At 44.7% G+C, this 72089-nt stretch overlaps 1 protein-coding gene across 2 annotated transcripts; it reads right to left on the bottom strand.

The window, feature by feature from the left end:
- Positions 1-21230: 21230 nt before the first annotated feature.
- fam83b (family with sequence similarity 83 member B) lies at positions 21231-61144 on the bottom strand. 2 transcript variants are annotated; one of them, XM_033021702.1, is made up of 5 exons: positions 60989-61144; positions 54994-55482; positions 46261-46425; positions 30087-30211; positions 21231-23873 (listed from the first exon to the last, which is right to left on the bottom strand). In XM_033021702.1, exons 2-5 carry the CDS (start codon positions 55432-55434, stop codon positions 21722-21724), a joined length of 2883 nt encoding a protein of 960 aa, XP_032877593.1. In that variant the 5' UTR covers positions 55435-55482; positions 60989-61144; the 3' UTR covers positions 21231-21721. The 2 variants fall into 2 exon arrangements, with proteins under 2 accessions (XP_032877593.1, XP_032877594.1); XM_033021703.1 differs by having other exon boundaries at positions 54994-55479.
- Positions 61145-72089: the final 10945 nt, after the last annotated feature.

Here is a 72089-nt window from a genome sequence, read left to right as displayed (position 1 = left end):
GTCTATCTTTGTTATAAAGCAGCATCTGCAGTTCCTTTTTATTACATTTAAGGTAGTTTCTTAATTGTTATGCAGGAGGTGCAGCAGCTAATTTGCACACAAACAGTAATTTATTTGGTTTGGATAGGTAACTCCCAGTATTAGTGCTGGAGCACTTTGAGCAGGATGATGGCAGTGGATCAAGAAGTTTATTATTTACTACCGAGGGACAGTGTAAGCTTTTGTTTGCCTGTTAACCCTGTCGAACAAAAAAGACCATAGAATAAAGCCATCCACAGTACACAGATAAAAGGTGCAACATTTATTACAATATTATAACATAATATTGAGGTTCTGCATAATCCAAGTTATAAACCATCTATCCTCGCCTTGAAATTAGAAACTAACTGGTGAGTGGAATTTAATAGAAAAATAAATCATCTTTCTGATTTGACAATCTTCAATATAATTGCCTCAACTGTCAAAAAATGCACGTTGAAACTTTGCAAGTGGAAAAAATCCTTGACCTTAAAACTAGAATCAAAACTACAAACTGTATCTCTAAAACTATAATCCGTGATTGTAGGTAGCAGGATAATAAACCATATTTGACTTGCACAAAGACAAAGTGGAGTGTGCTTTTTATTCCAGTCTGAAACCATTAATTTTTGTGAAGGTAAGAATTTATTTCTCATAAGTGTGAATCATGTGCTTATAAGTTTGGATGGAAGCTGAATTGAAACAATTTAATCTAATGTTAATTATATGAGATGTTGGTTCTGGGCATTTGGTCAAGGCTCAATGAGCCAAAACTAGTGTGCATCATATTGATCCTCCTAATCATTGTGATGTGTTTGGTGTACTAGGAGAGTTGGAGTTTTGTTTAATTTAGAGTTACAGCATGGAAACAGGCTCTTCGGCCTACTGAGTCCAGGCTGACCATTGATCACCCGTTCTCACTAGTTCTATGGTATCCCACTTTCTCATCCACTCTCTACATACCAGGTGCGATTTTTTTTTTTTTTTTTTTTTTTTTTTTTTTTTTACAGAGTTCAATTAACCTGCAAACCCACACGTCTTTGGAACATGAGAGGAAACCGGAGCACCTGAAGGAAACATGCATGTTCCCAGGGATAACGTGCAGACTCCATACAGAGAGCACCCGAGGCCAGGATTGAATCCAGGTCTGTGGCGCTGTGAGGCAACAGCTCTACCTGTGCCTCCTGAGTAGATTGGGAATTGGTCCCATTGACCAACGCTCTTCTTTACGATGCTTTTGGGATGTGGGAGGAAATGGGAGCATCCAAGGTAACCCATGTTGTCGCAGGGAGAGCATGCAAACATCACACTGACAGCACTGTGTGCATGATTGAAGGCAGTTCACTGGAGCCATGAGGCAGTGGTTCTTTCAGATGTGCTACCATTATGTTCGAGGAGCCAAGCAGGACTAGATTCAACTAGCTTCTTTCCTATTTTGATACAGTATCTCCTCCTATATGCCTTTGACACAGGAAAATAAATGTCAACAGAGGAATCTTGGGGTCTGAGTTCGCAGCTCCCTGAAAGTGGCAACACAACAGATTGGTAAAAAGATGAATGGTACGCTTGCCTTCATCGTTTGAGGCATTAGACTTTAGAGATACAGCATGGAAAAAGGACCTTCAACCCACCGAGTCACGCCAACCAGTGATCACCCCGTACACTAATATATGTATGCCAATGGGGAATTAAATATGATTCAGGAAATAATGATTATAGGATTTTGTTTAGGCAACATTTGAACTATAAATCATGTACAGGCAGAGGAGATTAATGTGGGATCATGTTCGCAAAACCATGAATAGATTGAGAGCTTGATTGCCTGGAGCTAGTTGGGATTGGCACTGGGAGCCAGTGGGAGGGATAATGAAGGCTAAAGAGAGCATTGGCATTAGAGGTTAGTTTCAGTGAGGAAGAATCGGATCAAGGAATGAAAGGTGATTTACGGGGAGAAGGGTGGCATGATTTACATGCGTCACAGTGGCACTGCGGTAGAGTTTCTGCTTTACAGCACTAGAGAACCAGGTTTGATCCTGGCTGCGGGTGCTGTCTGTACGGAGTTTGTACGTTCTTCCCGTGACCGCGAGGGTGTTCTAGAGGTGCTCTGGGTTCCTCCCACACTTCAAGGACGTGCAGGTTTGTAGGTTAATTGGTTTCAGTTTAAAAAAAATTGTAAATTGTCCCTAGTGTGAAGGATAGTGTTAAGTGAGTGCGGGGATTGCTGGTCGGCACGGACTAGGAGGGCCGAAGGGCCTGTTTCGGCGCTGAATCTAAACTAAGCTAAACTAAAACCGCACTGGTAATGACTGGTAAAAATGGTCAGTTCTAAGACTTGATATTGAGTTAAGAAAGGCTGCAACTGACCCATATGAAAGATGTGGGAATCTCCTTTGTGCTTGTATTATGCCTTGTGGTAAAATGGTAATGATGATAAACATTCTGAGCATCAAACAGTGAGCTTGGCAGACGATGTGTTCAAGGCATCAGCACTGGAAGGGGAACCCTTCCCTGGGGTCCCATTAGCCGGTCTCAGTGTCCCTCGTCTTTCTTGAGAGAAATGAAGTGACGGTGTGGGCTGAATATGTCAGTAAAGGAGGAAGTGTGTGCTGAGGAATTTGTGAGGCTATTATCTGGGCAATTGACTCCAATGATGAATACCACTCAGAAGTTTGTGAAGCCAATTTCTCGAAGGGCAATTACTTGGAAAAGATCAGGAGTATAAGGTAGATAGACACAAAAAGCTGGAGTAATTCAGCGGGACAGGCAGCATCTCTGGAGAGAAGGAATGGGTGACGTTTCGGGTCGCGACCCTTCTTCGACCTGAAATGTCACCCATTCCTTCTCTCCAGAGATACTGACTGACCCGCCGAGTCACTCCAGCGTTTTGTGTCTATCTTTGGTTTAAACCAGCATCTGCAGTTTCTTCTTACACCGATATATAAGATAACTGGGATTAAAATTGGTTTAGTGCACGATTTGTTTAGCCAACATTTAGTCGTCATTTAACAGTAGGAGAGTATCATGCCTATCGTTTTCCAGCTGGCAGCCAGCAAGCTTGCTATCCGAGTTCCCTGTGTTTATTTCTCATGCAGGAGATTCTTTGCAATTGAGAGGGTGTTCTCCAGTCTGGACTGGTAGGCGTGCGCTTGTACTGACTATGCCTGGTGCGCTACGTATTCATCCTATAGGGAATCGTAAGTTTGGTTTGCATATGCCATGCTTGCCCATGCTCTGTTAAAGTTGCAGAGTCATTGATTGAATCAAATAATTTATTTCAAGTATTCAGATAGTAAAATTGCTCAATTTTTGCAAGCCCAGGTCTTCATAATTTTCCTTGAATTTTAATTAATTTTAATGAAATGTCAGCGTTAATGAGTTGATGGAATTGTCTGTGAAGGATGACTGATGACTGTACAAACATTATCATTTAAAGATGCCAGGAAATTTATCCTCGTACATTTCAATTCTGGTTTCTACACCAATATCACCATACAAACAAGCAAACATGAACCATTTATGAACATTTACAATGTTCAATTTATTCATGACAGGAACATCCAGCTGTTCAGACAGCAGCTGTGGAGAAAGTAATAGATCAGATTTTAGTTGAAAGAAAAGCTTGAATAATTCAGAGCGTGACTGATGGTTTATAGACTCATAAAGGTCTAGGGTATTTGCTGGTCTGCGCAGACTCATGGCCGAAGGCCATGTTCATGTGCTGTATCTCTGAAGTCTAAAGGTTAAAAGTCAGGATTAAGCCCAGATGTCTGCACTGTGAGGCAGCAGCTCAACCTGTTGCACCACTGTGCTGCCTAATATGCAACTCTCCTGAATCAACATGCATTACATCATTACAAGTCTTGGATCACAAGCTTATTTGAATTACTGTTGGCATTGGTTTATTATTGTCTTGTTTACAGAGGTATTGTGAAAAGCTTTTATTATATCTTATCCAGTCAAATTAACTCGCACTATACATTAATATAATCAAGGCATATACAAGTCCAACAGGTAGTAAAAAGAGAAAAATAACAGAATGCAGAATATAGTTTATAGCAGTGTAGCATTACAGTTCCAGCACAAAGTCCAATGTGCATGAAGATTGGGACTATACACTAATTTATGGGAGCACGGTTCAGCAGATTGATAACAGCGGGGAAGAAACTATTCCTGAATCTGGTGGTACTTGCTCTCAAACTTTGGTATCTCCTGCCTCAAGAAGAGGGAATGACTGGGGTGAGATCATGTTGGCTGATTTCCCAAGGTGGCATGAAATGTATTATGGAGTTGATGGTGGGAAATCTGGGCTGTGTGATGGACTGGGTTACATCCACAACTGCAATTTCTTGCAGTCTTGGGCAGAGAGTTGTTCCAAATCCACCTAAACCCGCATAATTACCTCTGATACAAGGTCAGAACTGGGCCCAGCAGCCTCCAAATTTCGAAGTGCCGAGGTTTCAAAAAGCAGTATCTAACAGTCATATAGATTTACAATACAAAGTGATGCAATATTATATCGCCAATGTCCAAACCTACCAACATCTGCGTACATTAAGCAGCATGACAGAGTTTGCTCTACACATCAGTATTATCATCAGGGATTCTAGGTTAGATGATGGATTATTAGAGTTTTGCTGAGCATCATAGAGATCTGACATTTTATAACGGGATTATCCATAATTTATAGGTTAGCTGGTGGTTAACCCATATTCAAGTTCACATTTATTGTCACATGCACCAATTAAGGTACAATGATATTTGATTTACCATGCAGCCATACAAGTAAAAAAAATAATACAACACAATAATTTTAACATAAACATCCACCACAGTGGAATCAACATTCCTCACTGTGATGGAAGGCAATAAAGTTCAGTCATCTTCCTCCTTTGTTCACCCATGGTGGTCGGGGCCTTGAACCCTCAGCAATGCCTCTGCCGAGGGCCCGATGTTAAAGCCCTCTCATTGGGATGATGGAGACTCTGGCGTTGGGACGGAACGGAAAGTTCCTGAATTGGAGTTCCCGAATTGGCCTTTTCTCACCGGAGACCGCAGCTTCACGTTGTTAATGTCTGCAAGCCCGTGGTCGGAGCACTTCCACAGCGATCCTCGGCAAAGGATCACAGGCTCCGCGATTGTAAGTCCACGCTGCGCTTGCGGCTTGAAGCTCCAGGCCAGTCTCCAGGAAAGGCCGCACCAATCCAGTTGTTAGGCCGCGGGGAGGGGATGGAGAAGTGACATGGAGAAAGATCACATCTCCGTCGAGGTAAGTGACTGAAAACGGTTTTCCCCTATTCCTCACCACCCACATAAAAACATACCAAGAAACATTAAAACATACATTTTAGATACACTAAAAATAACGAAGAAGTTGTAATAACACACATGCTGCTGGCGAGGCTACACCTGGATATAAATTTATCATTTAACTTCCTATTTTATTGCAGTCATAGCCATGTTCGCAAGTCATAGAAGCAGGCACTTGAGTGCACTGACTACATCCCATTTTATTGTCCTCATCAACCCACTCTCAGATTTTACCACTTGGGCCAATTAACCTTGGGGCAACTGCAGCGGTAGAGTTGTTGCCTTAAAGCGCCAGAGGCCAGGGTTTGATCCTGATTACGGGTGATGTCTGTACGGAGTTTGTACATCCTCCCGGTGATCGCATGGGTTTTCATATAACCATATAACAATTACAGCACGGAAACAGGCCATCTCGACCCTTCTAGTCCGTGCCGAACACGTATTCTCCCCTAGTCCCATATACCTGCGCTCAGACCATAACCCTCCATTCCTTTCCCGTCCATATAACTATCCAATTTATTTTTAAATGATAAAAACAAACCTGCCTCCACCACCTTCCCTGGAAGCTCATTCCACACAGCCACCACTCTCTGAGTAAAGAAGTTCCCCCTCATGTTACCCAGGGCCGGTGCTAGGAATTGCGGGGCCCAATTAGAAAACTGATGGCGGGGCCCCTACTCTAGAAAAGTAAAAATTTATGTATGTTTATATTTCGTGTAGTTTCGGGAATTTTAAGGCAAGCTGGTTGGTGATTGGATGCAACCCCCTTAGAGACAGCGTTTGATTGGCCGCCAAATAAATTTGTCAAATCTGTAACAAAAATCGCTGGTCGGTGCGAACTCAGTGGACTATCTGGTTGTATCTCCAAACTAATCTGGTTGTATCTCCAAACTAATCTGGTTGTATCTCCAAACTGATCTGGTTGTATCAACCAGACTATCTGGTGGTATCTCCAAACTAAACAGTATAACATGCAGGTACATTCATTTAAAATTAAATTCAGTGATTATTTCACATGATTTCTCACTGTGTAAAGCTCAATATCTGACCAATTTCTGTTTAACACGTTTGGTCTGCCGTGAGCATTTTTCGTTGCATCTCCCCTTTTCCTAATCGGCCACAATTCAGATAATAGTCTACTTTCCTGTTTTTGCCACCAAAGTGGATAACCTCACATTTATCCACATTATACTGCATCTCCCATGCATTTGCCCACTCACCCAGCCTATCCAAGTCACCTTGCAGCCTCCTAGTTTAGAGGGGTTTAAACGGTTTAGAGATGTTTAGAGGGCTTCAGGTGGGTTCAGGTGTGTTTACAATTGTTTAGAGGGGAATAGAGGGAAATAGGGGGGCTAGAGGGGGTTTAGACGTGTTCAGAGGGTCCCAGAGGGGTTTAGAGACGTTATAAGCCCCCCGTGAGAAATTGTAATTCTCTGAAATTGAAGATAGACATAAAGCTGGAGTAACTCAGCAGGACAGGCAGCGCAGCGACTCTGGAGAGAAGACCCTTCTTCAGACCGAACTGAACTCGCGTCGATGAGAGTACTTGTGATTGTCTGAAGAAGGGTCTCGACCAGAAACACAACCCTCTCCCCAGAGCCGCTGCCCGTCCCGCTGAGCCACCTTCAACTTCAGAGCCAAACAAAAAACAGAGTGCTGGAGGAACTCAGCGGGCCAGGCGGCTGCCTCACCCGCAGGGTTTCTCCAGCATTTTTGTCTACTGCAAAACGTCAATGATTCCGGGAATGCTGAGGGGACAGGGTGATAGAGAGGGAGTGGGAGAGCTAGAGAGAGACAATATGGGGAGCGGGAGAGAGAGCGCGAGAGAAAGAGGGAGGGAGGGAGGGAGTGAGCAAAAGACAGAGAGACACAACCAAAGATCCGCTATAAGATCTTTGGACACAACGTGGGTCGATAGGTGAATGACTAACCTGCACATCAGGAAGAAGCCCCTTCTCGCGGTCCGGGACCCTCACTCATGATGGTAAGTTAAATAAAATTCTCAACGTGTCATCGATCTACATTCCTCAGTAAATGTAATTGTGTTTTAAACAAGTATTATTGACGCCGCGTGAATTTTATTCAAAGGAACACGGCGTCATTAATACTTGTTCAAAACACTATAACATTTACTGAGGAATGCGGATAGATGCAGATTCATGACATTGCATAACAAGGTGTTAAGTACTTACCGTTAAGAAGTGCTAACAGCACTAGTTAACAAATCGTTTGTGTATGATGGCCGTGCAGCGGTTGTTATACATGTTCGTTTAAAAAAAATCCGGATGGCGAATTTAAAAAAATCTTTATTTAACAAAGATAATTCGTATTTCCGTACGAAATACTGAACATTAGTGCGGGGCCCCCATTAGGCGCGGGGCCCAATTGGGAGCAATCGGTCAAATCGGCTTAACGCCGGCCCTGATGTTACCCCTAAACTTCTGTTCCTTAATTCTCAAGTCATGTCCCCTTGTTTGAATCTTCCCTACTCTCAGTGGGAAAAGCTTATCCACGTCAACTCTGTCTATCCCTCTCATCATTTTAAAGACCTCTATCAAGTCCCCCCTTAACCTTCTGCGCTCCAAAGAATAAAGCCCTAACTTGTTCAATCTTTCTCTGTAACTTAGTTGCTGAAACCCAGGCAACATTCTAGTAAATCTCCTCTGTACTCTCTCTATTTTGTTGACATCCTTCCTATAATTAGGCGACCAAAATTGTACCCAGAATTGGCCTCACCAATGCCTTGTACAATTTTAACATTACATCCCAACTTCTATACTCAATGCTCTGATTTATAAAGGCCAGCACACCAAAAGCTTTCTTTACCACCCTATCTACATGAGATTCCACTTTCAGGGAACTGTGCACAGTTATTCCCAGATCCCTCTGTTCACCTGCATTCTTCAATTCCCTACCATTTACCATGTACGTCCTATTTTGATTTGTCCTGCCAAGATGTAGCACCTCACACTTATCAGCATTAAACTCCATCTGCCATCTTTCAGTCCACTCTTCCAACTGGCATAAATCTCTCTGTAGACTTTGAAAATCTACTTCATTATCCACAACCCCACCTATCTTAGTATCATCTGCATACTTACTAATCCAATTTACCACACCATCATCCAGATCATTGATGTACATGACAAACAACAGTGGACCCAACACAGATCCCTGTGGCATCCCACTAGTCACCGGCCTCCAACCTGACAAACAACCATCCACCAATACTCTCTGGCATCTCCCATTCAGCCACTGTTGAATCCATCTTGCTACTCCACCATTAATACCCAACCATTGAACCTTCTTAACCAACCTTCCATGAGGAACCTTGTCAAAGGCCTTACTGAAGTCCATATATACAACATCCACTGCTTTACCCTCATCAATTTCCCGAGTAACCTCTTCAAAAAATTCAAGATTTGTCAAACATGACCTTCCAGGCACAAATCCATGTTGACTGTTCCTAATCAGACCCTGTTTATCCAGATGCTTATATATATTATCTCTAAGTATCCTGTCCATTAATTTGCCCACCACTGACGTCAAACTAACAGGTCTATAATTGCTAGGTTTACTCTTAGACCCCTTTTTAAACAATGGAACAACATGCGCAGTACGCCAATCCTCCGGCACTATTCCCGTTTCTAATGACATTTGAAATATTTCTGTCATAGCCCCTGCTATTTCTACACTAACTTCCCTCAATGTCCTAGGGAATATCCTGTCCGGACCTGGAGACTTATCCACTTTTATATTTCTCAAAAGTGTCAGTACTTCCTCTTCTTTGAATCTCATAGTTTCCATAGCTACTCTACTTGTTTCCCTTACCTCACATAATTCAATATCCTTCTCCTTGGTGAATACCGAAAAAAAGAAAATAAATTGTTCTCTGGGTGTTCCGGTTTCCTCCCACATTTCGAGGACGTGCAGGTTTGTACAGTAGGTTAATTGGCTTCTGTAAATTGTCCCTTGTGAGTAGGATAGAACTCGTGTATGGGTGATTGCTGGTCGGCATAGTCTCGGTGGGTCGCAGGGACTGTTTCCACCCTGTAACTCCCAAACTAAAACTTTAATCGGACCAAGCCGCACATTTTAAGGATGTGGGTGAAAACTGGAGAACCCAAAGGACACCCACAGGGTCGCAGAGAGAACACACAAACTCCACACAGACACCAACCCAGGGCAGGATTGAACCCAGATCTCTGGAGCTGTGAGGCTATGCCTCTACTATCTGCACCAATGTTCCATCCCGAGAACATTCAGAGATCACTTCAAAGATGATTTTTGCACATTTTATTTATTTAGTAATTTGATGGAGAACCGATTTTGTCTTCTGCATCATTTGACATTTGCTACCTTACTGCAGAGATGTCTAAAAATGAATGAACCACTTTTGTCCATTCTACAGTAATGCTTGGGAAGATAGGAATGTTTCAGGAGTTCATTACTTCTTTTCGAGATTCTGTATGACTGCCTTGTCCATGAGATTACCTGCCCTTGGCCAGTCTATCTCCAGTATTAAAATAAGAATCTGCAGCCAGTTTGTAATGTTTGGAAATAATTTCAATTGTCATTTGTCAGATTCACATTTAATCATTTGAGCTGTGTATTGTCAATGACAATTGGATGTATTATGAAAAGGTGATGGAAGCACACTCGAGCTTTGTAATTACAGGTGATATTGCAGCTTATTCAGTTCAAGTTAAAGGAAGATGTGTTTCTCCTTTCCATCTGTGTTTGAGATGTTGCAGAAATGACCTTGACCTATGAGTGTAACTAAATTAGGATGGAAACTTTTGGGAATTACTGATGCCCAGCTTTGCAGAAACGTTCTCTGATTATTGGAGAACACCATCACTGTAAGCGCACTTATGGCCCTGTCTCACGGTGCGAGTCCACCCACGAGTGATCCCGAGTTTAAAACAAATCAAACTCGTGGTAATCACATAGAATTAACGTAGCGGGAACGTCGGAACTCGTAACGCTAACGGCAGGTACTCGGGAAACTTGTTAACTCGTGAAAATCTTTCAACACGATGAAAGAATTCCACGAGTCAAATTTACACTTGAAGTAAAAATTTTAAACTTTTAAACTCGTTGTAAGAACGTAGTAGCTCGTGACTTTACCGTAGTGACTCATGGGCACTCTTTAACAGCGGGACAGGCAGCATCTCTGGAGAGAAGGAATGGGTGACGGGATGACGTTTCCAAAATTCTGCTGCAACTTTGTGTTACTCCAGCACTGTGTGTTCACTTTTTGTCAACCAGCATCTGCCCTTTCTTGTGTATGATATTATATGTATCCGTGGCAGTCGCTCCCTTCAGTTTCCCAGGGGGACAGGACGAGACTGGAGTTGGGGGGAGGGGAGGGGAGTGGGGGGGAGGGGAGGGGAGTGTGGGGGGGGGGGGGGGTTGGGCTGACTTAGTACAGGAGACAAGTGTAGGAGAGGTGTACTGACTGTGTGGGCAGACACTTTGGTAGTGATTGCCCATGGGGTTCACTGTCGAGGACTTCATAATGCAGAGAGCATTATAAAGAGTTGCCGCAAAAAAAGATTTTGTGTGGATCTGGTATATCTGGGTATTGAAGGCGCTTCTGGTCTACAGTGTGCAATAGTCATCAAAATACACTGCATCTTTAGAAATGAAAAATACAAAACATGTCAATCCCACGCAGTCCAGGTTGACGTCTTGGGGTAGTCCTATTTGCCTGCATGTGACCCATAGCCCTCTAAACCCTTCCCATCCATTTATCTGGCGTTAATAACCTCAAGAAAATATTAAGTCTACGTGAGCCTGCTTCAGTTTCCTGGGTCCAACTCAGAGAGAAGTCTCCCCCCTTTCCAGGGTTAATCGCTCCACTGTTTCTAATGCTCTCTGCAATATGAAGTCCTCGACAGTGAACCCCATGGGTAGGTGAGGTTTTGGGTAGGGGCCTTTCTTCAGAATTTCTTTGGTATTAGAAGACAGCGAGTGGTGAGTTAAAATTCAGACTGAAGAAGAGTACCGACCCAAAACGTCGCCTATCCATTTTCTCTCGAGATGCTGCCTGACCCCCTGAATTACTCCAGCATTTTGTGTCTATCTTTGTTATAAAGCAGCATTTGCAGTTCCTTTTTATTACATTTAAGGTAGTTTCTTAATTGTTATGCAGGAGGTGCAGCAGCTAATTTGTACACAAACAGTAAATGCCAAAGACTAGAGGGCATAGCTTTAGGGTGAAAGGAGCGAAGATTAAAAGAGATGTGCAGGGCAAGTTTTTTGCACAGAGAGTGGTGGATGCATAGAATGTGCTGCCATGGGTGGTGGTGGAGGCAGATAGGATAGGAGCATTTAAAAGGGGTTTAAATAAGAATGTGGATTTCAGGGAATGGAGGTATACAGATCATGTGCAGGCAGAGGAGATTAGTTAAACTTGGCACATGCCTGGCACGGGCATTGAGAGCCGGAAGGGCTGATACAGTGCTGTACTGCTCTATGTTCTATGCATTCCATGCTAAGAAGGGGTGGCACAGTGGCACCACGGCAGAGCCGCTCCCTTACAGTGCCAGAGAACCGGATTTGATCCTGACTACAGGTGCTGTCTGTACGGAGTTTGTACGTTCTCTCCGAGAGCTCCGGTTTCCTTCCACGCTCCAATGACGTACAGGTTTGGAGGTTAATTGGCTTAGTAAAATTGTAAATTATCCCTAGTGTGTGTAGGATAATGTTTGTGACCAGGGTTCATTGGTCGGCGCAGACTCGGTGGGCAGAAAGGCCTCTTTCAGTGCTGTATCTCTAAACTAATCTAAAACATTCAGCCGGTTATTGAGTTCCTCCAGGATTCTAGTCATCGTTCAAGGTTCCAGCATCTATGGTATCTTGGATCTCTGCTTGGTGATGTCTTTGGGATGTTCTTTAGCCAAATAGAAGATTGTGCGGCACAGTGGCGTTGCGGTAGAGTTGCTGCCTCACATTGCCAGTGATCCGGGTTTGATCCTGACTATGGGTGCTGTCTGTGTGGAGTATGTACGTTCTCCCTGTGACCTGCATGGATTTTCTCTTGGTGCTCCGGTTTCCTTCCACATTCCAAAAACGTACAGATATATAGGCTAATTGGCTTGGTAAAATTGTAATTTGTCCCCAGTATATGTAGGATAGCATTAGTGTGCAGGGATCATTGGTCAGCACGGACATGGTGGGCCGAAGAGCCTGTTCCTGCACTGTATCTCTAAACTAAACAAAAAATTGAGGACGAGCACAGAAAATGCAGAGCAGAACGAGCTGCTGGAAGAGGAAGATCGACATTCTTCCATTTGGGATGTTTCATGTTTTGGATGACTGCTTTTTACAGAACGCTTTTCATTTTCTGGTGCCACATTGTATTGTATTGTATTGTATTCAAATTTATTGTCATTGTCTCAATTAGAGACAATGAAATGAATTTCCCGTTACAGTCAGTATCATAAAAATAAATAAATAATACATAAATAATAAAACATATTAAAAATAAAATAGAATTTTAAAAAAAAGCACAAACTCAAAGTCCACGACACAACATAACACAATGGCACCAAGGTGAGGAAGGCACCATAGTCCAGCCAGCCTCCCCTCCGATCTTCCCAGATGTTCACCCGTGGTCGGGGCCTTCCGAGCACCCGCAGTTGCCACCCCGGGCGGCCCGATGCTCAGGCCCTCTCGCCGGGCTGATAGAACTCCGACGCCGAACCCCGACGGCATATTATAACACGCTGTGCCATAATGTACCCAAAATCAATGCAGCAAGAAAGACTGCCGACTCCATAATCGAGAGAGCTGTCGAAACTAATAACGGAAATATCAAGATTTTACTTATTTTGTCCTACACCAAAGCCTGGGTTAAAAAACAAGAAACTCTGGATATCTGTTCATCTGCTAATCTCTTTTTCAGGATTCTCCCCCTCGACTACAATCTGAGAAAGTGTCCCAACCTGAAACACTGCTTATCCTTTCCCTCCATGGATGCTGCCTGACCTGTTGAGTTCCTGCAACATTTTGTATTTTTCTCAAGACTCCAGCATCTGCAGTTCAATGTAGAAACAAGGAACTGTGGATGCTGGTTAACATAAAAAGATACAAAGTGCTGGTGTAACTCAGCGGGTCAGGCAGCATCTCTGCAGAGCATGGAAAGGTGGCGTTTCGGGTCGGGACCCTTCTTCAGCATCTGCAGGTCAATGCTCCTCCTTTTATTCAATGCTGAAATGTTCTTCAAGCAAGGAGATTTGTGGCATTTCTACAGTGTGGACGATGTTTGATTTTTTTTGTCATATTTTACACGACATAGCATGTGGCCATTCAAGCCATTGCCTACAACCCCATTAGCCCCATAGTCCCCTCTTATTTCACAGTAACCCATTCTCGCCCATTGGCACATCAGCAGCTCCCTGATGTAACTTCACACAAACCAAAAATAAGGTTAAGGAAGGAGCTGCAAATACTGGTTTACACCAAAGATAGACCACAAAATGCTGGAGTAACTCAGCGAGTTAGGCAGCTTCTCTCTCTGGAGAAGGGTCTCAACCCAATACGTCACTTATTCCTTTTCTTCAGAGATGCTGTCTGACCCGCTGAGTTACTCCAGTATTTTGTGTCTATCTTCAATGCATTTGTTTAACTGCCCTCTCAGTGTGGGCAAATGGGGATGGACAATAATTACTGATATCGCCAGCAGTGTCCATTTAACACAAGTGAACTATAAATTTAATTTAATAAGATGTCCCATTATGTCCCAGCTCCCCCCCTCCCCCCACGCTAATCTGAAGAATGGGCCCCATCACAAAACATTGTCTGACCATTTACCTTTAAAAATGCTGCTTGACCCACTGGATTCCTCCAGTAATTAGTTTTTCAGAGTGTTGACTGCTGGATCTGATTCAAGCAGAACAAACTACACTCAGTTTTTACATATATGGTGGACGAACTAAATTAATTCTATTGCATTCTGACAAGTGGTTTCCTAGCAACAAATCACAGTCTTTGTAACCTGAAATGTCAACTTAGCGACAGGAAGGTAGTTATTTGGAATCTGATGGCTCCCGACCTTAAGGCTTGCCATTAATTCATCTTTTTAATTTGCCTCCACGAATAACTGCGATTTCAAGTCCATTCCAAAATAAAACTCTTGGCATGTTTTTAAGAGAGTTTGAACAGGACAAACTCTATTTCTGCTAACTATAGAGAGTGCATTGGAATAAAATGATAGAGATGATAAAATCAGTTTGAATATTAAGTACCCATGCTTACCATGCAGCGGTGGATGCAATCTCGCTGGCCCTCCACTCCGCACTGGACCACTTGGACAACAAAAACTCATATGTCAGGCTGTTATTCATCGATTACAGCTCGGCATTTAACACAATCATCCCCTCCAAACTGGTTACCAAACTCGCAGAACTGGATCTCTGTGCATCCCTCTGCAATTGGATCCTCGACTTCCTCATTCACAGACCACAGTCTGTTCGTATTGGTGGAAATGTGTCAGCCTCGATAACAATCAGCACGGGAGCAACCCAAGGCTGCGTGCTCAGCCCCCTGCTGTACTCACTCTATACCCTTGACTGCGTAGCCAACCACAGTGCGAACTCCATCATCAAATTCGCTGATGACACCGCTGTTGTGGGGCGCATCACTGATGGGGATGAGTCAGAGTATAGAAGAGAGATCGAGCAACTGTCCATATGTCCAGCGCAATAACCTGGTCCTCAACACCAGCAAAACCAAGGAACTGATTGTGGACTTTGGAAGGAGTAGGAGGGGGACCCACAGCCCCATTTATATCAACGGGTCGATGGTTGAAAGGGTCAAGAGCTTCAAATTCCTGGGCGTGCACATCTCTGAAGATCTTTCCTGGTTCGAGAACACTAATGCAATTATCAAGAAAGTTCATCAGCGCCTCTACTTCCTGAGAAGATTACGGAGAGTCGGTTTGTCAGAGAAGACTCTCTCTAACTTCTACAGATGCACAGTAGAGAGCATGCTGACCGGTTGCATCGTGGCTTGGTTCTGCAATTTGAGCACCTTGGAGAGGAAAAGATTACAAAAAGTAGTAAACACTGCCCAGTCCATCATCGGCTCTGACCTTCCTTCCATCGAGGGGATTTAGCGCAGTCTCTGCCTCAAAAAGGCTGGCAGTATCATCAAAGACCCACACCATCCTGGCCACACACTCATCTCCCTGCTACCTTCAGGTAGAAGGTACAGGAGCCTGAAGACTGCAACAACCAGGTTCAGGAAAAGCTACTTCCCCACAGCCATCAGGCTATTAAACCTGGCTCGGACAAAACTCTGATTATTAATTAATAACCACTTTCTGTTATTTGCACTTTATCAGTTTATTATTCATGTGTGTATATATTTATATTATGGTATATGGACACACTGATCTGTTTTGTAGTAAATGCCGACTATGTTCTGTGTGCTGAAGCAAAGCAAGAATTTCATTATCCTATACAGGGACACATGACAATAAACTCACTTGAACTTGAACTACCAAGCATAAGTTAATAGGAGGAGTGAATGGTTCTCCTTGTATTTTTGAACATCTTGGAGCCTGTGACCAGTAAGGAGGTATTGTCAGAACTTGTGTGATAGTCATTGAGTCATATAGAATGGAAACAGGCCATTCAGCCCACCATGTTCATGCTCCCTAGTGGGTACCCGTCAGTATTAATCCCACCTTCCAATTCTTGAGCCGTAGCTTAGTTTTACTTTTGTTTAGAGGTTCAGTGCAGAAACAGGCTCTTCGGCTTACCGAGTCCTTGCCGACCAGCGATCCCCATACATTAGCACTATCCTACACACTGTTCTAGGGACAATTTACAATTTTTACTGAAGCTAATTAACCTACAAACCTGTACGTCTTTGGAGTGTGGGAAGAAACAGGAGCACCTGGGGAGAATCCATGTGGTCATGGGGAGAACGTACAAACTCCATATAGACAACACCAGTAGTCAGGATCGAACCCGGTTCTCTAGCGCTGTAGGGCAGTGACTCTACCGTGCCGTTGCTCTCCATGCCTGGTTGATTCAAGTGCTTATCCAGACAGCTTTGACCTGCTGTCAGTCACTCTGCTTCCACCACTCTCTGGCAGTGTATTCCAGGTACTCACCACTTGAGTGCTGAGCACACTGAATACAACAAAAGCTATGGGATCAGGCAACGTCCCGGCTGAAAACATGCATTCCTGAACTAACAGTGCCTCCAGCCAAGGCATCGTCAAATCGAGCTTATTGTCACCTGCACAACTAGGGTGAGATGCAGGTACAATGAAAATGTTGCTTGCAACAGCACCACATAGACACATGTAACACACCAACACACAGATTATTGATAAATTATCCATAAATCAGGAGTCTGGCCTCGGCTGCTCCAAGGGAAACAAACTCAGCCTCTCCAATTCCTCCTCGTAACTGAAGCGTTCCAATTATACCTTAGTGTTGGGAAGCAACGTTCAACAGCTCATGAACTAAACCCTGAATTTGAGAGTGATTTTAGCCATCTAGATGTAATGGAACTGCTCCCTATCATCCTACAACAATCGAGATCTATCACTCGTACATGGGGTGATACAGTGTGGAAACAGGCTTTTTGACACAACTTGCCCACGCAGGCCAACATGTCCTAGCTACATTAGTCCCACCTTTGTCCATATCCCTCCAAACCTGTCCTACCCATGAACCTGTCTAATGATCTGTAACAACTAAGTTTGATTCTATTCAGGTTTTGTACAGTATATGATGAGTTATTTCCACTTTGAATACCGACTCTGGTACCTCGCCAACAATAGATGGACAATCAAGGCTATGTGGTGTTCTCATTGCAACTGTCGGGCAGAAGGTTGAATCATCGGGCAGGTGCCTGAAGTCCCACACCACCAGGTTCAAGAGCATCCACCTTCCTCCAATCATCAGCTTCTTGAACCTACGGCACAATCCTCATTCTTCCTTGAAACAGCCCGCCTCTGTAGAGCGGCACAGTGGCGCAGCTGGCTGAGCCACTGCCTCACAGTGCCAGAGACCTGGGTTCAATCCTGACCTCAGGTGCTGTCTGTGTGGAGTTTGAATGTTCTCCCTTTGATCGCATGTGTTGTCTCAGGGCGTCCCGGTTTCCACCCACGTCCCAAGACGTTGGGTACTTTTAAAGCGGAGATTGATAGATTCTTGATTTGTAATGACATCAAAGGTTATGGGGAGAAGGCAGGAGAATGGGGTTGAGAGGAGAAAATAGATCAGCCATGATTGAATGGCAGAGTCGACTTGATGGACCGTATGTTCTAATTCTTATCCTATAGCTTATGCTCTTATGGTAAATTGTTCTCTGTAAATTGTCTCTAGCATATAGGGAGTGGATGAGAAAGTGGGATAACATAGAACGAGTGTGAATGGATAATCAATGGTCAGCAGTGTCTCAGTGGGCCGAAGGGCCTGTTTTCATGATGTATCACTAAACTAAACCATACTATACCTCTTGCCCTACCATGGACTTGTTTTCTAATTGTGTTTGCACTGACGGTTTGATTTTGTTTTTGCAGTCTATTTCTTTTCATTGTCTTTTTGTAATTTAATTATAACTTATGCATCATTTGTATAGAATTTATATTTTGTGCATTGTTTGCATCTACATACCTGTGCTGCTGCTGCAAGCAAGATTGTTTTTATCTTACCTGCACCGCACCCTGCTTGCACAAATGACAATAACTTGACTTGATTTATTGCCCCAAAAAATTCCACTCCTTTTTGCCTTCTGCCCTTTACGAACAAGAAAGTCATATTTTGCATTCTTTTGGTATCCTCCATAATTTAATGAGCTTTGAACGATCTAATCCAATGGCTCCACAATCTTTGCACCACTTCCTTTAAAATCATTTGGCGAAGTTCCAACATGTCCCAGTGATTTGTCTGCCTTGCTTATCCCTCATTATAGGCTATTTGGAATGAGCTCATCGGTTATCTTGGGGAGAAGTTAAAATGTATAGGAAAGAAATGCAGATGCTGATTTAAATCGAAGAAGGGTCTTGACCCAAAACATCACCCATTCCTTCTCTCCAGATATGCTGCCCGGCCCGCTGAGTTACTCCATCAATTTGTGTCTATTTTCGGTTATCTTGGGGATATTTGCCGAGTCCTTAACGATGAAAACACGGCATTGAAATGGGCACAAGAGACGTTCTTACCATCAGCATTAAAAAAATACCAAGAGTCGCAGATTTCAATAAAAATCCCAAAAGTTTAATAAATCAACCATTTTTTTCATAAACCCCTCTGTACAAAATTTGTTAAAGATAGCAGCTGTAATTCAAAAATGTTTCTATTTCTGTGCCTTGAATATAATGCAGGAAACAAGACAGAAGCATTTGATACAACACATTCAATATTATGTGCAGAAAGGAACTGCAGATGCTGGTTTAAACCAAAGGTAGACACAAACAGCCAGAGTAACTCAGCGGGACAGGCAACATCTCTGGAGAGAAGGAATAGGTGACATCATGGGTCAAAGAAGGGTCTCGACCCAAAATGTCACCCATTCCTACTCTCCAGAGATGCTGCCTGTCCCGCTGAGTTACTCCAGCATTTTGTGCCTGCATTCAATATAATCTTTGTTTATAATCAGTGAAAGTTCCGGGATCATCCCATCCCAGAAATGATGATGCTCAGTTTCTCAAGAATACTGGAGGATGTGGAGGCTGAAGTTTCCCTGAATGTGCATATTCAAATATCATTAGTTCAGTATGTAGAGCACTGGAGTAAAATGGAACAAGGTCTATCAAGGCAAACATAGGGGATTTGAATGGAGAGCAGACACACATGGAAATAAAGGGTGCACAAATGGGCACTGAACTATGTTTAAAAGTGTGGATTTATATACAGGGTGGCACAGTGGCACAGCAGCTGCCTCAACCAGTGCCAGGCACCCGGGTTGAAACCTGACCTGGGATGCTATCTGTGTGGAGTTTGCACATTCTCCCTGTGTTGGGTTCAATTAGGTTTCCTCTGGGTGATCCAGTTTCCACCCACATCCCAGACGTGAGGGTTTGTAGATTAATTGTTCCCTATAAAATGGCCCCCAGTGTGCAGCGAGTGGGTGAGAAATTGGGATAATATAAAACTCATGTGATGGATGGTCAGCGTGGACTCGGTTGGCCGATGGGCCTCTATCCATGTCGTATCCCTGAACTAAACTATGTTTAAAATGTATTTGGACACAGTTTTCCTGGTAATTGCTGACCCCCACAATTTAAACTTGTTCAGAGTCACCAAAATAAATTCTTGAGTTTCAGCGTAGAAATGTATCCTTAACTGCATGTACTACATGCACAATATGGTGGTGTAAATAATACTCCACATTCAAAATTTGACTGTCTGTGTGAAGGACAAACCTTAGAAGGAGAACAAATATAACCTTACTGAACATTGAGAGCAACTGACTGAGGGAGAATTTCTCTTGAGGGTGAGTGCCTGGACTAAAGGAATCCAACTTCTGTGGGATAGAACAGTGGAAGTCGTGTTCACGGATGGTGTGGAGGGCAATGGTTGATGCACAGTGACTGCACCATGGGTCACTGTCCGAGGGAGAGAAGGCACAGGTGTCGATGTGGCAGTGGAAGAGGAGGGGGCAGGGTCTGGGTCTGAGTCAGTGGGAGACCCCCCCCGCCATGTCCTGCCCGTCCCTCCTGCACAAGTGCTTGCTGCTCCGCTTAAACCTCAGCCTGTTCCTTCCATCCCTCTTCCATTCTAAGTGGGTCCTGCAAAAGGCGTCATGTCTCACAATGTGTGAGCCCAAGAGAATGGCGGACGCAGAGGCCCTCCCTCCTCCTCTCCCACTGTCACACTCACTGACCGCAGCCTCTTTGTTGGACTGTGAGCCACTGTGAAGCGTGAGTTTAGCAACAAATGCTAAACAGTGAGTCTCCCCTTGAAGACCAGTCACAAAAGATGCCGTGTGACACAGCACAAGATCAATGGGCACAGGTGCAGAGCTAGGCCATTCGGCCCATCCAGTCTGCTCGATCATTCGATCAAGGCAGATCTATCTTTCCCTCTCAATACCATTCTCCTGCCTTCTTCACTAACCTTTGCAGCCCTTGCTACTCAATGACCCATCGATCTCTACTTTAAATATACACAATGTCTTAGCCCCATAGCAGAATGTGGCAATGAATTCCACAAATTCACCACTGTCTGGCTAAAGAAATTCTTCCTCAACTCCATTCTGAAGCTACTTTCTTTTATTCGGTGGCTGTGCCCTCTGATCCTAGACTCTCCCATTATTGGAAACATCCTTTCCTCCTCACCTCCATTCTACAAAAGATGCTTTTGTGGAAAACTGGCATGTCAGACAGGAGTGGCAACACACTCGTTGTCTTCAGGTGAAGTTCTGGGAGGAGTTCTATGGTGAATGCTGATGTTGAGTTCTTGAGAGTGTGAGCCGGTGTCCCAAGAAGCAAGAGGTCCCACCTCCTGTGGCAACAAATGCTAAACAGTGAGTCTCCCGCTTGAAGTCAACATCAGTACGACCTGTGGATATCCCCAACCTGGAAAGGTTGGAAATTGAAGCACAAACCAATACAAAATACCATTCAACTTCTCCAAAGAGTGCCAGCAGGCACCTGATGTTGAGAGAAAGTATACCACTACCTTCAGACATTTGTTTTCCTCCTTGATTTCAGATCATTTACACAGGGTGATCTTCTTACCTAAATTGCAGCTTACCTAATGTTTTTGGCTCATATACCTCATAGAAACATAGAAAATAGGTGAAGGAGTAGGCCATTCGGCCCTTCAAGCCTGCACCGCCATTCAATATGATCATGGCTGATCATCCAACTCAGTATCCTGTACCTGCCTTCTCTCCATACCCCCCCGATCCCTTTAGCCACAAGGGCCACATCTAACTCCCTCTTAAATATAGCCAATGAACTGGCCTCAACTACCTTCTGTGGCAGAGAGTTCCAGAGATTCACCATTCTCTGTGTGAAAAATGTTTTTCTCATCACAGACATCTCTTTAATACTCAAGCGTCTCAGAGATTTGGCAAAATGTGCATCCCCAGTTAGTGAATGCAGGAGTTCACACCTCCAGTGCAATAAACAGAACAAGAATCTCAAATACTGAATAGATGGCATTAAGTAATCCTCACCTTCTCAAAGAAAATATTGTACAATGAGTTCAAAACATAAAACCAGTTGAACAGAAATGTTTGCTTTTTGCAGTATCTCCGACACATCATTTTTGCATTTTAGACCGAAGCCTTCAAAATACAATCACATTTAGTGCAAGCTTAGCACGTTATCTTTTGGGTTGCTGTTGATGTATTAAACTTGTTAACATCAGCATTAGTGTGCCATAAAAGCAATTTCAGTGGAAAAGATTTTAACTTCTTATTTTTTAGTTTTGAATGTCCCCACAAACTTCTGCATAAATTTTTCAAACTTGTTTTCATGATGGGGAGCTGCCGGCCGAGCATGATTTCCTTGAGCCGTAAACAATCTTAAACTCCGGCGTACGTCATTGACAGCTGCGGTATTGTTGCTGCTCGTTGGTGGATGTCTTGGCAATGAATTTGAAAGCGTTTCTTCTAGTGTTGGCTTACTATCTGGTGTTACGTATTGCTTTTCAAAACGGCTGAAGACTCTCCGCTCGCTGGAATTGTGCTGCGTTTTTGTGGTGTTGATTTTGGGTTGGGCCTCCTCAGTGTTGGTCCTAATTACCCGAGAAGTGTATGATCCAGTGGGACTGGTACTTGTGTTCTCCTGTCTGATCTGCACTTTTTCTGTGGAAAATCTTGGAGTGGACTCGTCTCCCATCGACCTAAAATCTTTTGCATGCAAGTGGGTGTTTGCATTTTGCTGCACATTCTGATTGGATCGAGCAACTTGTGGAGCGTTTGAGGAATTTGAAGATATGCTCACTGTCTTAACACTTTCCTCATTCCCAGTAAGATCTATCCTATCGTGACGGCCATCTTCTGAGGTCAAAGTATCAGTGCTGCTACTCGTTTTGTAGGATGCAACGGATCCTCTGCTTCTCAATCCATGATCTCTCTTCTCAGTCGAGATGTTGAGTAGAGATCGGATTTTGTCTGAGCTCTTCCGAATGAAGGTCGAAGGTTGGTTGAGCGTTTTGCCGTTTCTCTCCAAATGCCAGATCCTTGGAGATTCATCCCCCTTCATATTGCTCAGAGCCGGGATTGATAATGTCCTGCCAACAGCGGCATTCATGTTTGATGTGGGCACTGCTGAGCTTTGTTCATTCGCATGCATTTGGAACGTCCGATTAAAACTATGTTGACGTTGGAGGTTGGGAGTTTGATTCAACTCGGTGTCACTTTGGAAAGTCTTTAATGCTGCAGATCGCTGCTCTAACACTGCCACAGCTGGTGCATTCACATAATTCTGTGAGTTATTTTTGTCCGTGTTAAACAATGAATGTACCGTTTTGTTCGCTGCAAGGACTTGTGGAATTGCTGGCATGGAATCTGAACCTATAGTTGAAGATGTTGATCCTGAGTTATGACTTCTGGTGCCCTCCTCCCCTACTTGAGGAGCCTTGTATATAATTGAAGCACGCAATCTGGAATGCACCAGATTTGGATTGGTTTTGATTTCTGCTCTGCCCATTAATTCTGAATGTTCTTGCACTCTGTGGCCAATGGAGTTCACTCCCCTGTCCATCATGCTGGGAGCCTTATGTTCAAATGGGTCAATGATGGAATTTGTTTGTGAAGCATTGGGTGCATTTAAGTAACTTTCTATCCTCCAGTTCCGCAGCCCTGTCCTTTTCATGCTCTCCAGGTTGGGCAGCTTGTGGGTGGGGGCCAATTGGAGCATATTGGGCCCGTGGTAAGTGTTCCGCATTCTTGAGCTCCTATCGAAATTTGGCATATTTCTTTCCTGAGTCCGCTGCTCAAAGAATTTCCCATGTGTTCGTTGCATAAAATCACCTCGGGTTGAAGAACCTACACTTTCATTTTCCTCCAGTAAATTATGGCTGCTTCGTTGAAATAAGGGTCTGTGATTTGTCGGTTGATTCAACAAAAGTCTGGCAGACGTTTCTTGCTGCTCCCCAGCATAGCTGTGCCTTTTCCAATAATCACTCTTCTCAAAAGCCTGGTTACGACCCACTCTATTAGTTGGATCCATATGATTTGTAACAAAAGGCTTGGTGTACACAGTCCGCTGGTTCATTTTGTTGCTGATGTTATCCCACTCATTTTGCTGTACATTGCGTCCTACATTAAACTTTTGGTACAAGGTGTCGAGGGTATGTCTCGTGGGGTTCGTTCGGCTGAAAGGCTGGTGCAGATTGGAAGATGAAACATTCGACTTCACCGAATGTTGGTAAATGTCACGGCTAATTCCGTTTTGAAAGATCTGTGTTTGCCTTTTCTCTGCCGTATTTTCTGTCGAGAACATGCTGGGGATATCAGAACGTGCATATATTGTCCGAAACTCTTCGTCGTATGATTCCACCAGCTGCCCAGTGATCACCTGCACCATACTAAGGTGTATCTTTTCAAAGGACCACATGAAACTGAAAAAGAATAATTCATTCATTTTAGTTGCATAAAGACCTGGCTCTTGTACATCTAAAAGAAAATTATGTAAACATAATTCAGAATTATGTAGCCATGCTATGGTAAAACTCCATTATTTGCCACATTTGAGATGTTGCTGATATCATATTAGCCAATACTCTATGTGCAGGAAGGAACTGCAGATGCTGGTTTAGACTGAAGATAGGCATAAAGTGCTGGAGTAATTCAGTGGGTGAGCAATATTCTGTTTATTTCAGTATTTATAACCATATAACCATATAACAATTACAGCACGGAAACAGGCCATCTCGATCCTTCTAGTACGTGCCGAATACGTATTCTCCCCTAGTCCCATACACCTGCGCTCAGACCATAACAACCCTCCATTCCTTTCCCGTCCATATAACTATCCAATTTATTTTTAAATGATAAAAACGAACCTGCCTCCACCACCTTCCCTGGAAGCTCATTCCACACAGCCACCACTCTCTGAGTAAAGAAGTTCCCCCTCATGTTACCCCTAAACTTCTGTCCCTTAATTCTCAAGTCATGTCCCCTGGTTTGAATCTTCCCTACTCTCAGTGGGAAAAGCTTATCCACGTCAACTCTGTCTATCCCTCTCATCATTTTAAAGACCTCTATCAAGTCCCCCCTTAACCTTCTGCGCTCCAAAGAATAAAGCCCTAACTTGTTCAACCTTTCTCTGTAACTTAGTTGCTGAAACCCAGGCAACATTCTAGTAAATCTCCTCTGTACTCTCTCTATTTTGTTGACATCCTTCCTATAATTAGGCGACCAAAATTGTACACCATACTCCAGAATTGGCATCACCAATGCCTTGTACAATTTTAACATTACATCCCAACTTCTATACTCAATGCTCTGATTTATAAAGGCCAGCACACCAAAAGCTTTCTTTACCACCCTATCTACATGAGATTCCACTTTCAGGGAACTGTGCACAGTTATTCCCAGATCCCTCTGTTCACCTGCATTCTTCAATTCCCTACCATTTACCATGTACGTCCTATTTTGATTTGTCCTGCCAAGATGTAGCACCTCACACTTATCAGCATTAAACTCCATCTGCCATCTTTCAGTCCACTCTTCCAACTGGCATAAATCTCGCTGTAGACTTTGAAAATCTACTTCATTATCCACAACCCCACCTATCTTAGTATCATCTGCATACTTACTAATCCAATTTACCACACCATCATCCAGATCATTGATGTACATGACAAACAACAGTGGACCCAACACAGATCCCTGTGGCACCCCACTAGTCACTGGCCTCCAACCTGACAAACAACCATCCACCATTACTTTCTTGCATCTCCCATTCAGCCACTGTTGAATCCATCTTGCTACTCCACCATTAATACCCAACCATTGAACCTTCTTAACCAACCTTCCATGAGGAACCTTGTCAAAGGCCTTACTGAAGTCCATATATACAACATCCACTGCTTTACCCTCATCAATTTCCCGAGTAACCTCTTCAAAAAATTCAAGAAGATTAGTCAAACATGACCTTCCAGGCACAAATCCATGTTGACTGTTCCTAATCAGACCCTGTTTATCCAGATGCTTATATATATTATCTCTAAGTATCCTTTCCATTAATTTGCCCACCACTGACGTCAAACTAACAGGTCTATAATTGCTAGGTTTACTCTTAGACCCCTTTTTAAACAATGGAACAACATGCGCAGAACGCCAATCCTCCGGCACTATTCCCATTTCTAATGACATTTGAAATATTTCTGTCATAGCCCCTGCTATTTCTACACTAACTTCCCTCAATGTCCTAGGGAATATCCTGTCCGGACCTGGAGACTTATCCACTTTTATATTTCTCAAAAGTGTCAGTACTTCCTCTTCTTTGAATCTCATAGTTTCCATAGCTACTCTACTTGTTTCCCTTACCTCACATAATTCAATATCCTTCTCCTTGGTGAATACCGAAGAAAAGAAATTGTTCAATATCTCCCCCACCTCTTTTGGCTCGGCAGATAGCTGTCCACTCTGACTCTCTAATGGACCAATTTTATCCCTCGTTATCCTTTTGCTATTAATATAGCTGTAGAAACCCTTTGGGTTTACTTTCACCTTACTTGCCAAAGCAACCTCATATCTTCTTTTAGCTTTTCTAATTTATTTCTTAAGATTCTTTTTACATTCTTTATACTCCTCAAGCACCTCATTTACTCCATGCTGCCTATAATTATTGTAGATCTCCCTCTTTTTCTGAACCAAGTGTCCAATTTCCCTTGAAAACCATGGCTCTTTCCGATTTTTACTATTTCCTTTCAACCGAACAGGGACATAAAGATTCTGTACTCTTAAAATTATATTTCGTTTATAACTACTTCAACAACCTTTTAATTCATAGAAACATAGAAATTAGGTGCAGGAGTCGGCCAAAGAGTTCAATCTTGGTTTCATCAGACCAGAGATTCTTGTTTCTCATGCCTTTTGACAAACACCAAGTGGGCTGTCATGTGCCTTTTACTGAGGAGTGGCTTCCATCTGGCCACTCTACCATGAAGGCCTGATTGGTGCAGATATAGTTGTCCTTCACGAAGGTTCTCCTATCTTCACAGAGGAACTCTGGAGCTCTGTCAGAGTGACCATCGGGTTCTTGGTCACCTCCCTGACCAAGGCCCTACTCTCCCGATTGCTCAGTTTGGCCGGGCGGCCAGCTCTATGAAGAGTCCTGGTGGTTCCAAAGTTCTTCCATTTAAGAATGACGGAGGCCACTGTGCTTTTCGGGACCTGCAATGCTGCTAAAATTATTTTATACCCTTCCCCAGATCCGTGTCTCGACACAATCCTGTCTCGGAGATCTATGGACAATTCCTTTGCCTTCATGGCTTGGGTTTTGCTCTGTCATGCACTGTCAACTGTGGGACTTATATAGACAGGCGTGTGCCTTTCCAAATCATGTCCAATCAATTTAATTTACCACTGGTGGACTCCAATCAAGTTGTAGAAACATCTCGAGGATAATCAATGGAAACAGGATGAACCCAAGCGCAATTTTGGGAGTCATAGCAAACGGTTTGAATACTTAAGTAAATGTGATATTTCAATTATTTATATTTTAATTACATTGCAAACATTTCTGAACACATATTTTCACTTCCTTATTCGGAGGTACTGTGTATAGATTGATGATTTAAAAAAAATTAATCCATTTTAAAATAAGGCTGTAATGTAACAAAATGTGGAAAAAGTGAATGGGTCTGAATACTTTCTGAATGCACTGTAAGTGACCAGTTATTGCACAGCCACTATGTAATATTAGAGAATTATTGGCGTTCACTGTAAATTTACAAATAAATCTCCATCTGAGAGTGAGATGACAGTCTCACGTGCAGAGCTTTAAGGATACCACCTGAACTCTTAGCCTGTACTAATTTAAAAAAATGTTTTAACTAAAGGACAAATCAGTATGTTTAGGTTGCTCGATCAATATCATTATGTAATAACATGGCTAATGCATTGACTTTACACTTTACACTTTAGAGATGCAGCGTGGTAACAGGGCCTTCAGCCCACTGAGTCAGTGCCGACCAGTGATCACCACATGCACTAGCACTATCCTACACATTAGGGATAATTTACAATTTACAGAAGCCAATTAACCTACAAACCTGTTTGTCTTTGGAGTGTGAGAGTAAACCGGAGCACCCGGAAAAAACTCACATGGCCACAGGGAGAACGTACAAACTTCATAAAGTCAGCACTCATAGTCAGGATCAAAACTGGATCCCTGGCGCTGTAAGCAACAACTGGACCGCTGCACCACAGTGCCACCCCTGCGCGCACTCTGCCACATAGCTAGCAACATTAACTATTAATAGCCGTGCAGATAATTCCATGGACTGTGCAGTGAAGATGCTAGATCCGCTGCCCTCCAGCAAGGGGGAAGGGGGAGTGCCAGAATTGTTTTTCATTTACAGTGCTCTCCATAATGTTTGGGACAAAGACTCATCATTTATGCCTCATGCCTCTGTACTCCACCATTTGAGGTTTGTAATAGAAAAAAAAAAATCACGTGGTTAAAGCGCACATTGTCAGATTTTAATAAAGGGTATTTTTATATATTTTGGTTTCACCATGTAGAAATTAAATCAGTGTTTATACATAGTCCCCCTCTTTCAGGGCATCATAAGGTTTGGGACACAACAAGGTTTGGGAACACAGTAGTTATGTTTAGCATTGTGTTGCGTATCCTTTGCATGCAATGACTGCTTGAAGTCTGCGATTCATGGACATCACCAGTTGCTGGGTGATGCTCTGCCGGGCCTGTATTGCAGCCACCTTTAGCTTATGCTTGTTTTGGGGGCTAGTCCCCTTCAGTTTTCTCTTCAGCATATAAAAGGCATGCTCAATTGGGTTCAGATCGAGTGATTGACAATGGCCTCTCAAGAATTGACCGTTTTATAACTTTGAAAAACTCCTTTGTTGCTTCAGCAGTATGTTTGGGATCATTGTCTTGCTGTAGAATGAACCGCTGGCCAATGAGTTTTGAGACATTTGTTTGAACTTGAGCAGATAGGATGTGTCTATACACTTCACAATTCATTATGCTACTACCATCAGCAGTTGTATCATCAATAAAAGTAAGTGAGCCAGTACCTTCAGCAGCCATACATGCCGAGGCCATAACACCCCCACCACCATGTTTCACAGATGAGGTGGTATGCTTTGGATCTTGGGCAGTTCCTTCTCTCCTCCATACTTTGCTCTTGCCATCACTCTGATACAAGTTTATCTTTGTCTCATCTGTCCACAAGACCTTTTTCCAGAACTGTGGTTGCTCTTTTAAGAACTTCTTAGCAAACTGTAACCTGACCATCCTATTTTTGTGGCTAACCTGTGGTTTGCATCTTGCAGTGTAGCCTCTGTATTTCTGTTCATGAAGTCTTCTGCGGACAGTGGTCATTGACAAATCCACACCTAACTCCTGAAGGGCGTTTCTGATCTGTCTGTCAGGTGTTTGAGGATTTTTCTTTATTAAGCTCACCAGTGCTTTCTTTCTTCTTAATGATGGGTTAAGACATGTTTTTTTTTTTAGGTTAGAGTAGATAAGGGGAGTGGAACATTTGAGGTGGTTGATGTCACGCCACAAAAGTCTGAAGAAGTGTCTCGACCCGAAATGTCGCCTATTCCTTCTCTCCACAGATGCTGCCTCACCCGCTGAGTTTCTCCAGCATTTTGTATCTACCTTCTTAATGATGTTCCAAACAGTTGATTTGGGTAAGACTGAAGTTTGTCTGATGTCTCTAACAGTTTTATTCTTGTTTCTCAGTCCTATAATGGCTTCTTTGACTTTCATTGGCACAACATTGGTCCTCATGTTGATAAACAGCAATACAAGTTTCCCAAGGTGAAGGAGAGACTAGTTACTGAGAGCTCTCTTACACCTGCATGAAGGAGGCATTTAAACACACCTGAGCAATTACAAACACCTGTGAAGCCATGTGTCCCAAACATTATGGTGCCCAGAAATGGGGGGCTATGTATAAACACAGCTGTAATTTCTTCATGGTGACACCAAAATGTATAAAAATGGCCTTTATTAAAATCTGACAATGTGCACTTTAACCACATGTGATTTTTTTCTATTACAAATCTCAAATTGTGGAATACAGAGGCAAATCAATAAATGATGGGTCCTTGTCCCAAATATTATGGAGGGCACTGTACACTTCCCTGAAATTGCTTCAACTCAAGGATTAGTCTGCTTCAGGAGATTCCAATCTCAAGGCGAATTACACTGTAATTGTACAAATGTTGGCTTTTGGTGACGCAGATGCTGGAATCTTGAAAAAGGCTAGAGATAAAAAAAAACAAAGACAAATAGATGTAAGGTAGGGAGAGAAGCAAAGTGAAATTGAAGTGAAAGAAGCTAGAGGAAGGGATAAAAGTAGAAGTGGATGGGGTGGGGGGGAGGGGACGGAAAAGGAGATGTTATAGAGGGAAAAGTGGGTCTGACACCTCATTCAACTTATCACCTCAATTGATCACCTCAATTGGTCTTTAGTGATAGCATGCTCCAAATTCTAACCAGCCTTTGAATAAGGAAGCTCCAGCTGAATTATTCATGAGATTTATTGATGATTTTTATGTTAATATTTCCAGACACAAGTTTTTAATCTTCCTTGCATGTGTTATCTAGTCAAAAAATGAAAACTTACCTGTATGTTCCATATACCACTGTTTTGCAGTCCACCAACAGAAACTTCTCCATCATCTTTCCATGGAACTTGCTTCCCGATCTGCAAAGATAATCTAATCCCTTGACTGTTCGGATCCTAATATTCTGTTGAAAGAAGTTTGAGTTGAAATTAGAAACGACTTCAATCCAGCAGTATAAGATAAAGGGCAAAATAAAGATCGAAATGAAACTTCACGAGCATTTAGTTAATAATAACAACCATTTCCAGAAATATCTGTTATTTTTTTGGTATGTGTGAGCAAGGAGATGGAAACATTGCTATCTCTGGGTCCCACTCCAAGTCACACACATCACTTGCTTTATAACAAACCACAACATGGTTGCCGAGTTCAAATGCTAGACTTTCGCATTTTGATTTCTCAGTCTGATGAAGGGTCTCAACCTGAAACGTCACGCATTCCTTTTCTCCAGAGATGCTGCCTGCCCCGCTGAGTTACTACATACGAAGAGCAATTTACAGAGACCTTTTGACCAACAAACCAACATGTCTTTGGGATGTGGGAGGAAACTGGATCACCCGGAAAAACCCGCAAGGTCAGAGAGAATGTGCAAACTCCCCACAGACAGTACCCGAGATGAGGATCGAATCCGGGCGATATGGGCAGCATCTCTTCTAGCTGTACCACTGTGCCACATAATTCTTTAAGTCCTGACATCTCTGCAAATACACAGCGCCTCTGACCATACTCTGATGTAAAAGCCTGGATTATGAGATCAGTTCTCTCGAGTGGGATTTGAACCTCAATCTTCCAACTCAGAGTGGAAGTGCCTCCAACTGAGACACAATGAAACCCATATAATGCAGAAGGAAGCCATGTGGTCCATTGGATTCATGCCAGTTCCCAACAGAAAAGATCTCATCAGCCCATTCCCCTCTCCGCTTGACCCTGCGGCCTTTCTATTTATTCTCTCCTACACACCTGTCTTATTTTACTTTGATACTTTTTTGGCATCGATCTTTTACAGAACGATGATTTACATCATGATGATGATTTGGTGATTTACAGCAGTAAACTATCCCACCAACTTATCTGAGGGATGTGAAGGTAACCAGAGTACCCGGAGATCAGGATTAAACCCAGTTCCTGTAGCTACGAGTCAACAGCTCCACTAAATGCACCACAATGGAGGTAGGGCTACACAGTGGAGATCCCGCAGCAGCCAGGGGAGTAATTCATATGTCAGGGGAGCGATGCTGCCTGTATTAGAAGGTTTCCGCTACAGGGAGAGGCTGGGATGTTTACTCTGGAATATCAGTGGTTGAGGAGACTTATAGTACATACAATTATGAGAGGCATAGAGTGGACAGTCAGAGCTATGTACCCAGGGTGCAAAAGTCCAACACTGCAGGTCATAGCTGTAAGGAGAGAGGGGGGGAATTTTAAAAGAGATGTGCAGAGCGGGTTTTTTTGCACAGAGAGTGATGACGGCCTGGAGCACATTGCCCACAGTGGTGGTGGAGGCAGATACGATAATGGCATTGAAGAGGCTTTTAGATAGCCCCATGAAGTGCAAGTAATAGAGGGATATGGATCAGGTGCAGGCAGATGAGATCAATTTAACTTGGCATCATGTTTGACGCAAACATTGTAGTCCTAAGGGCATGTTCCTGTTCTATGGACTTCCGTCCTGTCTCCTGAACTCACATAATGGTCGAGATCGAGGTCGTTAGCTACTTGATTGTCCACCACCCTCGTCAAGCAATATATAGTAAACTCTTTGGACATGGGACCTCTGAATTCGCTACTTTAATGCTTAGCGTGTAGGTGACCTTGAAATTTTGCAAAGCCTTCAATCCTGGTGGGCCAATGGGCCTGTTTCCATGTTGTATCTTTCAATTTAATTCAATTCATTCTCCTGGTACACACCTTGTGGGAACACCCCTGAATAATCAGACTTTACTTTTCAGGTTCCAGTCCTTTGTTCTGAACCTCCCACCAGTAATAAGTTTACCCTATTGACTCTTTCAATAAACTTAAACACATCAGCTTGTCAACAGGCGAGGAGCAATTTCGTCAGTTAAATGAGATTAATTTTGCATATTCATAATGTTGATACACATGGCCCCACACTGAATAGGTAGTCAACATGCTCTGACTTCTGAGTATGTTGCTGCAGTAAAATCAACAGCGCACGATAATTTGAGGGCGGAGGTGTATTTCAACATAGTGGTTGCCAAGGCAAATATAACTACTTTTACTCCAGAGCATGAAGCAACAAATAAACTGTAAACTGACTCACAACACAATCATCACCTTGTTTTTAGTTTTGAGATACAATGTGGAAGCAGGCCCTTCAGCCCAACAAGTCCATGCTGACCTTCAATCCCCCATGTACAAGTTCTATGTCATCCCACTTTCACATCCTACACACTAGGACCTGCAAACACGCACATCTTTGGAATGTGGAAGGAAACCGGAGCACCCGGAGAAACCACTCGCGGCTACATACTCCGCACAGACTACACCCACAGTCAGGATCAAACTTGGGTCTCTGGTACTGCGAGACAGGAGCTCTACTGCTGTGCCACTGAACTTCCCCTCATTTTCATTGGCTTCTCCATACGAACAGATAGTTTCACAACACTGTTTATGTGCAGCTGGTGTTAAAAATGAAAGCAAGGTATTCCATTGTCCGAGACAGGAAAACCTGAAACGTTGACTGTCCATTTCCCTCCACAGATGCTGCCTGCCCTGCTGAGTTCCTCCAGCAGTTTGTTTTTTGCTCAGGATTCCAGCATCTGCAGTCTTGTGTGTCTCTATTCCATTGTCTGTTTGGAGCAGTAGAGAGAGAATAGACTGTTCTCAGAATGCTTGTGTGTACAAAGGACATGAAATACAAAGAGGAGGTCATATGATAGGAGAAGAATTAGGCCATTCAGCCCATCAATTCTCCTCTGCCATTCAATCATGGCTGATCTATCTCTCCATCCTAACCCCATTCTCCTGCCTTCTCCCCATAACCCCTGACACCCGTATAATCAAGAATCTATCTATCTCTGCCTGAATTATATCCAGTGACTTGGCTTCCACAGCTCTCTGTGGCAAATAATGCCACAGATTCACCACCCCCTGACTAAATAAATTCCTTCTCATCTCCTTCCTAAAGGAACGTCCGTTAATTCTGAGGCTATGACCTCTGGTCCAAGACTCTCCCACTACTGGAAACATCCTCTCCACATTTATTCTTTCCAAAGCTTTCATGATTCGGTAAGTTTCAATGAGGTCCCCCTCATTCTTCTAAACTCCAACGGGTACAGGCCCAGTGCTGTTAAACGCTCATCATATGTTAACCCACTCATTCCTGGGATCATTCTTGTAAACCTCCTCTGGATCCTCTCCAGAGCCAGCACATCCTTCCTCAGATATGGGGCCCAGAATTGCTCACAATACTCCAATGCCTTATAGAGCACCAGAATTACATCTCAGCAATTAGGTCAGCAATTCATCCCATGTTCACGGCAGTATCAAGATACCCAAAGTATAGTGGAGTGCATGCCCAAAGTGAAAATGGTTTAGATCTTCAAGGTACTTGCAGTAAATATTACCAACGATCTATCATGGACTAACAATACTGATGCGACAGTCAAGAAGGCACACCAAACCCCCACTTCCTCAAACAACTGAAGTAATTCAGCAGATCTCCAATGATCCTTGCAATCTTCTTTCGATGCAACATAGAATGCATATTGTTGGGTTGCATCACAGACTGGTTTGGGAACAGTGCTGCCCAAGACCACAATAGACAATAGGTGCAGGAGTAGGCCATTCGGCCCTTCGAGCCAGCACCGCCATTCAATGTGATCGTGGCTGATCATCCCCAATCAGTACCCCGTTCCTGCCTTCTCCCCATATCCTCTGACTCAGCTACTTTTAAGAGCCCTATCTAGCTCTCTCTTGAAAGCATCCAGAGAACCTGCCTCCACCGCACTCTGAGGCAGATAATTCCACAGACTCACCACTCTCTGTGAGAAAAAGTGTTTCCTCGTCTCCGTTCTAAATGGGTTACTCCTTATTCTTAAACTGTGGACCCTGGTTCTGGACTCCCCCAACATCGGGAACATGTTTCCTGCCTCTAGCATGTCCAAACCCTTAACAATCTTATATGTTTCAATGAGATCCCCTCTCATCCTACTAAACTCCAGAGTGTACAAGCCCAGCTGCTTCATTCTCTCAGCATATGACAGCCCCGCCATCCCGGGAATTAACCTTGTAAACCTAAGCTGCACTCTCTCAATAGCAAGAATGTCCTTCCTCAAATTAGGGGACCAAAACTGCACACAATACCCCAGGTGTGGTCTCACTAGGGCTCTGTACAATTGCAGAAGGACCTCCTTGCTCCTATATTCGATTCCTCTTGTTATAAAGGCCAACATGCCATTCACTTTCTTCACTGCCTGCTGTACCTGCATGCTTACTTTCATAGGCTGATGTACAAGGACCCCCAGATCCCGTTGTACTTCCCCTTTTCCCAACTTGACACCATTTAGATAGTAATCTGCCATCCCGTTTTTGCTACCAAAGTGGACAACCTTACATTTATCTGCATTAAACTTCATCTGCCATGCATCTGCCCACTCCCCCAACCTGTCCAAGTCATAGCATCCTCCTCACAGTTCACACTGCCACCCAGCTTTGTGTCATCTGCAAATTTGTTAATGTTACTTTGAATCCCTTCATCTAAATCATTGATGTATATTGTAAATAGCTGCGGTCCCAGCACTGAGCCTTACGGTACCCCACTAGTCACTGCCTGCCATTCTGAAAGGGACTTGTTAATCCCTACTCTTTATCTCCTGTCTGCCAACCACTTCTCTATCCATGTCAGCACTCTACCCCCAATACCATGTGCCCTAATTTTGCCCACTAATCTACTATGTGAGACCTTATCAAATGCTTTCGGAAAGTCCAGTTACACTACATCCACTGGCTCTCCCTTGTCCATTTTCCTAGTTACATCTTCAAAAAATTCCAGAAGATTAGTCAAGCATGATTTCCCCTTCGTAAATCCATGCTGACTCGGACCGATCCTGTTACTGCTATCCAAATGTTTGGCTATTTCATCTTTTATAATTGACTCCAGCGTCTTCCCCACCACCGATGTCAGGCTAACTGGTCTATAATTCCCTGTTTTCTCTCTCCCGCCTTTCTTAAGGATAACATTGGCCACCCTCCAATCCACAGGAACTGATCCTGAGTCTATAGAATATTGGAAAATTATCACCAAATGCATCCACGATTTCTAGAGCCACTTCCTTAAGTACCCTGGGATGCAGCCCTGGGGATTTATCAGCCTTCAGTCCTATCAGTCTATCCAACACCATTTCCTGTCTAATGTGGATTTCCTTCAGTTCCTCTGTCACCCCAGATCCTCTGGCCACTGGGAGGAGTTTCAAAGGCAGATACTTGAATAGCCAGAGATGAGGAATCAGAAAGTGTGAGATGAAAGGATTGAAGAGTGTAAATGGTGAAGCCAAAAGAAGGAATATAGGTGGAGGTGGAAGAAGGGAAATAGGTGCAAGTTCAGGTGGGATACAGGCGAGATGACGGTGTGGAAGAAAGGGGAGTGTGGGGGAGGAGAATGGAGCCAGAATTGTTAGAGGTTGCCTAAAATTGAAGAATCCAATGTTCATGCCATTGGGTTATAAAATAGGAGGTGCTGTTCCTCCAGTTAATGTGTGGCCTCTCATTGGCAATGGAGGAGGCCCAGGATAGAAAGGTCAGCATGGGAATGGGAAGGGGAATAAAAATGGGAAGAGGCGTTAAAATTAACACTGAAGAAAGGTCCCGACCCGAAACGTCACCTTTCCAAGTTCTCCAGTAATGCTGCCTGACCCGCTGAGTTACTCCAACACTCTGTGTCCTAGATCACAGAAACAGGAAGAGACCCTTTAGCCCCCTTGACCTTGCTCCATCATTCATTTGATTCACAACAGATCTATGACTTTAGTTCCAAAAAAAACTTTATTTTATTTTATTTTTTTTAATAAATCTGCAGTTCCTTGTTTTTACATCCCTGTCTTACTTATCTTGAGACTTTACCCCCAGATACTGATCTTTAGGTACTGCAGGTGTTTTCCCCTTGCTGACTTATTCATGATTTTGAGCACATGTATGAAATCTTCCTCTACTCCTTAGATAATAACCCAGCTGTCCAATCGTCCACACAAGTCAAGTCTCTAAACCCCAGTTTGTCACCCAATGGGTCTGAAGAAGAGTTCCCACCCGAAATCCCTTTTTCTCCAGGGATGCTGCCTGACCCGCTGAGATATTCCAGCACACTGCTGAGTTACTCCAGCACTATCTTCCCACAGCCCCAGGGCCAGTCAAGCAAATTGCAGTTGTACAGGGTATTGGTGAGACCACACCTGGAGTATTGTGTACAGTTTTGGTCTCCAAATCTGAGGAAAGACATTCTTGCCTTAGAGGGAATACAGAGAAGGTTCACCAGACTGATTCCTGGGATGTCAGGACTTTCATATGAAGAAAGACTGGATAGACTCGGCTTGTACTCGCTAGAATTTAGAAGATTGAGGGGGGATCTTGTAGAAACTTACAAAATTCTTAGAGGGTTGGACAGGCTAGATGCAGGAAGATTGTTCCCGATGTTGGGGAAGTCCAGGACAAGGGGTCACAGTTTAAGGATAATGGGGAAATCCTTTAGGACCCAGATGAGAAAAACATTTTTCACACAGAGTGATGAGTCTCTGGAACTCTCTGCCACAGAAGGTAGTTGAGGCCAGTTCATTGGCTATATTTAAGAGGGAGTTAGATGTGGCCCTTGTGGCTAAAGGGATCAGGGGGTATGGAGAGAAGGCAGGTACAGGATACCGAGTTGGATGATCAGCCATGATGATATTGAATGGCGGTGCAGGCTCAAAGGGCCGAATGGCCTACTCCTACACCTATTTTCTATGTTTCTAAATCTCCTTGATCCCTTCTCTGTAGAATTAACTTCATTCCTAATTCGTTGGTGTCCCAGAATTGGAACAAATCCAGTCAAATCCGTCACTTCAGCGGGTCCATCAGACGGCCATGGAGGCCAGGCCAATGGGTATTTTTAAAGCGGAGATTGATAAACCTTTGATTAGTACGGGTGTCAAAGGTTATGGGGAGGAGGCAGGAGAATTGGGTTGAGAGGGAAAGATACATCAGCCGTGATTGAATGGCAGTGTAGACTCAATGGGCCTAATTGTCAAATTCTGCTCCTATGACTTAAGAACATTGGAACTCCCTTCCCACGTGGTGTTAAATCAGTTTTCTCAACCTATATTCCATCCTCGAGCTTCACAATTTAAAACTCTTCCATCCTTCAGTCCCACACCTTTGTCCCACCATCTGCCTATCAATAGCCTCCTCGCCGGTATCCACCTATTACCTTCCAGGCTTTCTCCTGCCCTTCCTCGAGGGCGAGTCGAGAACCAGGGGCCACAGTCTTAGAATAAAGGGAAGGTCATTTAAGACTGAGGTGAGAAAAAACTTTTTCACCCAGAGAGTTGTGAATTTATGGAATTCCCTGCCACAGAGGGCAGTGGAGGCTAAATCACTGGATGGATTTAAGAGAGAGTTAGATTGAGCTCTAGGGGCTAGTGGAGTCAAGGCATATGGGGAGAAGGCAGGCACGGGTTATTGATAGGGGACGATCAGCCATGATCACAATGAATGGCGGTGCTGGCTCGAAGGGCCGAACGGCCTCCTCCTGCACCTATTTTCCATGTTTCTATGTTTCTTCCAGCTTCCTTCCCCCACCTCGCCAAACCAATCAGTCTGAAGAAGGGTCCCGACCCAAAATATCACCTGTTGCTGTTCTCCAGAGGTGCTACCTGAACCATTGGGTTACTGTGCATACAAGGAACTGCAGGTACTGACTTACAAAAAAGAAACAAAGTACTGAGGTAACAGGAGGGAAGTTCCTCCTCGTTTCTACAATTTTCTCAACCAATTTCTTTACTTTCAAAGGTTTCAGAATGGGCGTGAATGGGAGCAGTTATAGAGTGAGAACTGACACAAAGGATCATGCAGTGCAGACAGGAAAAAGTGACCAGTAGGTGTGGCTGGGTGTGTCCCCTATTCCCAGAGGTGAAAGAGTAAAAGAGAACAAAGAAACAATTTGAGCTAATATCGCAGATTAATGACTAATACAGACAGTGAAAACAAGATGGAGGCACAAAGGAACTGCAAATACTGGTTTACAAAAAAAGACACAGTGCTGGAGTAACTCAGCGGATAACATGGCATCTCTGGAGAACACAGATAGGTGACGTTTCAGGTTGGGAATCTTCTTCAGACTGATTGTAGCTGGAGGGGGGGTGGGGGAAAGACAACTGGAAAAGATGCGAGTGATAGGTGGATACAGGTGAGGGGAGTTCAATGGAAGGATGGGTGGGCCAAGGCCAGAGATGAGAGGAGACAAAAGGTTGGGAGTTAGGAAGAAAATAGGTGTAAAATTTCAAGTCAGAGGAAGGGAGATGAGGGAAGCAAAAGCCTGAAGAGAGAAAGAGAGATAGTGGGGAAGTCACTTGAAGTGGACAAAGTGCAAGTAAATTCCTGCTCCAAGACCGTTTGGGTCCCTGGCTGGTGAGAAGAGAACAAATAAGAACATAGAACAGTAGAGCACAGGAGTGGCCCCTTGCGCCCACAATGTTTGTGCTGAGCGTGATGCCTAGCTGAACCGATCTCATCTGTCTGCACATGATCCCTCTATTCCCTGCATTTCCATGTGCCGATCTAAAAGCCTCTTAAACACCACTCATATCTGTCTTCACCACCATTACTGGCAATACGTTCCAGGCCCCCACCGCCCAGCGTATAAAAATACTTGCCCCTCACATCTACATTAAACCTTCCTCCTCTTACCTTATAGCGATGCCATCTAGTGTGGCATATTTCCACTCACTCCGAGAAAAAGGTTCTGCCTGTCTACCCTATCTGTGCCTCTGATCATTTCATATTGAAGGGGCAAGGCTCGCCTGTGACCGCAGGGGAAAGTGGCTTTAAGGAAGGGATGGTTAGTGGGAATGGAGGAGTGGGTCAGGCGACAACAAAGAGAAGGGTTCCTGCAAAATGCTGAAAGAGATGGGGAAGATATGCCTGGTGGTGGAATCGCTTTCAAGGTGACGGAAATTGTGGAGAATGAACCTTTGAATGTGGAGGCAGGTGGGGTGGAACACGAAGACTAGAACTCCTTGCTCAGTTTTAGATTTCCAGCATCTAGAGACTTTTTTTAAAGTTAGGTTTTATAAAGGCTGGTGAGACAGTGTCTGGTGTACTGTGCTCAGTGGAATGTCATCAGTGTTGTACTCAAAGAGTGGACAAGATAAGGGGGTGATCTAATCCAAAATTTAGAATGATTGTAAGAAAGGAGCCATTTCCTCTGGTTGGGAATCGAGAACAAATGCAAATTTACAAGTTGTAAAACTTCACAACTCCTCCCCCCTTCTGTCATGGGGTAGGCCGAGACCGACTTCCCTCACCCCCCACCCCCCCCCCCCCTCCTCCCCAATCTTTGCACATCCCCCTAGACTTACCACTAATCACTTTAATATCATGTTTCTTGTATTTTGTTTTCATAACTGTTGGTAGATCAATTTCCACCTGGGATAAATATAGTTCTAGTGTATCATATCGTATCGTGCATCAGCCTTAAAATGGTAACGGCTGTTTAGATGCGAGTTTAGCAAACATCTGTTCATGCCAAGAGCCCTTGTCTTCAATGTGCCGCAGAAGCCTTATCTACTAAAATTTTCGAAAAGGGAGGTTGGCATATTTTTCTTTGAAGATGCGAGGGGTATGAATGAATGAGGGCAAATCATATCAATGAACCCTGATCTAATTGAAAGATGGAATAGACATGTTGAGCTAATCTTATTTATTTATCTATCTATGTATCTATCTATTTATTTATTTATTCCGTGTGGAAACAGGCCCTTCGGCCCAACTCGCCCTCACCGGCCAACAATGTCCCTGCTACACTAGTCCCACCTGCCTGCGCTTGGTCCATATCCCTCCAAACCTGTCCTATCCATGTACCTGTCTAACTGTTTCTTAAACAATGGGATAGTCCCAGCCTCAACTACCTCCTCTGGCAGCTTGTTCCATACACCTACCACCCTTTGTGTGAAAAAGTTACCCCTCGGATTCCCATTAAATCCTTTCCCCTTCACCTTGAACCTATGTCTTCTGGTCCTCGATTCCTCTACTCTGGGCAAAAACTGTGCATTTACCCAATCTATTCCTCTCTTGATTTTGTACACCTGAATAAGATCTCCTTTCATCTTCCTGCGCTCCATGGAATAGAGACACAGCCTATTCAACCTCTCCCTGTAGCTCACACCCCCTAGTCCTGGTAAATCTTTTCTGAACCCTTTCAAGCTTAACAATATATTTCCTATAGCATGGTACCCAGAACTGAACACAATATTCTAAATGCGGTCTCACCAACGTCTTATTCAACTGCAACATGACCACCAAACTTCTTTACTCAATACTCTGACTGATGAAGGCCAAAGTGCCGAAAGCCTTTTTGACCACCTTATCTACCTGCGACTCGACCTTCAAGGAATCATGCACCTGTACTCCTAGATCCCTCTGCTCTACAACACTACCCAGAGGCCTACCATTTACTGTGTAGGTCCTGCCCTTGTCCGACGTCCCAAAATGCAACACCTCACACTTCTCTGTATTAAATTCCATTAACCATTCCTCCGCCCACCTGACCAATTGATCCAGATCCTGCTGCAATCGTTCACAACCATCTTCACTATCTGCAAAATCACTAACTTTTGTATCATCAGCAAACTTGCTGATCTTGTTCTGTATGTTCTCATCCAAATCATTGATGTGGATGACAAACGTAACGGGCCCAGCACCGAACCCTGAGGCACACCACTAGTCACAGGCATCCAGTCCGAGAAGCAACCGTCCGCCATTATCTTCTGCTTCCTTCCATGGAGCCAATTTGCTAGCCATTCAGCTATCTCTCCTTGGATCCCATGCGATCTAACCTCCCAGAGCAGCCTTCCATGCTGAATCTTGTCGAACGCCTTACTGAAGTCCATGTACACAACATCTACAGCTCTGCCCTCATCAACTTTTTTGGTCATGTCTTCAAAAAAATCAATCAGATCTGTGAGACACGACTTCCCACGTACAAAACCATGCTGACTTTCCCTAATCAGCCCTTGCCCATCCAAATGCCTGTATATCCTATCCCTCAGAATACTCTCCAGTAACTTACCAACTACAGATGTTAAGCTCACCGGCCTATAGTTCCCAGCATTTTCCCTGCAACCCTTCTTGAAAAGAGGCACAACATTTGCCACCTTCCAGTCTTCTGGCACCTCTCCTGTATTTAAGGACGACTTGTAAATTTCAACCAGGGCTCCAGCAATTTCCTCTCTAGTTTCCCACAATGTCCTCAAATACATCTGATCAGGCCCTGGAGATTTGTCTACCTTCATACACGACAGTACCTTCAGTACTTCTTCGACAGTAACCCTGACGGTTCTCAAGACACTTCCACTGACTGCTCCAATTTCCTTTGTTCTACTGTCTTTCTCCTTGGTAAGTAGAGGAGAAATACTCATTTAGTACCTTGCCCATCTCCTGTGGCTCCACACAGAGGTGATCCCTTTGATTCCTGAGAGGTCCCACTCTCTCTAGTTACCCTTATCCCCCTTATGTATTTTTAAAATCTTTTGGGATTGCCCTTAATGCTACCTGCCAGAGCTATCTCCTGGCCCCTTTTTGCCCTTCTTATCTGCTTTTCTAGTTTACTCCTCAGTTCCCCAAACTCCTCCATGGATGTACTTGATCCCAGATGCCTATACCCGTCCCATGCATCCTTCTTGATTTTGACTAACGTCTCAATTTCCCTCGTCAGCCAAGCTTCCTTACGTTTGCCTGCTTTGCCCTTCACTCCAACGGGGACGTACACATCCTGAGCTTTCTTCAGTATACTTTTAAAAACATCCCACATGGCTGATGTTCCTTTCCCCTCTAATAACCAGTTCCAATCAACTTGAGTGAGACCTTCTCTCATACCCTCAAAGTTGGCCTTACTTAACGTGTGGACCCTCTCTGTCCTTATCCATAACTATCTTAAACCTAATCGAACTGTGGTCACTTGTCCCAAAAGGCTCCTCCACACACACTCCATTAACTTGCCCTTCCCAATTTCCCAATACTAGATCCAGCGTTGCCCTCTCGCATGCGGGGGCCTCTACATACAGCTTAAGAAAACTCTCCTGAACACTTTTGAGGAATTGCACCCCCATCTAAACCCTTCACACAATGATTTTCCCAGTCTATATTGGGAAAGTTAAAACCCTCTACTACAACAACCTTATTTGACCTGCAGCTGTCTGCAATCTCCCTGCACATTTGTTCTTCTAATTCCCGTTGACTATTCGGGGGTCTGTAGTACACCCCCAATAAGGTCATCATCCCTTTCTTGTTTCTCAGCTACACCCATATAGCCTCACTAGACGAACCGTCTGTAATGTCACCTCTGATCACAGCCGTGACATCCTCCTTAACACCTCCCCACCCCCCTCTTTTTCCCTTAATCCTGTCAATCTAGCAAATTTGAGGGGGTTACCCACCACTCATTGCAGTACATTCCAGTATGGTCCTCTAAACACCATACTAAAAGGGGTGTAATTCGCATAATATGCAAATTAGCATCAGCCATTAGAGAAAATTAATAATTCATAAATTCAGGAACATAACAACTTGTCTAACTGGTAGCAGTGAACCAGTTACAATGAGAAAAAGTGTGATGGCACCGATGTCTATCCAGTAAAAACGACACCATACCGTCTTACATTCATGTGGGGAAAGATGAATGGTCTACGTTAGTTGCAGGCAGAATAGCATATGCTCAGGATCTGATTGCAATTGATGCAGTGTATCATCAAAGCTGTAATGTAAACTTCAGGACTGGAAAACAAATTCCTCAGCAACATTCTTCTAGACTAGGTAATATTGCAAAGAAACAAAGGCTTGGGAGACTGAAAGATGTAGAAAGACATGAAGCATTCCTGTGGGTTGCAAAGTACCTCGAGGAAAATGATGATGAACAAATTATAATAACAGAATTGATTGAGAAAATGGTGACCTGTCTTAAAGGTTTAGAGGTTGCAGCTTATGGCTTTACACATACGAAAAGTAAGCTGGTGGAACATTTCACTGACAACATCATAATCACCGAGCTGAATGGGAAGCCAAATGTTGTAACTTTTAGACAAACAGCAGCAAATATTCTCCATGACTTTTACCAGGAGCAGAAAAAAAGAGGAACCCCATATGGAGAAGATACGAATAATAAACACAAGCTTATCAAGGGTGACATAAAGGCAGTTGACTCTCCTAATGGTGTATATCCAACCAGAGAACGGATGACATCAACAGAAGCAGCTATGAAGTTCATTCCACAGTGACTACTGACGCTGTTGCAAGGTTTGTTCGATGGCAGAAATACTGATCTGAAGGTAGCATCAATTGGACAAGCTATAATGCAAGCGACCAGGCCACGAGCTATTTCAGATTCAGACCTGGAAAGAGATGACTGGACAATTGAAACCAGAAGAATGGGGATGGAAGATCACAGATGGTCAATTAATGCCAGTACAGACGCATCTCCCCGCTGCTCCAGAGAAGTTGACCAAAATATGCAGGTGTATCTGCAAGACTGGATGCAGCACCAGAAGATGCACTGCAAGAGTATTCCCATTGACAGCACATGAATGTGTGGAGTGTGTAAAGGTCTAAGTTGTGGAAATTCATCTCAGGTGGAGAGAGATGACAATAGTGCTGCTGAGTGATGTTGCCTGAAATTTCACAAAGAACACTAGCCAAGTTATAGTTGTGAAAACAAATGTAAAATATGGCCATTCCCATCTTGATTGGGTGACACCACCTTAAATATTCCAGGTATTACTTCTTGCTGTTTTATCCAATTTTTCATGCTTGCTTTCTTATGTTTAGATGCCATTTTTTGTATCAGACACACAGATGCAAAGATATCAGATGATTTTTATTTTCTCTGATTGATAAAGCTAAATCATGCGTCATAATATTAACCTGTGAATATGTTAATCTTTTTCAGATTAAAACATGGTTTTGGATACTTGAATTGCTGCTTATATTACCAATGACACTGGAGAATATGAATTTTCTCTAATGGCAAAAAGTTAATTTGCATATTATGTAAATTGCACACTTTCCCATGTGAGGATTTTTTAGGACTTTTAGTATGGTGTTTAGGAGACCATACTGTAATTCACTGCAGTAAAATAAATTAGTTTGCAATTAGTGGTGGGTGAAGGTACTACTTTGACTAGACTACCTCACCCGTCTCTCCTGAAGCTCCTGTACCCCGGAACATTGAGCTGCCAGTCCTGCCCCTCACTTAACCGGGGTTTGGTCATGGCTTCATCGTCCCAGTCACTCGTACCTATCTATCTATGCCCCGAGCTCATCTGCCTTGCCCGTTAGGCTCCATTGCATTAAAATACGTGCAGCTCAAACCAACCCTCCTTCCTCGCTCTCTGCCTTTCACCTGCCTATTCTGTCCACTAACTTTTCCCACACCACCCTCCACACCTACTTCTAGCCTCTCACGTGCCTCTGTCCTACACAAGATCCCACCCCCCTGCCAAGCTAGTTTAAACCCGCCCATGTAGCAATAGCAAACCTTCACACTAGGATGTTGGTCTCCCTCCAGTTTAGGTGCAACCCGTCCCTTTTATACTGGTCACCCCTACCCCGGAAGAGATCCCAATTATCTAGAACTCTTAATCCCTGCCCCCGGAACCAACTCCTCAGCCACACATTCATTTCCCCTATCTTCCTATTCCAACCTTCACTAGCACAAGGTACTTGAAGCAATCCTGAGATCATTACCTTGCAGGTCCTGCTTTGCAATCTTCTGCCCAATCCCATAAACTCTTGTTGCAGAACCTCCTTCCTCTTCCCATTTACATCATTTGTGCCAACATGCACAACAACCTCCGGCTGCTCCCCTTCGCTCTCGAGGATGCCGTGCAGTAGCTCCGAGACGTCCTGGACCCTGGCACCAGGGAGGCAACACACCATCCTGGACTCCGCTGCAGAATCTCCCATCTGCACCACTACGGCTCTGCCTGACGTCACTCTTCCCCGTTGAGCCTCGACACCAGGGTTGGAATCACAGCCCTAGCTACCACTCAATCTTGTTGTGTCGCCCGTTCCCAAGAGGGTGTACCGGTTTTCAGTAGGTACCGCCACCGGAGTCTCCTGCACTTCACGTTTACTCCTCTTTCTCAGTCACCCACCTTCGCTCTTCCTGTATCCTTGGTACGACAACCTCACTGTAGATTTTGTCCAGGAAACTCTCGTTTTCCTAGATGGCCCTGAGGTCATCCAACTGCTGCTCCAGTTCCCCAACACGTTTATTCAGGAGCTGCACCTGGACATAATTTCTGCAGGTGTAGTTTCCAGAAGCATCAGCAGTGTCCTTGACTCTGTGGAGTTTGTATGTTCTCTCTGTGACTGCGTGGTTTTTCTCCGGTTTCCTCCCACATTCCAAGGACGTGCAAGTTTGTAGGTTAATCGGCTTCTGTAAATTTCCCCTAGTGTGTAAGATGCAAAAATGGGATAACCTAAACTTAGTGTATGGGGGATCGATGGTTGGCATGGACTTGGTGGACCAAAGGGCCTGTTTCCACGCAAGTGTCCAGTGCCCGTACTACCCAACCTACCAGGGCAGAAGCAGCAGGCATATGGGAACATCACAACCTCCCTTTCAAGTCACACATCATCATCATTTTGGGCATGTTGCATTTCTAATGAACAATGAGTCATAAACACGTGGCCAAAAGGCTGAAGCGTGATTACCGTACTCCTCTTCTTTAATGTCCTCTATATACTCACCAGAGAGACCGAGGGCCAAAGATTTGGTTCAAGAATCACGTGGGCAGCCCAATGATTGGCAGCTCTCACACTTTACACAATAGCTTTTCACTGTACCTCGGTACACATGACAATAAACTAGTTTGTACAGTGTTTCAGAGCCACTGTTCCATCGACGCGTGGGAAATAAAATTGTGGACCGACTAATTTGTACCCGGACACTCCCAAGCAAGAAACTCTTACCATGAGCCTCTGGAGGTGAACCCCCTGCTTCTCACACATGGTGGTGAAGTGTTTGAAGTTGAAGTCATCGAGCACAATGTAGACTGGAACACCTTTGGCAGCCGCATCCTGCACTTCCTTGAAGATGTCTACATCAGTAAACATATCCATAACTATTGCAACGACCTGTTCAGAAAACAAACAAAAAATTCCAGGAATCTCGTTAGTCTTTGGCACTGAAACTCAATTATTACCTCAATTTTCCAATTATATCCTTCTATAAAAAACAGGAATAATAGGGTTTGCCTGAAATTATGAATGGGAGCAATATATCTTATCCCAGGCAAAGTCTGTTCCAACGAGCATAGAGGTAGTGACTGATACAACTGAAGTTTCGTAACAACTTAATGAGTGTCTTCTCCAAATCACCCGTGGAAAAGATAACATACAATTTATTACGAGTCAAGAGTGTTTTATTGTCATATGTCCCAGATAGAACAATGAAATTCTTCCTTGCTGCAGCACAGCACAATATGTAAACAAGTACACTGTAAACAATATATATAGTATATTTTATACAATAGTAGTGCAATAATAAGTCTGCTTATTTGTTGTTGTGTTTAATAGCCTGATGACTGTAGGGAAAAAGCTGTTCCTGAATCTGGACGTTACAGTTTTCAGGCTCCTGTACCTTCTTCCCGATGGCAGGGGTGAAATGAGTGTGTGGCCAGGATGGTGTGTGTCTCTGATGATGCTGGCAGCCTTTTTGAGGCAGCGACTCCGATAAAACCCTTCAATGGTGGAGAGGTCAGAGCCGGTGATGGACTGGGTAGTGTTCACCATTTTTTGTAGTCTTTTCTGCTCCTGTGCGTTCAAGTTACTGAACCAGGCCGTGATGCAACCAGTCAATATGCTCTCTACTGTACACCTGTAGAAGTTCAAGAGAATCTTCTCTAACATACCGAATCTCTGTAATCTTCTCAGGCTTTATTTATAATTATTTATTAGTGTGCTGGATCCAGGAAAGATCTTTGGAAATATGCACGCACAGGAATTTAAAGTTTTTAACTCTCTCCACCATCGAAGAAATTTATCGGAGTCACTGCCTCAAAAAGGCAGTCAGCATCATTGGTATAATTGATATAAACAGGATTGTGGGTCCTCATCCTTCAACAATCAGTTCATTGGTTTTACTGATATTGAGCCAGGTTGTTGTGCTCCCACTATTTGGTCAATCAGTCGATCTCACTTCTATACTCTGACTCATCATTATTTGTAATTCATCCAACAACGGTGGTGTCGTCGGCAAAGTTGAAGATGGAGTTCGCACTGGGTCCGGCTACACAGTCATGAGTGTAGAGTGAGTGGTGCAACTGATTGTTCATGAAGAAGTATTTTTGCCAATTCGAACAGACTGTGGTCTGTGCATGGGGAAGTCAAGGATCCAATCACAGAGGGATGCGCAGTGACCCAGTTCCGTGAGCTTGGTAACCAGCTTTTTTTTTATTTTTAATCAAAAAATCAAAATGTATTCAATTGTTAAAAATAATATTTACAACACAATAAAACAAAACAGAACCCACCACCATAATAGAAGACAAACAAATATACTAAATAAACTACTATACATAACTATGTTATGCCCTTGTCTCACTTAGGAAACCTGAACGGAAACCTCTGGGGACCTTGCCTGCGACCCAAGGTTTCCATGAGTCACCAGAGGTTTTGGTCACTCGCTTGGAAAGCCTCGACCGAAGCGTGAGCTGCATCTACTGACCAAAGATCCTATAGGATCTTTGCTACCGACCGCACACACACACACGCACATCGCGAAGATGGGGGCCATGGAGAGCGGAGGAGCGCTTTCTGCGCGATGAAGTGGAAGGTAAACGGCTGCCACAGAGCACGGTGAGTCCTTTAGAACGCGGGAGGGGGAAGAGAAGGGGGGAAGAGAAGGGGGGGAAGAGAAGGGGGGGAAGAGAAGGGGGGGAAGAGAAGGGGGGAAGAGAAGGGGGGAAGAGAAGGGGGGAAGAGAAGGGGGAAGAGAAGGGGGGAAGAGAAGGGGGGGAAGAGATGGGGGGAAGAGATGGGGGGGAAGAGATGGGGGGGAAGAGAAGGGGGGGAAGAGAAGGGGGGGAAGAGAAGGGGGAAGAGAAGGGGGGGAAGAGAAGGGGGGGAAGAGAAGGGGGGGAAGAGAAGGGGGGGAAGAGAAGGGGGGGAAGAGAAGGGGGGGAAGAGAAGGAGGGGAAGAGAAGGAGGGGAAGAGAAGGAGGGGAAGAGAAGGAGGGGAAGAGAAGGAGGGGAAGAGAAGGAGGGGAAGAGAAGGAGGGGAAGAGAAGTGGGGAGAGAAGTGGGGAGAGAAGTGTGGAGAGAAGTGGAGAGAAGTGGAGAGAAGTGGAGAGAAGTGGAGAGAAGTGGCGAGAAGTGGGGGGGAAGAGAAGTGGGGGGGAAGAGAAGTGGGGGGGAAGAGAAGTGGGGGGAAGAGAAGTGGGGGGAAGGAGTGGCGACAGTTTAAAGAAGTTTAATAAAATTAGTGGGCATTTTACCTTCTGGTGGGTCCTTCTAGGTCGTGAAACTCCAATGAGCCAATCAAAATGGCCAGTCAGCGAAGGAGATGGCCTTCGACTGCCTGTAAGTAAATAGTGACCCCACTCCACTGGCTTCGGCCAAACGACAACCGATATTTAGTCGAGGCCGGTTTTGATTCTGTTGAAATAATCGAAGGAACATAGAAGAAGCCTCGACCACGCGGAAACCACTTTCGACCATTAGGGAGAGTGACCGAAACCTCCAGGAACCTCATGGAAACCTTGGGTGGGGCGCAAGGTTCAAGTTTCCTAAGTGGGACAGGGGCATAACAATCCTTGTCAAGGATGCATTCAACCCCCCGTGATGCCCAGCAGACCCGGAAATCTCACAGACGTTACCCTGGATGGTAATCAGCCTCTTTTTTTTTTAATCAAAAAAATGTATTCAATTATTTAAATATTTACAAGACAATAAAACAAATCAGAACCCACCACCAAAATACAAGACAAACAAATATACTAAACAAACTACTATACAACTATGTTACAATCCTTGTCAAGGATGCAATCAACCCCCCACGATGCCTAGTGGTCCTGGAAATCTCCCAGGGCACCCATGGACAGCACGTAATCCCTCTCTAACACCATCTGAGCATGGACGTAACTCTGGAAAAGGGGCTGGCACCTGTCTCGGGCAGAGCCCGCCTCCATCTGGTGCCGTGACGGGTTGCTCCAGCCAGGCCCAGGAGCAACCCAACCAGGACATCCTCGGCCCTACCCTGTCCCCTACGCACAGGGTGTCCAAAGATGAGGATGGTGTATGAGAAATGCAGCCAGAAGGCAAGGAACAGCCCCGTTAGATAGTGGAACAGGGGCTGCAGCCTCACTCACTCCATATACAAGTCAAGTCAAGTCAAGTTTATTTGTCACATACACATACGAGATGTGCAGTGAAATGAAAGTGGCAATGCTCGCGGACTTTTGTGCAAAAGACAACCAACCAAACAAACTATAAACACAATCATAACACACATATTCTTTTACATAATAGATAATGGAAGGAAAAACGTTCAGTAGTTAGTCCCTGGTGAGATAGGCGTTTACAGCCCGAATGGCCTCTGGGAAGAAACTCCTTCTCAACCTCTCCGTTCTCACCGCATGGCAACAGAGGCGTTTGCCTGACCGTAGCAGCTGGAACAGTCCGTTGCAGGGGTGGAAGGGGTCTCTCATGATATTGTTGGCTCTGGAGTTGCACCTCCTGATGTATAGTTCCTGCAGGGGGGCAAGTGAAGTTCCCATAGTGCGTTCGGCCGAACGCACTACTCTCTGCAGAGCCTTCTTGTCCTTGGCAGAGCAATTCCCAAACCAGATGGTAATGTTCCCGGACAAGATGCTTTCCACAGCCGCTGTGTAGATGCACTGGAGGATCCTCGGAGACACTCTGAATGTCCTCAATTGCCTGAGGTGGTAAAGACGCTGCCTTGCCTTACTCACAAGTGCTGAGGCATGTGATGCCCATGTCATATCCTCGGAGATGTGGACTCCCAGATATTTAAAACAGTTCACCCTATCCACAGGATCCCCATTTATCCTCAATGGAGTGTACGTCCTCAGATGATGTGCCCTACTAAAGTCCATGATCAGCTCCTTCGTTTTTTTGATGTTCAAGAGGAGGCTGTTGTCCTGACACCAGAGTGCTAGATCAGCCACCTCCTCCCGGTAGGCCTTCTCCTCGTTGTCTGAGATCAGGCCCACCACCACAGTGTCATCAGCAAACTTGATTATTGAGTTGGAGCTGAACCTAGCCACACAATCATGTGTGTACAGGGAGTACAATATGGGGCTGAGGACGCAACCCTGGGGCGATCCTGTGCTCAGGGTGAGGGACTTCGATGTATTCCCTCCCATCTTGACTACCTGGGGCCTGGCGGTGAGAAAGTCCAGGACCCAGGCACACAGGGAGGTGTTGAGCCCCAATTCCATTAGCTTCCCGGCCAGTCTGGTGGGGACTATCGTGTTGAAGGCTGAACTGTAGTCTATGAACAGCATCCTCACGTAGCCCCCCTTCTGGCTGTCCAGATGGGAGAGAGCGGTGTGCAAGACCTGGGAGACCGCATCGTCCGTGGATCTGTTCGGACGGTATGCGAACTGCAACAGGTCCATGTTCCGAGGGAGGAAGGCGCAGATGTGTTTCTTCACCAGCCTCTCAAAGCATTTCATGACTACCGAGGTAAGGGCCACCGGACGGTAGTCATTCAGACAGGTTGGGGAGGCATTTTTTGGTACCGGTACAATGATGGATTTTTTGAAGCAGGCAGGGACCACGGACTTGTCCAGGGAGAGGTTGAATAATGTAGTGAGCACTGGAGCTAGCTGCGTAGCACAGGACTTGAGTACTCGCCCCGAGATGCCATCGGGGCCTGCAGCTTTTCTCGTGTTCACCCGTGTCAGAGCCCTCCTCACGTCGTGCTCGGACAGCGAGAATGTTGCACATTCCTCCCTTCAGCTTCGGTAGCCAGCCCACTGGCGGTATTGTCGATAGTCGGCAGACCTGGAGTGGTGTTGCCCCTCTCGAAACGAGCGTAAAAGGAGTTCAGGTCATCAGCTAGGGAGGTGCCGGCACTTGCGGATGAGGGAGGGGTGCTCCGGTAGTTGGTTACAATCTGTGGCCCTTGCCACATTTACTACACATGGTAAATAGACTCTTCCAGCCCACAAAAGTGGTGGACCGCTGGCGAGTCTGTGAACCACGAGAGAAACAGGTTGCAGGGGACTTCTTGGTGCAGTACCCTCCACCCCAAGTCCCCAATGTGGAGGGGGGAATCCCTGCGTAGAGGGACCCCCACTGGAGGGCCCGCTCACGACCGGAAGGCAACATCGACCGCCACTTAGTGGCCGGATGATGTAGCCTCCATATCTGCCTCCACTACCACCCCTGGCAGTTTGTTCCAGGCACCCACCACAGTGTGATAAACATGCCCTGCACATCTCCTTTAAACTTTTCCACTCTGTCCTGAAAGTTATGCCCTTCAGTCCTTGACATTTTCACCCTGGGAAGAACCATGTCAACCCTATCTATGCCTCACATAATTTATATAATTCTATCAGGTCTCCCTCAACCACCGACGCTTCAGAGAAAACAATCCAAGTTTGTCCGACCCTTTTTTCATAGCCAATGTCCTCAAATTCACGCTGCCTCAACAAGGCTACTAGCATTATTAAGGATGAGACACATTCTGGACGCTCTCTCTTCTCCCATCTCCCATCAGGCAAATGGTATAGAAATGTGAAAACATTCACCTCTAGGTTCGGGGACAATTTTTTCCCCAGCTATTACCTGGCAACTGAACCATCCTATCACCAACGAGAGTGCCATCCGGAGCTTCCATCTATCTCATTGGCGACCGTCAGACTATCTTTAATTGGACTTTACTGGACTTTCCCTATATACTGGGTCTGTACACTGTGGGCAGCTTGAATTGTAATCAATCAGTCTTTCTGCTGACTGTATAGCAAGAAACAAAAAAGCATTTCACTGTACCTCAGTACACTGGATAATAAACTAATCTAAACTAAACAGGCAGCATTCCGGTAAACCTTTTCTGCACCCTCTCCAAAGTATTTACATCATCCACAACAAATAATATCCACTACAAAAGCCTTTTGCTGTAAGTAGGTACATGTGACCAGAAACTAAACTGAACTGTACATCCTTCCTGTAATGGGGAGACCAGAACTGGACACAATATTTTCATTATCCCTTTTTTGTGCAACTCTCGTCAACTTGCATCTTCTTCATTTGCCTTTGGTCAGGAGGGCATTGTTCTAATCTTTCTGCAACCTGATCGCTGTACATTGTGTCTCAGAGATGGGAGACACCTGCAGGATGTTACGTCACAAAGAACTAGTTTAGCTAGAAAGAGGCAATGTGGGTGGGGCACTATGTGGGAGCTGGATTCAGAGTGAATCCAGCCTTGAGGAAAGTATCAGTTTAGATTTGTTTAGATATACAATGCGTAAATAGGCCCTTCAGCCCACCGAGTCTGTGGCTGTGCCCTTCGGCTGACCGAGTCTGTGATCCTCACACCCCAGCACTACTCCTGTGCTCGAGGGACAATTTACAATCTTCACCAAAGCCAATTAACCTAAAAACCTGTATGTCTGAAGTGTGCGAGGATGGGAACCCATGGAAAGCCCACTCGGTCACGGGGAGAACATACAGACTCCGTACAGACAGCACCTATAGTCAGGACCGAACCCGTGTCTCTGGCACTGTACCTCTGCGCACCCTGCCGCCCCAAGTATTGAGCAAAAATCTGATTTTGAAACGTTGCATCTACAGTGTGCAGGAGCTGACTTCTCCCCTTTCAATGTGCTAGTGAAATACCTCCATAGCAGAGACATGGGCTTACTCACCACTCCAGAGGTAGGTGACAGTGAGGGTTTTGAAAGGCAGAGGGGAATGCAGTCTAGGTGGACAATATTATTTTGTGTCTCTCATTAGCTGAAATTCCAGCAGCCTGCTTGCGTCAACCCTCAAATAGACCACTTGCTGCCAAAACCTGCGGCAATAATTTGGACTCCAATCCAAATCTATTAGGGTTCTTAATTGTTAAATCAGAACAACACTGGGCAGACCATTGCTTATTGGAATTGGAGACAATATCAACCAGGCTGCTTTGGAATGTCCTTTTTCCTTTCAGGACTGTATACATGCAGGTTATTTTATTGTTTTTCACTTTCCTTTTTATATCATGTTGACCTTGCTGTTTCTTTGTCCAATTCTGAATGCCTGTTCTGCTGCATTCCCCTCCTTGGACCCAAGACAACCTTATCCCTACCTTCTGCATTGGGTTATAGGGTTGATGAAGTTATGGGAAAGAAAGGCACATCTTTACCTGGAGTGTAACTAACTTAAACTTCTTACTGATTACGTCATATTACAAACATAGCGAATATCTATACATAACTAAAACTCTCATCTTGTGCTCTTCTGGTTTGTGTTGTCTTTACATTTGCGCAAAAATGGTACCTGATGGTGCCACGATTTTTCACCACCTTGCTCACCATTCTCCTGTGCTGCACATGCAACAAGTTTTGTTCCGGTCGGTGGAATCTTACACAAGTTATTAAGGTTTAAAAATCATTAAAAAAACACAACGGGAACCTGTCAGCCACGCCTGCGCAGTTGGGGGCTATGCGCGAGTGGTGGAATATTGCGTTGGGGGACCATGCCACCCGTGTGACAATGGGACCCAACGGGTCCCACTTAGTCTAGTATATTTTAAACATGTTGCAATCTCTGCTTGTTACTTCATCATTGACGCCATCTACACTTCACACTACCCCTGAAAAGCAACCAACATAATCAAAGACTAGTCCACGCCGGTCATTTCCTCTTCTCCCTGCTTCTGTTGGGCAGAAGTATGAAAGTATGACCAGACACAGGAACAGCTTCTAAACAGTCCATCCATAAGCCAGGGTACTATCCAATTCATCTCAACCCCATTGTGGGTATTGGACTTTGGAACTGGAGTGTTATAAGCATGAGAAGTATATTCTGAGCTTTGTATATCCCCCTTTGCTCCATCTATTGCCCTTGTGTTTGATTTAATTGTATACATGTATTGCATTACCGGATCTGATTGGAAAGCATGTAAAACAAAGCTTTTCACTGTACCTCAGTACACATGACAATAATAAACCTAAACCATAATTCACCCATGCTTTGAAAATTACTCTGCTTTGTGTAATTACTGCTGACCTCAGATTATTTTCAATCACAGCCAAATCGTAACCACAACTTTATCAGAGCAGCCCTTTCTTGCCTTGTAATGACCCTGGCCTAAGAACTGGGGACAACACAGCAGTACAGCCACTGCCTCACAGTGCCAGAGACCAAGGGTTCTTCCCCAACACCTGGTCCTGCCTGTGTGGAGTTTGCACGTTCTCCCTGCGACCACGTGGGATTGTGGATGGGAATGTGGGGAGAATAAAGCAGGGTTAGAATAGGAGCAGGGTGACTCAAAGTCCAGGACAATATGGAAACCAATGCATGTGCATGTAGGAACCTCCTTGTAATAATGTGTCATAGGAATGAATGTCCTAGAGGTAATTCTATGCCATTGAGTGTGCAATAAGTCATAAAGATTGTGCTACATGATACAATTCCTAGGCCATTCTCTCTCATTCAGGAGTAATGTTTAATGGTATATAATTCCAATACCTGTCGTGCATTCTTGATGAGGTTCCTCACTATCTCCTTGACCGTGGGCGAATCTTCTCTTGGTGGATGGAAATGTAACTCAACTTTGGTTTGGGTCTCCAAGCATTTTACAACGTACGGCCATCCCATGTCTAAGTCGGGGACTTCTGTATCGGACTCAAGAGGCCAGTAAGTGCCAGAGGATGAGCCATCCGTATCTTCCTCGGAACTATTGAAGCTTGTTGGAGCCAACTTCCTGGCATTGTCCTTGATGAAATAAAGTTCCTCCTCAGCCAGGAATGAGCTCAGCCCTTCTTTTGCCAGAAATTCCTCATAGCCAGAAATATCTTCATCCACTAACTTGTCAATAGCCAAACGGTACCACTCTTTATAGTGCGGCTCAATATAATCCTTAGATTTGTATTCGTCTCCCAGGGAAGAGATGTGGGAAGATAAGTTCATGTTGACAGATTTTCACGTGGAATACCCAGGGTTGATTCAGTGCACCTACTGCGGGATGAAAAAATACAATTTTAGGATTCAGAATAACAGCAGAAAGTGCACACCAGTGAAGTCAATGGAAGCGTCTTACAAGGATAAACCCTTACAGAATTCCTTATGAAAAGAAGTTTGCTCCAGCTTGACTTGAAACTAATTGAAATTAATAGACTGTATCTCACTCTACCCTGACTCTCAGTCTGAAGAAGGATCTCGACCCGAAATGTCACCCATTCCTTCTATCCAGAGATGCTGCCTGTCCCGCTGAGTTACTCCAGCATTTTATGTCTATCTGAAATGAATAGACTGTAGTTAGAAGCCAAAAGATTTGAGCTTTTAAAATATTGGTTGATTTTAAGTACTTAAGGATTTAAGGGGTACTAGTCAAAGCATGTTTGTAGCTTCCATGCTATTTACAGTGTACTTGGAGTACAAGAAATACCATATCTATATACTTTTAAAACTGTGTGTGGGTGTACGGCATTTTGCCTTTGATTAGTTACTCCGCGAAAACCAGACGCAAAAACGCCGACACTTTTACCATTTCGTTAGTGATTTTACTTTTACATTCACACATCCACTCCTTAGTCAATTATTTCCCCAGATTTTGAGTAAAATTGATCACAAAACTCAAACTAAACTTAATTTTTAAGATCTAAACGGCTCTTATCAGCTGCAGCCCGGCTCTCCTCCACTCCCCCCTAACCCCCCTTCCCCCCCGCTCTAAGTACGCTCGCGCCATGCCTCCCGCATCTGGACTCCTACGCCCACCCGCCCGCTCCAACCCCCCGCTCGCTCAGAGCAGCCCATGCGCTCAGCTGCCGCCCGGCTCTCCTCCACTATCCCCCCCCCCCCGGCCCGGCTCTGTCTCGCTGTCTCACAGATCGGCTGTTCCCCCGCTGCTTTTCACTGTCCTCGCTGGCGGCCCGCAGGCTCACTCGGGATCACGCCCGCCCGCCCACTACACACTCATACCTTGGTCTAGTAACTTATAAAACTCTGATCTTGGATGTTCGCTTGTTTGCTTGAACTTTTTCTTTGATTCACATCTCCTCGAAAACCCGATGCGGTAACGGTGAAATCTTTACATATTCCAATAGACCTTTACCTCATGATTTCAAAAATCCCCTCATCTGTAAATTTGATTCGTTATTTCCCGAGTTTTTTACTAAAATTGTTCACCAATCTGACATATTTTTAAAATCTAACGAGCTGGATGACGTCACAATGGCTCCTCTCGCTCACAGGAGCCCTTCCAGCCGCCCTTCCCCCCCTTCCCGGGCTCTGGATTAAAGCAGTTGACGAGTTACGTTAACCCCCCAGACTCAGAGTTAATTTTTCACACCCCGACTCGCTGTCGACTAGCAATCGCCCGGCCGTCTGCAGCGCAGCGCCCAGCCCCGCCCACAGCCCAGCCGCTGAACACGTTGATCGCAGGTACACAGGGAATCCTGACGCCTTTTCCACACTGGTGATCCCACCTGGCGATCTCTGGCCATAACAGGGGACGACCTCCTCTCCGTCTCCCCCATTCGATCGTCTGTCACGCAGGTGGGTGCTCTTCCTCTCGCGGAAGCCACGATCGGTTGGCCCTCCACTGCTTTTGACCGTCTGCCCGCCTGCCCGCTCACAGCATCAGGGTCGCCCGCTCAAAAGGCACCTCAAATCGGAAACCCCAGCTCCAAAAGACAGCGGACACCCGGAAACCCCATCTCCAAAAGGCAGCAAGCTCCCCTGCCTCTGTGTCCCTCTCTGTACCTATGTCCCTCTCTGTGCCCTTCTCTGTGCCTCTGTGTCCTTCTCTCACTATCCCCTTCCCTCTCTAGCCGCACCTGCAGGTTGGGGGCTATACGTGAATGGATAGGATGGGGCATGGGGTAAAAGGAATGCAAGAATAATATTAATATAATATCAATGGGGGTGGTTAGTGTGTATGTATGTGTGTGTGTGTGTGTGTGTGTGTGTGTGTGTGTGTGTGTGTGTGTGTGTGTGTGTGTGCGTGCGTGTGTGTGCGTGTGTGTGACGCCGCAGGCCTCCCCCTCCCTGGGCGTTGAGGGGACGGGACCCAACGGGTTCCACTTGGTCTAGTTTCTTATTAAAATGTACAGTCAATGTCTATACCAGCCATAGCAGCACTGGATAAGTGGGCTGGACGGATATATAGATGGGTGGTGTGATGGCAGAGCCAGTGGAACTACTGCCTCACACCACCAGTGACTTGGGTTCAATCTTGATCTTGGCTGCGTGGAGTTTGCATGTTCTCCTTGTGATCTTGTGTAGCTTTAATTGGGCACTGTAAATTGTGCCTACTGTGTGGGTGAGTGGAACAACCTGGGTGGGGGCAGTGGGGTGGTATGAGTCAATGTGGGAAGAATAGGTTCAGGGAAATGAATGTGGTGGGAAGGGATTGCACTGTGAGCTGGCATGGACTCAGTGGGCCAAATGGCTTCCTTCCATGTTGCAGGGACATATGAAAAATAATTATTTTAGGTAGCCAAGAGTACATTAAAAAACAAAGTGCTATTAGAATACAAGACGAGGAAATCTAGCCAGGTCACAGCTAAAATACTGTATAATTCTGCGACGGCATCAGAGAGGATGTAAAGGAGATTATCACCTAGAATAATACAGCACGGGAATAGACACAAAATGCTGGAGTAACACAATGTGCCAGGCAGCATCTCTGGAGAACATGGATAGGTGATGTTTTGGGTCGGAACCCTTATTCAGACCCAGGCTCTTTGGCCCACAAGGTCCATGCTGAACATGAAGCCAAGTTAAACTAATCTCCCTAATCCCTCAATTATCTGCATTTACCTGGGTCTTTCCAAAAGTCTCTTAAACACTGTCATACCCGCCTCCTCCACCACCCCTAGCAGCGCCTTCCAGGCACACACCAGTCTCTGTAAAAAAACTTGTCCTGCACATATCTATTCATAGCAAAACAATTTGAGTATAGGAGCAGGGAGGTTCTACTGCAGTTGTACAGGGTCTTGGTGAGACCACACATGGAGTGTTGCGTACAGTTTTGGTCTCCTAATCTGAGGAAGGACATTCTTGCCATAGAAGGAGTACAGAGAAGGTTCACCAGACTGATTCCTGGGATGGCAGGACTTTCATATGAAGAAAGACTGCATAGACTCGGCTTGTACTCGCTAGAATTTAGAAGATTGAGGGGGGATCTTATAGAAACTTACAAAATTCTTAAGGGGTTGGACAGGCTAGATGCAGGAAGATTATTCCCGATGTTGGGGAAGTCCAGAACAAGGGGTCACATTTTAAGGATAAAGGGGAAATCTTTTAGGACCGAGATGAGAATAACATTTTTCACACAGAGAGTGGTGAATCTCTGGAATTCTCTGCCACAGAATGTAGTTGAGGCCAGTTCATCAGCTATATTTAAGAGGGAGTTAGATGTGGCTCTTGTGGCTAAAGGGATCAGGGGGTATGGAGAGAAAGCAGGTACAGGATACCAAGTTGGATGATCAGCCATGACCATATTGATTGGCAGTGCAGGCTCGAAGGGCCGAATGGCCTACTCCTGCACCTATTTTCTATGTTTCTAAATGTTCCCCCTGTCCTTAAAATCTATGCTTTCTCATATTTGACATTTCTACCCTGGGAAAATGTTCCAACTGTCTACCCTGTCCATATCTCCTATAATTTTATATGCTTCTATCAGGTCTCCTCATAACCTCTGGCAGCCCAATGCAAACTCTCCTTATCGGTAATTCCCTCTAATCCAGGCAGCATTCTGGTGAACCACTTCTGTATCCTCTCCACATCCTTCCTGTAATGGGGCGACCAGAACTGTACACAATAAAGAATGATGTTGCTAGGGCTGTAAACTTCAATGTGGGGAGCAACAAAGAAGGCTGGAAAGGGCTGTAATTTGTCACAAAGGCAAAACACTGCAGATGCTGGAAATCTGAAATAGGAACATAAGACACCAGAAATGCTTATCAAGTCAGGCAGTATGTGCAGAGGGAGAAACAGGGTTGGGGTTTCAGGTTGATGAACTTCCACGAGAAACATATTGAGTTGTAGACGTTCATGGGAACCTTGGTATAGTGAACCTGAGGAGCCTGTGGCCCAGGGCATAAAGTTAATTGTGAAGGGTGCGGAAGCTCTGGAAAGGAGTGATGTGAATCAAAAAATCGCTGCCTCAAGAAGTGGTGGAGGTCTCATTATATTTTAGCAATACATTGATCAATCAGAGCTGTAACTTTCATAAATTCAAACTGAGAGTTGGTAAATTAGTGCTACAAGTAGCCTGCAACTACAATGCCACAGGTTCAATCCCGACCTCCAGTGCTGTCTAAGTGGAGTTAACATATTCTCTCTGTGACTGTGTGCATTTTCTCCGGATGCTCCGGTTTCTTCCCATGTTCATGTTCATTTAAAATTAAAAGTTTTGTTTAATGATAAGGCATGAAAATAGGCCCTTCAACCCAGCGAGTGCACCACGATGGCTGCAGTCCTCTGCCATCCCAAGGACAAGTTGATTGGCATCCATCAATTACCAAGCAGCACAGCAGGGTGAAAGGAAAATCAAACCATGCTCATTTACAGTATAATTTGAATGGGGTGGCTGCAAAACAAAGTGTTTCCATCGCATCTCAGTAACAATAATCCAACACCAATATCAATCAGTGAGAAGTGAACAGGCTTGTGAAAAAAATGGTGTTATATAATTAGCTTGCGCCACAACTACAACGCTGTCTGGGTGGAGTTTGCATGGTCTCCCCGTGACTGCGGGGGTTTCCTCCGGGAACTCCGATTTCCACCGCATCTGTTCAGTATCCTCCTAGACCTGGTCAAGTTTAATTTACTTCCCCAAAAAAAACTTTCTGGGCCACAGAGCTCTACACATGAAGCAACAGAACTATGTCGAAACTATAAACACACATTAAAAGGAACATTTTCCGTATCGCCAGTTGCTCTATTATAGATCAGTGATTCCAAACAGCCCTCTTCTAAACAACTTGACGGCAACACAGTGGCAACGTCCAAGTAAAGAGTGGCTTCAGTAGCGGCAAGAAAGGCTGAGATCCGACTAGGCGATCCAATCTACCTACTTGCACCGACGCGCTGTCTTATTTCCGCCTTACACCCCCTGGCTAACGAGGTTAAAAAAAAATGTTTTTCCTTTAAACGAGTTTTCCTTAATCGCAGGGAGGTGGGAGAATTTAAGTCGCCGCGAGTTCCAGTGCAAAAGCGGCCGCGGCAGGTGAGAGATTTTGAAAAAGACAGTAATTGGGGATAGAGCGGAGTGGAGACACAGGAAACTGCAGATGCGGGAATCTTGGGCAAAACACAGAGTGCTGGAGTAACTCAACTGGCCAGGCATCATCGATGGAGGGGTAAAAAAGGTCCCACCGTTGTATTTCCATTCCTTCCACAGATGCTGCCAGACCCGTTGTGTTCTTCCAACACTGTGTTTGTGCCCGCTTCCAGCATGTGTAGTTTCTTGCATCTACTCCAGCGCTTTGTTTTGTTTTAATCAGCATTGACTTACTTTGTAAACACAGGCCCGGCGATAACTGGGGAACCTTTGCCCGATTCCCCCTCCTTGGAGAACCTCGCTCTGCGGGTACTTTCTCTGTAGCACCTTCCAAAATGAACGAGTGACTAACGAGGCGACGGGGGAAAGGTACTGGAGTTCTGGGCGTGGAAACCAGTTTCAACGTGCAACTTGTGCGTTAACCCGTCTGGCACTTGAAGTCGAGCCAGGAGTTATGTAAAACCTGTTCCATTCTGTGCACCACCCTTTCGCTTCAATCGAGCCAAGGGCTGGGAAGGATAGTTTCCAAACCGACCCCTGTTAACTCGAAATGCATTCTGCCGACAAAATCTACGGGGTGCTATTCCAGGTAATGTTTAACCAAGCAAACGTTTGATCACGTTTCACTTCCCAGCCAATTAGTGAGTCAAGAGTGTTTAATTGTGATGATCTTTATCGACCAGGGATCAATGATGCAGCAATTTATCAGGCCTGTAAACACAATAGCACAGGTAATATACCCCCCCCCCCCCCCCCCCCGCCCGCTTCACAATCCACAATCTTTCAAATCAGTCTCACCTACTTTGTTCCGACCATTCACCTATGCGTTCACAGCTTTCATTCCTTTATTCCTTGTAGCTTTTTCATACAGTTGCCCTCTTCCCTGTCTCTTAGTCTGAAGAAGAATCACGACCAGAAACGTCGCCTATTCCTTGTCTCCAGAGATGCTGCCTGACCCGCTGTGTTATTCCAACATTTTGTGTATGTCTTCGGTTGTAAAGCAGCATCTGCAGATCCTTCCTTCGTATCTCGACCTGTCAGGTTTGTCCTGCCTCTCCCTAGTTTCTAGCTTTCCCCTCTCTCCAGTTAGGGAAGAAGGATCCTGACCCGAAACATCACCTATCCATGTTCCCCAGTGATGCTGCCTGACCTGCTGAGTTACCAGCACTTTGCGCCCTTTTAAAAAATAAGTTATTTTAGTTTAGTTCAGAAATACAGCATAGAAGCAGGCCCTTCTGCCCACTCCGACCATGGATCACATTAGTTCACACTTGTTCTGTATTATCCCACTTCATCAACTCCCTACACATTAGGGGCATTTTTTGTTACAGAGGATAATTAACCCACAAACCCGCATATCTTTGGGATATAAGAGGAAACTGGAGCACCAGGACGAAATCCACATGGTCACAGAGAGAGCATGCAAATTCCACACAGACAGCATGCAAGGTCAAGATTGAACCCAGGCACGTCTCTGGTGCTGGGAGACAGCAGCTGTGCCCACTTTACCAATATGTAGCCTAAATTGCACCATGCCCATCACAAATTAATAACTGTAATGCTAGTGCAAAAACTGAAGTCCCTTGTGCAACCAAAGATAGTAATGTAAGTTGATAGTTGCTGAGATTAGTGTTCTGTAGTGTTGAATCATCTGTTGAGTTGTCGTATCTAATCGTTCCTTCCCATAGTCAAGAGCTGTAGCATTTCTATATATGGTTTTATATATACACCACTCCACCATTTCCAAGAACACAGTGAAAAATGTGCTTGTGGGATATATTATTTTCTCTGCTCTAGCATCAAAACACACTCTGTATTTTCAAAATTGTACTCTTTTATCTTCTCATTTGCTCTACCTTTTGTCCTTGAGTTTGCCTTGATAGTATTTAGTTTAGTTTAGAGATACAGCATGGAAGCAGGCCCTTCAGCCCACCGAGTCAGTGTCGACCAACAATCCCCCATACATTAACACTATCCTACACACACAAGGAACAATATACAAATTTTACCAAAGCCAATTAGGCGACAAACCTGCACGTCTTTGGAGTGTGGGAGCCCCCTTGGGAAGAAGGGAGAACGTAAAAACTCCGTACAGACAGCAGCCGTAGTCAGGATCGAACCTGGATCATTGGTGTTGTAAGGCAGCAGCTTTACTACTGCGCCACCGTGCCACCCTAATTTATGTAAAGTATGATTTGATTGCATAACATGCAAAACAAAAAGCTTTTCACCGTAACTCAGTACACATGACAATAATAAATCTAAATCTAAAATCATTATTTCAATGGAAAAATAAAATTGGTCAGAACTTGTCTCAGTTCCCTAATCCATAATTGTTCAGTTCTTCAGGGGGTAGGTGTGGTTCCCATTCATAATGTGGAATCTGCGGAATGCCTGGCTTATGGAAACTGCAACTGTTAACGTAATGATTCTGTGATATTGGACTCCACTCACTAGTTTTAGATATACAGTGCGGAAACAGGCGGAAACGGGTCCTTCAGTCCTTGCAGACCAGCGATCCCCATACACTAGCACTATCCTACACACTAGCGACAATTTACAATCTTTACCAAAGCCAATTAACCTATAAACCTGTATGTCGTTAGAGTGTGGGAGGAACCGGAGCACCCGGAGAAAACCAACGTGGTCACGGGGAGAACGTACAAACTCTGTACAGACAGCATCCATTGTCAGGATCAAACCCGGGTCTCTGGCGCTGTTAGGCAGAGTAGAGTTGCTGCATTAGAGCACCAGAGACTTGTGTTCGTTCCTGACTATGGTGCTGCCTGTATGAAGTGTATGCATTCTCCCGGTGCTCTGGTTTCTCCTCACATTCCGAAGACCTGCAAATTTGTAGGTTAATTGTTGTAGATTTGGGAGCAACAGCAGCAGGAGTTTAGCAAGAGATACGACTGATTGGCTCTAGCCCAAGTGGGAGGAGAGAAGTGAAAACAGTTAAAGTAGAGGCCAAGGACAGGCAGACTTTACTCAGAACTGCTATAGCTTTGGGAGCAACAGCAGCAGCAGGAGTTTGCAAGAGATACGACTGATTGGCTCTAGCCCAAGTGGGAGGAGTGAGGTGAGTCAGTGCCGGGAAAACAGTTGAAAACTGAGGAATTTGGTTTGTAAATTGGTAAATCAGGCAATTTATCAGTCAATTTAAGCAAGACGGCTCTTAGCGAGCGGCAGTGAGTGAGCGGCTTTGTGAGGGAAGTGCCCTGTGAGAAAAGTGTGAGTCTTTGGCTCGAGAGTCTTCGGCGAGGAGGCTGAGGAGAGGAGACCACGCAATACGCTTGAGAGGTAGAGACGAAAGAAGGAGATGTCAGGCAAGCTGATTCAGTGCGATACTTGCAGTATGTGGGAGGTCAAGGACACCGCTGGTGCCTCTGGCTGCTACAAATGCGAGAAGTGCATCCAGGTAGAGCTCCTGAAGGGCCGTGTTGGGGAACTTGAGAAGCAAGTGGATGACCTCCGGTTCGTCCGAGAAATGGAGTCGTTCCTCGACAAGTCCTACAGTACGATTGTTACACCTAAGGTACTGGAAGAGAGAAGGTGGGAGACAGTGAGAACGGGAGGGAAGCATGGAATGCCAACGTCCCCGGGTGTGGTACCTCTTGTGAACAGGTTCACCCACTTAGAAGCTGTCGGGACAGAAGACGTGTTTACACTGAGCGGCGGACTGGCTTGCGATGCGAATAGGGCTGTTGAGCCTGACCCAAAAAGGCCCAAGGCAGGCAACGCCATTGTAGTGGGAGACTCCATTGTGAGAGGTACGGACAGGGGTTTCTGCGGCAACAGACGGGATGCGAGGATGGTGTGCTGCCTTCCTGGTGCCAGGATCCAGGATGTCACGGACAGAGTGCAGAAAATTCTCAAGGGCGAAGGTGAACATCCGGAAGTGGTAGTGCATGTCGGCACAAACGATGTCGGAAAGAAGGGGATGAATATTCTGCAGCGTGACTTTAGAGAGCTCGGAAAAATGCTGAAAAGCAGGACCTCCAGGGTTGTTATCTCCGGTTTGCTTCCAGTTCCTCATGCTGGCGAGAGCAGGAACAGGGAGATACGGGACCTGAACGTGTGGCTGAGGAACTGGTGCACGGGGCAGGGATTTAGATTCTTAGATCACTGGGATCTGTTTTGGGGTAAGGGGGAACTGTACAAAAGGGACGGATTGCATCTTAACAGGTGTGGGACCAGCATTCTGGCAGGCAGGTTTGCCACTGCTACACGGGTGGTTTTAAACTGAATAAGGGGGGTGGGGTGTCGACTGGGATAGTGGAGGATGGAGTTAAAGGGAAAGGGTTTCTTAAATGTGTGAGCGTAGAGACAGAGGGGTGTAAAATGAGGGTAGAAGCAATAGGTAGCAAGGTGAAAAGTAAAAGTGGCAGGCAGGCAGACAAAACCAGGGCAAAAATCAAAAAGGGCCACTTTTCAACATAATTGTATAAGGGGTAAGAGTGTTGTAAAAACAAGCCTGAAGGCTTTGTGTCTCAATGCAAGGAGCATTCATAATAAGGTGGATGAGTTGAATGTGCAGATAGCTATTAATGACTATGATATAGGGATCACGGAGACATGACTCCAGGGTGACCAAGGCTGGGAGCTGAACATCCAGGGATATTCAATATTCAGGAGGGATAGAGAGAAAGGAAAAGGAGGTGGGGTAGCGTTGCTGATTAGAGAGGAGATTAACGCAATGGAAAGGAAGGACATTAGTTTGCAGGATGTGGAATCGGTATGGGTAGAGCTGCGAAACACTAAGGGGCAGAAAACGCTGGTGGGTGTTGTGTACAGGCCACCTAACAGTAGTAGTGAAGTTGGAGATGGTATCAAACAGGAAATTAGAAATGCGTGCGACAAAGGCAAAACCGGTATAATGGGTGACTTCAATCTACATATAGATTGGGTGAATCAAATTGGCAGGGGTGCTGAGGAAGAGGATTTTTTGGAATGTATGCGGGATAGTTATCTAAATCAACATGTAGAGGAACCAACGAGAGAGCAGGCTATTTTAGACTGGGTATTGAGTAATGAGGAAGGGTTAGTTAGCAGTCTTGTTATACGTGCCCCCTTGGGCAAGAGTGACCATAATATGGTTGAGTTCTTCATTAGGATGGAGAGTGACATTGTTAATTCAGAAACAATGGTTCTGAATTTAAAGAAAGGTAACTTTGAGGGTATGAGACGTGAATTGGCCAAGATTGACTGGCAATTAATTCTAAAAGGGTTGACGGTGGATATGCAATGGAAGACATTTAAAGACTGCATGGATGAACTACAAAAATTGTTCATCCCAGTTTGGCAAAAGAATAAATCAGGGAAGGTGGTGCATCCGTGGATAACAAGGGAAATCAGGGATAGTATCAAAGCGAAGGATGATGCGTACAAATTAGCCAGAAAAAGCAGCATACAGGAGGACTGGGAGAAATTTAGAGACCAGCAGAGGAGGACAAAGGGCTTAATTAGGAAAGGAGAAATAGATTATGAAAGAAAACTGGCAGGGAACATAAAAACTGACTGCAAAAGTTTTTATAGATATGTGAAAAGAAAGAGATTAGTTAAAACAAATGTAGGTCCCTTGCAGTCAGAAACAGGTGAGTTGATCATGGGGAACAAGGATATGGCGGACCAATTGAATAACTACATTGGTTCCGTCTTCACTAAGGAAGACATAAATAATCTGCCGGAAATAGCAGGGGACCGCGGGTCAAAGGAGTTGGAGGAATTGAGTGAAATCCAGGTTAGCCGGGAAGTGGTGTTGGGTAAATTGAATGGATTAAAGGCCGATAAATCCCCAGGGCCAGATAGGCTGCATCCCAGAGTACTTAAGGAAGTAGCTCCAGAAATAGTGGATGCATTAGTAATAATCTTTCAAAACTCTTTAGATTCTGGAGTAGTTCCTGAGGATTGGCGGGTAGCAAACGTAACCCCACTTTTTAAGAAGGGAGGGAGAGAGAAAACGGGGAATTACAGACCAGTTAGTCTAACATCGGTAGTGGGGAAACTGCTAGAGTCAGTTATTAAAGATGGGATAGCAGCACATTTGGAAAGTGGTGAAATCATTGGACAAAGTCAGCATGGATTTACAAAAGGTAAATCATGTCTTGAATCTTATAGAATTTTTCGAGGATGTAACTAGTAGCGTGGATAGGGGAGAACCAGTGGATGTGGTGTATCTGGACTTCCAGAAGGCTTTCGACAAGGTCCCACATGAGAGATTAGTATACAAACTTAAAGCACACGGCATTGGGGGTTCAGTATTGATGTGGATAGAGAACTGGCTGGCAAACAGGAAGCAAAGAGTAGGAGTAAACGGGTCCTTTTCACAATGGCAGGCAGTGACTAGTGGGGTACCGCAAGGCTCAGTGCTGGGACCCCAGCTATTTACAATATATATTAATGATCTGGATGAGGGAATTGAAGGCAATATCTCCAAGTTTGCGGATGACACTAAGCTGGGGGGCAGTGTTAGCTGTGAGGAGGATGCTAGGAGACTGCAAGGTGACTTGGATAGGCTGGGTGAGTGGGCAAATGTTTGGCAGATGCAGTATAATGTGGATAAATGTGAGGTTATCCATTTTGGTGGCAAAAACAGGAAAGCAGACTATTATCTAAATGGTGGCCGACTAGGAAAAGGGGAGATGCAGCGAGACCTGGGTGTCATGGTACACCAGTCATTGAAAGTAGGCAAAGGTACACAAAATTACTGGGGAAACTCAGCGGGTGCAGCAGCATCTATGGAGCGAAGGAAATAGGCGACGTTTCGGGCCGAATGTAGGCATGCAGGTGCAGCAGGCAGTGAAGAAAGCGAATGGTATGTTAGCTTTCATAGCAAAAGGATTTGAGTATAGGAGCAGGGAGGTTCTACTGCAGTTGTACAGGGTCTTGGTGAGACCACACCTGGAGTATTGCGTACAGTTTTGGTCTCCAAATCTGAGGAAGGACATTATTGCCATAGAGGGAGTGCAGAGAAGGTTCGCCAGACTGATTCCTGGGATGTCAGGACTGTCTTATGAAGAAAGACTGGGTAGACTTGGTTTATACTCTCTAGAATTTAGTAGATTGAGAGGGGATCTTATAGAAACTTATAAAATTCTTAAGGGGTTGGACAGGCTAGATGCAGGAAGATTGCTCCCGATGTTGGGGAAGTCCAGGACAAGAGGTCACAGCTTAAGGATAAGGGGGAAATCCTTTAAAACCGAGATGAGAAGAACTTTTTTCACACAGAGAGTGGTGAATCTCTGGAACTCTCTGCCACAGAGGGTAGTCGAGGCCAGTTCATTGGCTATATTTAAGAGGGAGTTGGATGTGGCCCTTATGGCTAAGGGGATCAGAGGGTATGGAGAGAAGGCAGGTACGGGATACTGAGTTGGATGATCAGCCATGATCATATTGAATGGCGGTGCAGGCTCGAAGGGCCGAATGGCCTACTCCTGCACCTAATTTCTATGTTTCTATGTTTCTAATTGATTTTGGTAAAATTGCTCCTTGTGTGTAGGATGCGAAACTGGGATAACATATAACTAGTGTATGGGTGATTATTGGTCAGCACGGACTTGGTGGGCCTGTTTCCATATAACCATATAACAATTACAGCACGGAAACAGGCCATCTCGGCCCTTCTAGTTTGTGCCGAACACTTATTCTATAAAGGTTTATCTTTAAACTAAAAAACTAAACCAGCTGCACCACTGTGCTTTCCAGTAGTCCTTCCAGTGCTTTTGGGAAATGAAGTAAAGATCAGTGAGAAAAAACTCAATCATTTAGTGTCATCATTGTGAAACTAGATACCTTGTGACATAAGATAGACACAAAGTGCTGGAATAACTCAAGCAGCACCTCTGGGTAAAAAGGACAGGTGACGTTTTGAGTCAGAACCCTTCTCCAGACCTGAAGAAGGGTTCCGAGCAGAAACATCACCCAACTTTTTTTCTCCTGAGATGCTGCCTGACCCGCTGAGTTACTCAAGCACTTTGTGTCTATCGTGAGTATAAACCAGTATAAACCAGTATATCGCCAGTATAAACCAGCACTTGCAGTTCCTTCCTGCATATCTTGTGGATGGAGGAGGAATATTGGCACGGATGAGTCAGAGCTTTCTATACCCATGAGTGGGCAATGGTGGTATAGTTTTTTATCAAGCACTGAAGTGCCTCACCCTGCTTGTGCGAGTGATAAATCTTTCTCCTTTGGAAAATCAAATTGTGCACAAAATGGTCCGTTTGGAGGGATTAGATTGCTTTCTGTTCCAGGCGAGAAACAACTTGTGTATTGAGTCTGAACCTGCTAATGATAGAATCATTGCAAAGGTGTGGCTACCACAGCCAGGTGCGAAAGTGGCTCCTCTTTTGCTGGGTGGAGTGAAGTAAGAAAATAAGTGAAGGGATAGCATGTTGTTCATTTGTATATTTTGTCACAACTGTCGGGCAGAAGTCATGCAAATAAAATGTGCACCTTCCCATTCATAAGTGACATGAGCAGAATTAGGCCATTTGGCCCATCAATTTTACTCCACCATTCAATCATGGATGACCAATCTCTCCCTCTCAACCCCATTCTCCTGCCTTCTCCCCATAAACCCTGACACCCGTACTAATCAAGAATCTGTCAATCTTTGTCATAAAAATATCTATTGACAGCCTCCACAGCCTTCTGTGGCAACAAATTCCATAGATTCACCACCCCCCCCGTCTAAATTAATTCCTCCTCATCTCCTTTTAAAAGGTATGTCCTTTTATTCTGAGACTATAGCTTCTGGTCCTGGACTTTCCCACTAGTGGAAACAACCTCTTCACATCCATTCTATCCCAACTATTAGGATCATTTTTTTTATGGCAATGTCAAATGTCAGTGGGGGCGCCGTCCTGTATGGTATGGCTGCCCAGCCTGCAGCTGTCTGTTTTTTCTCTCTTTTTTTTATTTTTAGTTAGTTGAGTTTTTTGTTCTGGAGTTCTAGCCTTTTTTATGTGGGGGGGGGGGGAAGGGGGAAGGGGGAAACTGCTTTTCTAGGGTCCCTACCTGGTCGGAGAGGCAGCTTTTCTCCGTACTGCACCGTCGACCCGTCCTCGCGGCCTACCAGCGGGCCTGGAGCAGCGTTTCCTGTCGGGGACTGCCCAGAATCTCGGCTTCGGCAGCGGCACAGCGCTGGAGCGCTATCGCGGAGCGGGCGATGCCCTACCCGGGTCGCCGCGCTGGAACTCCAGTGAGCTGAGACCGCCGATGAAAATATCGCGGATCTGCGGGTCTGTGGAGCGGCCAGCTGTGGGCGGCGGTGCTGACTTTTCATCGGGAGCCTGGGATCTCTCGGCGAGATCACCAGTTGTGGAGCTCCATCCGGCGCGGCCTTGTTGGCTTCGGGGCAGGGCGATGAGAATCTGTGGAGATAAATAAATGCATGGCTGATGCTGAATGCAGACTGTGCACTGAAGGGCTTGATTCCGTTTGCTATCTATCCATGACTCTAAAATACAGTAGTTATCCCCCTTAAATTTGATGTATCCTCTAGAATCCAGTAATTGAATTTTACAACGCAAAAACAGGCCCTTCGGCCCAACTCATCCATGCCAACCAAGTTGACTAACTGTGTTAGTCCAACATGCCTGTGCCTGACCCATAGCCCATCAAACCTAACATAATATCCTATCCTCTATACACAAGACCTCATATGCCGCTTGGGTAGCTTACAACATGCAATGCGAAGCTTTGTTTTGAATATTAGTTAATCAAATGACACATGAATCCAATCAAGCCAAACCACAATAAGTGGAGCGAAGGGAAAGATACCGAATGCAGAATAAAGTTCTCAGCATTGTAGCACAGCAGTTCCAGAGACAAAGTCCAATGTCCACAATGAGGCAGAGGAGATTCAGATTGTACCCTAGCTTATGGAAGGACTGTTCAGGAGCCTGATAACGAGGGGAAGAAGCTGTGTTGGAAAGAACTGCAGATGCTGGTTTAAACCAAAGATAGACACAAAATGCTGTAGTAATTCGGCGAGACAGGCGGCATTTCCGGAGAGAAGGAATGCGTGATCCGAAGAAAGGTCTCGACCCGAACCGTCACCCATTCCTTCTCTCGAGAGACCTGTCTCGCTGAGTTACTCCAGCATTTTGTGTCTATCTTCGTGAAGAAGCTATCCCGGAAAGAAGAGGTCTTTCATCATATTGGCTGCTTTCTAGGGTTGGAAGATTGCAACCTTCACGTGGTCTGCCCTGTTTCGACGAAAGCAATCAACCTGGCTTTCACAATCAAATAAGATCAAATGGAACAAGTTGTCCTACAACTTTAGGCTGTGCATGCCATACGCAAGAAGAAGAAGAAGAAGTAGAAGAAGAAGGCTGCTTTCTCAAGACAGCATGAAGTGTTGTGGAGTGTTTGTTTTCTCACCTTGTACCACAGTGAAATATATGCAACCACAATGCATATGTAATGTCATAAACCTTCCCCTTATCCAGCAATGTACTTTGCACAATACTCCAACAACACAATACTTACCAACACAATACAGACATGCAAAAGACCTTGCTTCAAACAGCTTGCAGTACAGCGTACAGAACGTCACAGTTGAAAACAGGAAAATTATGTTCACTCACTAAGGGCTGGCATGCTTCCAGAAGCCTCAAAGCCATCATTAATTAACCACTAAGTGACCTAAAGTACTTGTAGGTCATTTCTTGAACTAGGATTTATTGACATAGGGCACCTTCCCTTAAAAACAATTGAGCAGAGGATTTTGAAAGTATGATTGTAATTCACAAATATTTCATCTGTAATTGAAGTAAAACCATTGACTGAATGATCCATGCACTATTATAAGTTTAGTTTAGTTTAGAGATACAGCGTGGAAACAGGCCCTTTAGCCCACCCGCATCCACACTGACCAGTGATTCCCTGTACACTAGTACTATCCTATACAATAGGGACAATTGTTACAGAAGCCAATTAACCTACAATCCCAGATGTTTTTGGAATGTGGAAAGAAACCGGAGCACCTGGAGAAAACCCATACAGTCCCAGGGAGAATGTACAAACTCCGTAGAGAGACCAGCCATAGTCAGGATCAAACCAGGTTCTCTGGTGCTGTAAGGCAGCAGCTCTACCTCTGCACCACTTAAAAGCCCATTAAAAGAAACACTTTTCTGTGAAACATAATTTGTAACTAAAAAAACATTATTTTCTCAATAAGGATGAGAGAGTTTAAAAGCAACTATTATAGTGATGACACTGTCTCTGTGCAGAGTAGGCTACCCAGTACAGATGACCTCTGCTCAACACCATATTTTCCTCTGTTATCAGGCTACTGAACAGTCCTTCCATAAGCTAGGTTACTGTTCAA

Source organism: Amblyraja radiata, chromosome 5 (genome assembly GCF_010909765.2).
Source record: "Amblyraja radiata isolate CabotCenter1 chromosome 5, sAmbRad1.1.pri, whole genome shotgun sequence".
NCBI classification, from domain to species: Eukaryota; Metazoa; Chordata; class Chondrichthyes; order Rajiformes; family Rajidae; genus Amblyraja; species Amblyraja radiata.
This window is presented reverse-complemented; position numbering and strand designations above follow the sequence as displayed.

Bases quoted from the DNA above. Each gene is read 5' to 3' on its own strand.
- fam83b (XM_033021702.1), bottom strand. From the start codon at position 55,434: ATGAACTTATCTTCCCACATCTCTTCCCTGGGAGACGAATACAAATCT. The intron at 30,212-46,260 runs GTAAGAGTTTCT...TTCTTTCAACAG, and splicing joins TTCACCTCCAGAGGCTCATG to AATATTAGGATCCGAACAGT. The intron at 23,874-30,086 runs GTAAGTTTTCAT...ATTCTTTTTCAG, and splicing joins GTGGTATATGGAACATACAG to TTTCATGTGGTCCTTTGAAA.